The sequence below is a fragment of the Triticum urartu genome, chromosome 7A (genome assembly GCF_056163025.1).
Source record: "Triticum urartu cultivar PI428250 chromosome 7A, HENAU_Tu73, whole genome shotgun sequence".
Lineage (NCBI taxonomy): Eukaryota > Viridiplantae > Streptophyta > Magnoliopsida > Poales > Poaceae > Triticum > Triticum urartu.
In genome coordinates this window covers 628511650-628578887 of record NC_141879.1, presented here as the reverse complement: position 1 = coordinate 628578887, position 67238 = coordinate 628511650, and the positions used below count along the sequence as shown (strand labels likewise).

Here is a 67238-nt window from a genome sequence, read left to right as displayed (position 1 = left end):
ACCCACGGATACCCGGCCCAGTTGGCCAAGGGTATGGAGCGTGATTCTACCCATGGATCCATGGATCGGGATACTCGTGAACAGGCTGGTTGGGCATGGTTATAATTTCTGCTCCATGGATATCCAATGGATACCCATATAACATGTGGGCACACATGTTTATGTGTTTTGATAGCTTCTTTGTTTGCCAGGATGAATGTGAATCCATCATTACGGAAGACTAAGTTGGATCCAAGTGTGCGCATGCTGACATGCGGCTGGATCCAAGTACTACTAGAAGCACATTGTACTAAAACTGTAGGGCCATTTCGATTTCGAATATGCTACTCCCTCTAATCCAAAATAAGTGTCATGGGTCTAGTTTTGAACTAAAACCATGACACTTAGTTTGGATTAGAGGTAGTACTAGTTGTGATGTAATAAGAATTCACAACTTTGGTTTGTGATAATATTTAAGACAAGTGTTATAGTATGAGATTATTTGAGTCATCATTGTGTGGTCAATGTCTTAATAGTGTACTTGTTTTCTATTTATGCTTGTAGGTTGTGACTTGTTAATGAACCTGATAAATTAATTTGATGTTTGTAAGGCTTTGCAAGGTGATTTTTCTATGCCCATGGAGCTCCATGGGTCCCAGGTATCCAATGGGTTTGGGCATGGACACAAGCTATGCCCATGGATAAATTGATGGACGGCCAGAGGGTAGGAAGATGGGTCACGGGTTCGATTTGGACCAACTCCACCCGACCGACCCATTGTCATCCCTAATAGTAATGATGCTTTCTTTTTTAAAGAAAAGGTTAAGCTTTTGTGTTTGATGATTTTATTCTCCCTTATTAACTGCAAAAGATTGAAGATAATTTTTTATTTTTAGAAGGAAAATAAAAGGAGGAACATATGTTTGAAATTCTCTACAAGATGTTGTTAAAGTTCATTTCCCTGATGAAAGCCAATGACCAAACTTGATCCGGCACAATCGCACTGCTGTGGTGGTTGATGCTACATTTGCCCAAAAATCTAATTCACAACTTGCTCGCTTTAAGATCTTCATTATTAGATACATGATCCTTTGCGACTTTTGGCTGTTGTGAAATTCATTGGGCCGCCTGCACTTAAGCTTCAAGAACATAAGCAAAATATGCATCCAGATACATGAACATGTCGGGCTACTATTTTTTGATCAATGAATCGTAAAAATAAAATATCAAGGTTTTGAATGCCATGTGGCATACAAGTGATAATTTTGTGAGCTATCCTAGAATGAGTGTAGAATGAGAGTAGAGAAGGATATCAGACACTTCTGAAAGACATGCAAACCATGAGTTAGCAGAGGATGAAATCGAGTATGAAAATGTTCTCGACTATAGGATGGGGTGTAGAAATAGGAGACTTGTAAGTAAAACCAGAGGTGTTTGCAAGTTTAATGTACCTTGATGTAGCACAATGACCAAAACCCACATGTGTCTTCATTCAGGGAAGGTGTTATTATTTGGGGGTTGGCCCCTGCTGATGGCCCTTGGTTGGGCACTCATGATGGATGTGCATTAGGCATTGAACATAGGCTAGAACACATGTAGATGTAGAAAGTCACATGGTCTCGACTCTGATGTGAGCCATATCCCGAGTAATAATGAGGGAGATTTACATGTAAAAAGCACCCACCATATATAAATACATAATCAATGAATGAATACGAGCAAATTGGCTCAAACTACATTGCTTATAAAATAATGGTTGATAGATGAATTTAAAACGACACGCAATTGTCTAACTAGCTTCTCATAATATGAATCATGTCCTCCAACACTATTTTTGTCAAACCTAAATCCTCATTTCCCATGAACTCTCCAAGGAGTCAAGCTGTCCTCCAGGTGTTATCCAAGTTACCATAGATAGGTACTCCTTGACACCTCCCACCTAGAACATTGGTTTTACTCACAATATTTAGAATTAGGTGATAATCAAATACTAAACATATCGACATTAGTTAGGTAAGAACAATCACTACCTTATTGTTTGACCTTCCAAATTTTGGGTAAGGAAAAATATCCACAAATAAAAGCTGAAAAATTGATTATAATGGAAACGGGTGCCAATACCATCGAATATTTGGCAGAGTGTTAGCAGACTGAAACATAGGATTTACTTTTGGCTAACTCAACATGATAGAATTAACAGGTCAATGCTCAAAATAAAATGTTTTTATGAATGACTACAATTGCCCTTTGTGTAACAATGCCACTGAAGAAACTTTACTGCATCTCCTATGCCACTGATGTTGATGGGATACCTACTTCCAAACAGGAAAAAAGAGTGGCCTTTGTTTATGAAGACACCTTACTAATAATCAGTATGCTACCCAAGGCCTTTAGAATGGAAATTTTCTACGGTACAAGGCTTTAAAAAACAAGCCATCACAACCAGAGCTTCATTGGTGGGTAGGATAATCTGACAACGGAATAGGTAAATGTTGCAGATGGATTTCTTTTCAAACCATCTAAGTTTACACCCTATGGCTAGCATTTTTCCTCTAAGACAGTTGTAAACCACATCTTTTTTTTCTCCTTATCCTCTTTCACGCGGCGGCTGGATCGCCTCCACCACATCCTACACAAGAATGCCTTCCCCCTCTTGAGAGTGCCCCCACGTGCCACCTGTTTCCTCACAATACCTTCTGGATGTACCTCACCATGGAAGGAGATGGCTTCCCCGCACTGCCACACCGAGTAGGTAACCATAGGGTCGTGCCCCTGTGGAGGAGAAGGGGGCCACACAAGCATGCCCATTGGCTCGAGCTCGAGGGCAGTTTTCGACACAAATCCAACAGGAGCTTATTCCAGTTGGTCTTAGATATAAATGTATAAAATGTAATTTATTTAATTACTAACATGCACAACTTATCATGTTGATAGTTGGACACTTATCACCAAAATAGCCGGCAAAATCGAATAATCTTTGAATTGTTGATAGTTGGACACTTATCACCAAAATAGCCAGCAGACGCAAAATAACACAATGTCATCTAGAACAAATATGATAGCCGAAAAAATATGACTATCAACTTTGTATTGTCTGGGTCACGAGGTTTTAACTAAAAGATCGCAAAGCTACCAGAAAGGTGAGGAATGGTCAAAGTAGCGATCAGAGTAGGTGACACTCTTGGGAGGACGCTCCTAAGGGTCAATAGCACCCCAAACGGACGAAGCAATCATTGCACACATGTGGGTCACACTTCAAAATCAATCATGGGGCCTTGTGTTCCGCGACAACGTCCCATGATAGGGACTGACAATATTCTTGTTGGCAACAAATTAAGTTTCCTGCTACATGTATTCATGTGGTCTCAACATATCAAACTTTGCATCAACTTCCATGGATGCCTTCCCAACGCTTGCACAACAAACAACGTAGAACACTTTCCTTATTCTTATGAACTCCGTAGCACAAGAGTGTCGATTATTTATCAACGAGGGGTGAGGGAGAGGGTGAATAATAGCAACACAAGTGCCTTCACCAACTGAATAGTTGTCATACAAATCATCGTTTTCTATTTGCTAGATGATGGTTGATGGGTGAATTTAAAGCATCACAGTCTCTTTTTCTTATTGCGGATGGAGAAGCAAAACTGTATTAACTAGAATCTCGTTTTCTTAAGCATTTAAAGTTTCAGTCCTTTTTACATGTCCAATTGGGTTTTACTTTTTTTGTTAAGTTTATGTCAACTTTGTGATTTCAGTTACTTTTGTTAAGTTCCGGTCATTTTTCTAAACTATTCACCCTTGTATTGTTACTTTACTAGTTTTGCATTTGTCGCAAATACCTTTTTATTTTTGTGGAATTGCAACTTGTCCTCGTTGTAATTTCACTTCACCTTTTTTAAGATCTGTTTTGTTCCCTTTTTGCTATAGTTGCTCCTCCGTTTCGTACGTGCTCAAACGGCGTCATGGTAGTGATCATAACAATCAAGTCACCAGGAGGACGCTCGGGGTCAATAATAACATGTTCTTAACTGGGCTAACTCCCTTTCTATTAAAAGCATAACGAAGAAATATAGTACAAAGATTACAAGATGCGAGTATGAAGAGAAAGCAAGTCCAAGCGCTACTGGGAAACCCACTGCACAAGCTCGGCATCAAAACGTCATCAAACATCCAAACATCCAGCTTAATAACAATGGTTGTCGAGATCCTGGGGCATACTCAAACATATGCAAATTTGCGATCAAACAACTGCAGATTTGTAGTTCACAGTTCCTCAACGAAGATCTCCTACATTAATTGCAGCCCAAAACCCATCACTTTTGCCAGAGTTCTTTCTTGTTGTGCATAAATTAAGTTTCCTGCCAGCTCCAACTCCCATCTATTATTGTCTCTCAACATGTCAAACCTTGCATTAATTTCCATGGATATCTTCCCCATGCTTGCACAAGCATAGCTAGCAACATAGAAGATTTTCTTCTTCTTATGGACTCTGCAGCACTAGAAGTGACATTATTTATCAGCTGGGGACGAGGGAGAGGATGCATAAGTGCAACATAAGTGCCTTCACCCAACTGAATAACAGTCTTTTCCACAAATACAATGAGGGAGCTGGAAAAAATCAGAACTAATTCACTATATTGTAGATGATGATTGATTGACGAATTTAAAGCAACACATACTTGTATTAACTAGATTCTCCTAATTTAAAAGCAGTGCTAAAATGCAGGCACCGTTTTATTTGTTTTCAATGTTTTTTGTGTCTTCAATTGGGTTTTAGTCACCTTAATTTGGTAATTTCACTTACTTTTGTGAGTTGCAATCCCTTTTCAGAATTTTCAGTCACCATTTTCTTGCTACTTTGCTAGTTCTATTTTTGTTGCAATTACACTTTTCTTTTTGTGCAACTGCACCTTGTTCTTGTTGTAATCCTACTTTCACTCTTTTTGGCATATTTGTTTTATTTTTGTTGAAATTGCACACAATTATTGTGTGCAGTTGAACTTTTAGTAGTTGCAATTGCATTTTTCTTTTTCATGAAACTGCATTTTAAATGTTGGGGCATATGAATGACACATGCATTATAGACTCTGCCTGAAAAAAATCCCAATTTCAAGGAGCACAAATCAATATTGTTGTTCATGCTTATATTTTTTTGATAACTAAAACCCTCTTTATTCATTGGTGATAACACTTACATCTTTAAGTAAAAGAGGAAGAAGCTCATTAGGAGCAATTTCAATCCACTCGCTACAAAATTTAGATCTAGCTACACTAGCTAATTCATGAGAAACAACATTTGCTTCTCTAGGACAGAATTGAAACTGAATTGAACTAAACTCACATGCCAAATAGTAACACTCATCAATGATGGCTGCTGCATTGCCCGCATACTGACCGTCCATGTTCATAATCTCCATTAGTTCCAGACTGTCAGAATTAATGACTAGCCTATTACACCCTGCCGTGGAAGAGAGTTGTAAACCGAATTTAAGAGCCAATGCCTCTACAGAAAGAGGGTCATAATAGGAGTATTAGTTTGTTTCCGAAAACTATGAAATGACCTCTGTCGTCTTTTATAATTGCTCCCATAGCTTCATGTAGCGCGTCACAGTCAAAGACGACATCTACGTTCAGCTGAAAAAGGACATTAGATGGTTTTCTCCATCCATCCTTCTTTAGTACTGCCTTCAGGTCACCTGCAATAACAAAATTTTCTTCCAGCGCTCTCACAGATTGTGATGTTCTTTTCGCATCTTGCACATGCTCCTTGTGAACTAGTTTTCTTCTTTCCCACCAGAGGTACCAACAAGTGATAGACATGAGCTCATAGAAATTTTTAACGCCTAGAACGAGCGCCTCCTGTGCGAGAAATTCAGCAAATAAGCAAGCACTGCTTCCCCCACTCGAGCCACTTCGCATGCATGCACTATAACATCCTCCAGTCCTAGAAGGAGCCACACTTCCTTGGCTTTTTTTTTTGCATCGGAACCACACATGCAAAACATCATCCGCACTTTGGCCACATGCTAGATATGCCGGTCTAACAGGTATATGACGATTTGCAAGAACAACATTACAAGGCAAAGTTTCATGTAGTGTTTGCACGAGAAAGATTTAGCATACAATGAATTTAAGTTTAAAAGGTTTGGCATTTGTGCATTAAACTATTAATAAATCAAATACATGTACACGGAACAAAAGGAGCAAGTCGCTCTTATCATTAAACCACACTTACACATCAATATCTCAACGTCGGCATCCTTCTCGGCTACACGTTCTACTACCCCTAGGCCGGACTGCCCATTGTACGTCATCGGGGTGCTTCTTAGCGATGCAAGCGAACGCGGTTGTCTGCGAAGAAAAACGAAGCAGTTAATCACTGCTAATTTAATAATAACCATGCTAATGCAAATTGATGAATGTGGACGCTCGCAGGCTTCATGGACGCGTCCATCTGCATGCCTAGTGCTTCTAGAGTGCGAAGAAGCAACGTCCGTAAAAAACAGGTTACATGTTGGTTTTGCCACCGGCATTCACCTTTTTCTGAGATTGCCGCACATAATTGAGAGACTAGTAACAGTTAGGGCATCTCTAACGTCGATCCACAAACCGCCCGTAACCATCCGGATTGTGGTCCATATGTGTTGTACCATCCAACACGGTTTATATTGGTCCGCAGAGCAATCCAGACGTATTTTCTGCTGCAAACCAGAGACAAATGTGGGGGGCTTTGCAGACGTCCGGACAACACTCAAGCCCGCTTCCGACCACACTGGCCCACCCAAATCCCCTCTTCCCTCGCCCGCGCATGTTCCCGCCCTATGCCAGTTGTCCGCATTCATACCGTTGTAGAGCGTGCCGCTCCACATTGAAGACGGCTCAAGACGGGCATGACCTCTCGCTGCCTTCGCGGTGCGCCGGCCGAGGGCGCCGTCCCTTCCACGTCCGGCTGAACACGCCTCCTCGCCGCATTCATACGCCTCCATTAAACCCGTGTGGAAACTGAGAAACCTACTTCGCTCACACGTCCGCTCAGGGGCGGGCAGCATTAAACACAACATCGGGCAAGCTTCTTCCTCCCATCCGCTATTTAAAGGAGGCTAGACGCCGGGCAAGAATTGCACCACTCCGCCGCTCCCATCTCCATCTTTCGCCATTTTCTCTACCGTTTCGATGGCATCCGACGAGCAGGAATAGCAGTTTCTACGGCATAAAAGCCGGCTAGGTAGCCCCCCGAGCCTGCTGGATACGAGCGAGGCAGCTCGCTGCTCTACCTCCAAGTCCGACAGAGCAAGTTGCCACTCAAAGCCGGTGAAAGGTTCAGCAACTTGCTGCTCCAAGCCAACTCGCGGAGGAACGACGAGTTGCTCCAGGACAGCACGACCACGCCATACACCGTTAACTGCGCCCTGCCGGCACAGAAAGAAGCCGGCTGCGCGGAGATCAATGAGTCGGTGGTTAGTGCGTCCGCGTCCGCCGTCAACATCGAGGAAAAGTAGAACACGGGAGGCTACCACCACTTTTGTCCAAGGAAGGCCACCGCCCGGCGTGTTGCCGGCTTGTACAGTCGGTGATTTGTCCGGTTCTTTATCTCAGACCATCATGGGCCCCGTCTAGACTCCACGGAAGCAGAGGAGCCACCCCTTCCTCTCCATCTGAAGAACCCTCTTTGTCACTCCCATGAGCAGCGCAGCCGGACATATGGAAGATGCGGGGGGAGAATATACCTCTAGGGCTCCCGGCAATCCGATGAGCGGGCTGCCGGACATGGAGAAGACAAAGGGATCCGCCGTGGCCGGTCGACCACTAGTGTAGTGTATCCGTGTCGTGGGAGTGGAACTCCGCCCCGTACCCGCACATAGTTTTACTTTTTTTACTTAAAATATATCCAGAATGTAGACGATTTCGGCCGGATTATATGGAATACACTGTGTTTGAATGAATTTCATCTGATTTGTTGAAAAGTGTTTGAAATATATGCGTACAGTGTTGGATGGCGGTCTTCCGCATCCATGTCCGTTGACTGGTCCCTCTATGGGCGGACGCGGAAGGAAATTTACGGATTGCCGGAGATGCCCTTAAGATTAAGATCATGTCAAGTTCATAAACCTAAACACACCGAAAATCCTAAGCCTATGAACATGGGTTGCAGACGTGGGCTAATTGGGACGCATCCCACTAAACACACTCCTACATACCATGACACTTAAAACTAAGAAAAAAAAAGGTAAGCAAAAATATCTATGCTAGCTTCCAACGGGCTACTGTCTCTGCATCCTGAGCTCCTTGCGGAAATTGCCGATGAACCTCTCCGTGTTGGCGAAAAGCTCCTGCCGACTCATCGTCACGTCGCCGTCCAACAGGTCGACCTGAAAATCATCCTGCTCCTCTTGCCGTCCCTTTTCCTCTCCGCCGGCCTGGCTGCCGTTCAGCGCGCTGAGGAAGAAGATGCTCGCCGTCGACGGGCACTTCTTCAGCACCTTCAGCACCACCTCCTTGGTCTTTGTCTTCAGCTCGACTATATTACTCGCTACATAAGCAGGAACCACCACACGATCATCATCCGCAACCGTCGTCCGGTCGTCGGGACGGACTGATCCAGCCCTCTGGAACGGCGAGGCGGCCACGCCTACAGGCGCGACAGCGTGATCGGTACTCGAGGACTCGTCGGCGATGGAAGCTGTGCTGCCGACGAAGGCCTGGATGCCGAGCGCGAGGACGATGCCGTTGAAGAGGAGGTAGCCGTAGGCGACCCTGAGGAAGGCGGGCAGCAGCAGCGCGAGAAGGAGGAGGGCGAGGAGGGAGCCCAGCTTGGCCACCTGGGAGAGCAGTGCTTGCGCTGGGAGCGTGAGCTTGACCGCCATTAATCGACGAGCTTTGCTGACTTCTTGCCGATATAACTAGCGAGTGGTTCAGGTCTATGGTCTGGACTCTGGAGCAAGGATACTATCGGTCTAGCCCGCCGGCCCAGTATATATAGACAAAATTCAGATATTTTCTTGCGGTAATTAATTTAAAAAATTCAGATATTTTCTTTCTGGCTAAGAAAAAGAAACATACCTGTCACCGCACTGACGTAGAGAAATTTGTAGTGGGTATACCTGCCGGTTGCTCCACTAGTAGGAGACCAAATTAATTAGCGGGAGAAAACAAAGCGTTGGCGAAACATCAAAGCTATGCTGATCTAAGCAGATCACTGCATGCCCTTACCATTTTTCCTCAACGAAAAAAAAATACGTAACTGCGTGTCTGTGCTGTGCACCAGCAATAAGGCCATAAGGGATTCCATGCCTACCCAAATTCGTGCATATTCTACACTACACGCACGTACAGAGCCTAGGCCAAGGGAGGGGCCCATATCTTATATTCTTATGTTCTGTGTATATACTACAGAGCCAGCCGTTGATACTTTTTCTCTAAAAAAACACACGGACGCTTCGTTCTTTCTTCTTTCTTCCCCTACTTTCACCCCCACATAGATTACCACAAGTCTCAAAGAAGGCAGGGACCCAACGATGCTAATTTAATGATTTTTCTAGGTGTATCACCACCTTAATCTCTCTCTTTGTTATCAAATGGATTTGTTCGGTTGCACACTTGCACTAGGGCCTCAGAATTGCTAGGGCCGGCCACGTACATGTAGAATAGCGCGTTAGACGGCATGTGCTATGTACAGTCGCCATCACACACACAAGAGCTAGCGTGGCGGTCAAAGTCATGACACGCAGGCTGCGGACAGGCCATATCGGCATGTCGACCAAGATTTGTGGCAGTAGAATGTACCAGAGGTTGCTTTCAACAACTTGCTTCTATTGAGAAACGATCTTGCCGGGTTTTTTCTTAAACACAGACGCAGACGCGCTCTGCTAGTTGAACCCGAGTGACATTGATAGGAAAGGTACGTGCCTGCAAAATAGAATTTGTGCCCCTTGATGTGGAAAGCTCAGATGTGTACATGCATGTATATTTGTTCTCGGTCTCGGTCACGCTCTGCTTCTTCGACGGGACGGAGCCGTGGACCTTAACCTTCAAGGCCGTACTCTGGTTTTCTCTCGGCGATCGCGAGTTTATGATGTTCTGGCGTCACCGATGGATGGATGGCAAGGGGGTGGAACAATTGGCCGTCCATCTTCTGCAGTTTGTCCGAAATAGGGGCATTAGGGGCCTGATTTCTGTCCAGGCGGTTGCCGGGTACCTCGTAGTTTGGGCACCCTGCGAATGGTGAGACCGGAGGATGACTCTTTCTCTTGACGGCTTGCTTCGCATGGAAAATACTCTGCAAGATCGGCATATCTGGCTCTGTTTTTGGAGCTGAAGTTGCACCGTGCGTGGTGAAAATTTTCGCTTGACTGGCTGTCCGCGGAATGGACCGTGGATCGCCTCGCTCGACGGATTACAACATCCTGACGGCCGTAAGTTGTGCGATCAACTACCTGAGGACAATGACCATATGCTGATGGGATGTCCTTCCTAGAGGGAGGTGCGGTTCTCGCTGCTGATGCCTCTCCGGCTACACTGATTCACGCCGATGACCCAAGTCCGGCTCCATGAATGGTGGCCACGGGTGACCACGGCGGTGCCAGGCAAGCAGCGGAAAATGGTAAACTCAGTGATCACGGCTTGCCTCCAGTTCATCTGGCTCGAAATAAACAGAAGGGTCTTCGACCAACAATCCACTTTGCCAGCCGAGGTCGAGCTCAGCTCTCTTTATGGAATATATGGTATGTGGTGGCGGAATAGGCGACGATATAGTGAACTTCCCCATTCCTCCTATCCCTATATGAGTTCGAGCACATACACAAACAATTCATCAAGGTATTTGATAACATCACTGGTGGTACGCAGGATCAAGAACACCATTGAACCGTAAGTGTTGAACTCCCTCGTATGCAAGGCGATAATTATGAAAGGTATGGATGTGTGTGGAATGGGTGGGAATAAGGAAAGGGGCTCCTTTTATGGACATGAGGTGCACATGGATCTTAAAAGGCAGGGGCAAATATATGTGTTAGAGGGTACCAAAACAATGATGGGGATGAAGAGAGGTGTGTCATAGCCCGAGGCCACGACTTCGTCGAACAGAAGGTGGAGGATATAAATACATCTTGTGGAGAGCTGCGACCTTGGGATACTTGCTGCTTGTAGAGAGCAGACACCAAAAAGCAGAGGATTCGGAGTAGAACGGGAGCAGGGCAGGGGAACAAGACAGGTTCAGTCCTTTCTGTTTGATGTCTCGCTTTGCTAAAACTGCTTTCATTTGTAGCTAGCGGAGCAAAGTCACCGGCTCTGTCCCACAGCCATCGGCCCATGTCCATCACGCCCAATACACTCCCATCGACGGGTATGACAAGGTGTGGTAAACTAAAAGTCTGAAATGTAAAAGAAAAACAAATTTGCTCGTCCTAGATAAGGATACTTATCTGAGATATGTAGATGGTTCACCTATGAACATTTGGGTGCTTCACAACTCGTGGAGGGTGCAAGAGGGGAGGTTGTCACGTACTCATGTGAAGTTAACTCCGGGGGTCACCCTCCTTTTCGAAAAAACAAAAAAAAATGCCTAACTATCTCTACATGTCGGATGGCATGTACAATAGACATGGACAAATGTAAATTTGACATAGCACAACCAACTTGAACGTGAGCTAGGGTGGCAAATCGAGCCCCTAATTAAAGGAGGGCTACCGACCCTACGTAGGAAGAAAACTGAGAAGATTATTGGGAGACCTCTTTGAGTTGTGTTGTGTTTTTAGTTATGAAAAATAGACAGAAAAGTAGAGCCTTTGGATATATTAGTTGCGGCTAATTTGTGTTGTGCTGATTTATCTATTTGGTGGTTGTCAGGATCATTCCTTGATGCTGAGGCTGGTAGTAATGATGCTTTCCTTCTTCAAGAAAAGGTTAAGCTTAATGATTTAATTCTCTCTTATTAAGTGCATAATGGTTGAACACAATTATTTATTTTCAGCAAGAAAATAAAAGGTGGTACATTTGTCTGAAAAGCTCTACCAGATTTTGTTAGTATTCATTTCCCTGATGATAGTCAATGACCAAACTTTTATCCAGCGTGATTGCACTGGTGTGGTGGTCTCTTGTAGATACATTTCACGCTCATAGATACATGATCCTTTGTGACTCCTGGATGTTGTGAAATTCACTGTGCCTCCTACGCATCAAGAACGCAAGGAAAATATGCATTCAGATACATGAACATTTGGTCTACTATTTTTGATCGATGGATCATAAAAATAGGCAATCTATGAAGATTTTGATTGGGGGTTGCTCCCTATTGATGGACCTTCGTTGGGCACACTTGACGGATGGACATTTGGCATTGAACATAGGCTAGAACATGTGGATGGATGAAGCCGCATGGTCTCTCGACTACGATATGAGCCATACCTGGAGTACTAATCGAGAAGTTGAAATCTAAAAAAGGAAATAAAAAATAAGAATAGAGATCATTGTATGGAGAGATCCAGATCCACCGTGCAAGACCAGACTGATGGAATGACTATCGGAGTATGGAGTTTTCCAACAATTTTTAATAGAGAGGTTTGTAACAAGTTTTGCTTGGATGCGCTAGGAGATCATGATGAAAGTTGTGACGATCACCGAAAGTGTGCTACAACAAGCATTTGGCACTAGAAAATACATACACCATACATATGATGTGATTTGATTGCCTGCAATACAGGTTCAGACGTTAGTCGTCTTAATTAGATTTTCATCCCTTGTGATTTAATTTTCATTTGTGAGTACTTCAAATTCACTGAACATAATTAGTATTTTGTTTTATAAACATTATAGGATTCCATTACATGTTTAAGAGATATTTTCTCTACTTGCTTAATGATATTTGTAAAGATCATTTGCTACAAAAAATGAAGCAAACCGATCCAGAGATCAAGTCGCTATCTTCAGCAAAAACGTGCAAAGCTGCACGGTCCGCTTAGTGATTCCTACTTCGAGTCGGCATCTTCAGCAAAAAGGCGCAAAGCTTCACGGCCCGCTCAGTGATTCCTACTTCATGAACCAGAACCGTTTCTTTCGTGGAGTCTTTACCTAAATAATGGGATCTTGCTAACTTCCTCGAGCCTACTGTTCTGATGGAAATAAATGATGTTTCATTGTACCTCGAGCCGCAAGTACTTAGCCCGCTTACATGGAAATTTTTCCCATGGTGGCATCCACCGCCATCCAGTTCACATTGGCATGCATCAGGCGCCGACGGAGCCGTCGACATGGTCATGGATCTGGAATTAGCAGAATTTCAGCAAGAAGTACGTCCGCCAGGTGGAGAAGGGGGGCTTGTAAAGATTGAGGGTGATTGGCACGTGATCCTGAGTGTGCACATGCCAGAGGTTGGCGGCGGTGGCCGGCTCAAGGACGACAAAGGGATTGAAATCCCCGGAGTGGGAGGAACTAAGCGCGCGAGGGCATGGCGAGTGGGAGGTGCGGAAGCGTGGCTGTGGATCAGTAATGAATATCTGATACCATGAAAGAAATCGAGGGAGAAGAGTCTATGTGGCAACTTGATATATTCAATTTCAGGAAATTTATGCAAGTTACAACAGCTCATGGATCGGCTTAACATAATCCTAACTATCAGCAGATGAGGTGTGGGAGATGGGTTAGCTGATCCAGGAGAATATGATTTGTATGTGCGCTAGCTTCTCGGCTACCGTGGCGGCTGAAATGGCTGTCATGGCAGGGTATTTGGGCTGCCACGACAGCGGTATACAAAGCTTGTTCCAGCATCCTACGCAGCCCGAGTTGGTTGGCTATTGGTACAAAGCTCTCTGATAGCATCTGACAATATCCTTGTTGACCACAAATTGAGTTTCCTACTACCTCCCACTCCCATGTATTCTTGTGGTCTCAGTATGTCAACTTTGCATCAACTTCCATGGATGTCTTCCCCATGCTTGCACAACTAACAACGTAGAACACTTTTCTTATTCTTATGAAATTTGTAGCACCACTAGTGCCGGTTATTTATCAATTCAGTGGTGAGGGCGAGGGTGCATAACTGCAACACAAATGCCTTCAACAACTGAATATTGGTGAAAATCATCGCTAGTTAACTATCCGGCAGATGATGGTTGATGGATGAATTTAAAGAAGCACAATCTCTTCTTCTTTTACTTATAGGTGAAGGACGCATAACTATATTAACTAACTCTCCTTATTTTTAAGCATTTGAAGTTTCAGTCTTTTTTTACGTGCCCAGTTGAGTTTCGGTATATATTTTTTGTTAAGTTTCAATCACCTTTGTGATTTAAGTTACTTTTGTTAAGTTCTAGTCACCCTTTTATTGTTACTTTACTAGTTTTACATTTCTTGCAAATACATTTTATTTTTGTGGAATTGCAAGATGCACGGCCACTGCATCGTAAGAACAGAAGGAGCAGACCATGAAATCTTGGGTAAAAAAGAAAAGAACATCACAACGGTCGCAGCAAAAAAAGAATCGAAGACCATAGCTGTGTAGCAGCAATAATCATCACGAAAACGGACGCATTCTCATCTGGCCACATTAAAGACCAGGCAAAGAAACCATATCAGAAAAGATCAGGTGTACTGTACAATACAGGAATACATCATTCTAAAATTTTCCTCGAGGACCTGCAAGATACCCGCGACTCTTGCGCTGGCCCCTGGCTCCACGGCGGTGACTTCAACCTCATTTCCTCATCCAGTAACAAAAGTAACAGGAGGATAAACAGGCGCACTTCCAACCGTTTCCGTCGCTTCATTGCTGATACGGAGCTGCGCGACGTCTACATGCACGGCCACCTCTACACCTGGTCTAATGAGAGGGACTCGCCCACGCTTGTGTGTAACGACCGCTTTCTTTGCACCTCCGAGTGGGATCTCACACAGCCTCATGCTATTCTCCGCTGCCTTGCCACGACGGTGTCCGACCACTGCCCGCTTTTCCTCGACTGCACTCCGCGCTCTGCTGGCCCGAGACGCTTCCACTTTGAGCGGTTTTGGATCAAACTTGAAGGCTTTCAGGACACGGTGGCGGCTGCTTGGGGCTCCGTCCACGACCCGGACCCTTTCCGGCGCATTTACCTCTGCCTCAAGATCACGGCTCGCCGTCTCCATAGTTGGGGCGCGCGCACTCATGGCCACGTCTCCCTGCAACTTATGATTGCGCGGGAGCTTATTGCCCGCCTCCGCGCTGCCCAGGACATTCGGGCTCTTTCCCCCTTTGAGGTCTGGCTTCGACGCAGCCTCAAGCGTGCCTACCTTGGACTTGCTTCGCTCGAGAGATCCATCGCTCGTGAGTGGGCGCGGTTTGGCTGGCTTAAAGAGGGCGAGACTAACACCGCCTTCTTCAAAATCCACGCGGCCCACAGGCACCAGAAGAACCGCATCCTCTCCCTTCAGCATGAGGGCGCTACGGTCACTGAGCAAGATATGGCCAAGGCGGCATACCACCACTTCTCCTCGCTCCTTGGCACTCCAAGACCCCATGATTTCTCCCTCGACCTGCAACAGATCGACGACCGCTCCTTTGATCTCGAGGAGCTTGAGCTGCCTTTCTCCGAGGAAGAAATCTGGACTGCGGTCAAGGCACTCCCCCGTGGAAAAGCCCCGGGCCCCGATGGATTCACGGCCGAATTCCTTGTGGCGTGCTGGGATACAGTCAGAGCCGACGTCTGCAAGGTGTTCGACAAGTTCTACACCATGAACGGGCGCAGCCTCCAGCGCCTCAATGAAGCCCTTATCACGCTGATCCCGAAGAAGCCGGACGCCTCCTCTCTCTCGGACTACCGCCCCATCAGCCTAATCCACCTGATCGCGAAGCTCATCGCCAAAGTCCTCTCGCTTCGCCTTGCTCCTCGCCTGGGCCAGCTCGTCTCCTCCAACCAAAGTGCATTCATCGCAGGGCGGTGCGTGCATGACAATTTTATGCTGGTCCAGCAGACCGCCCGCCAGCTTCATAACCTCCGCGTGCCTCGTGTCCTCCTCGAGCTCGACATTGCACGTACATTTGATACGGTATCTTGGGCTTTCCTCCTTGATGTGCTCCGCCACCTAGGCTTCGGTCGGCGGTGGATCGAGTGGATTGCCATCTTGCTCTCCACGTCCAGCACGCGCGTCCTCATCAATGGATCCCCCGGCCCTCCCATCGCCCACGCTTGCGGGCTGCGGCAAGGCGATCCCGTGTCCCCGATGCTGTTTACAATTGCCATTGATGCTCTCAACTCCCTCCTTCTCCATGCCCACCGCAGCGGCCTCCTTTAGCGACTCACCACTCAGCACGCCTCTTCGAGCATCTCTCTCTATGCCAACGACGTGATCATATTTTGCCACCCCTCGACCCGTGATCTCCGGGTCATTCGGGAGCTGCTTCGTGTCTTTGGCGAGGCTTCCGGGCTCTGCACGAACTTTGCCAAGTGTTCGGCAACCCCGATCCGCTGCGATGACCCCACGCGAGCTTCCATCGCGTGCGAGCTAGCTTGCACTGTCATGGACTTCCCTATCACCTACTTGGGCATTCCCCTCTCGCTCCGGAAGCCGTCCGCCTCGTCGCTCCGGCCGATTGTTGAGAAGCTGGCCAAGAAACTTTCCTCCTGGCGTGCGATGCTCCTGTCCCGCGGCGAGCGTCTCGCCCTCGTCCGCCACGTGCTGTGCGCGATCCCCTCCCACATCATGGTTGTCATCGCTCTCTGCCCGACGATTCTCAAGCAAGTGAACTGAACGATCCGCGAATTTTCCTCTGGCATGGCAATAAGGAGACCCGCATTGGCCACAGGCCAGTCAGCTGGCAGCGCGTCTGCCGCCCCCTCCATCTGGGCGGCCTCGGCATTCCGGACCTCCATCGGCAAGGGATCTCCCTCCGCGTGCGCTGGCTGTGGCTGCAGCGCACCGACCCGGCCAGACCGTGGGCACACCTGCACTTGCCCTCTAATGCTGACTCCTCCATCTTCCGCGCATCCACTACTTGGGTTCTCGGGGATGGAAGGTCTTGCCGTTTCTGGACTGATGCATGGATTGATGGCATGGCCATTGCGGACATCGCCCCTGCCCTCCTCCCCTTGGTCCCCCGTCGGTGACACAAGCGCACCGTGGCAGATGGGCTTCAGGACCGCTGCTGGATCGCGGACCTGCGTGGCGCGCTCACGCCCACTGCGCTGGTGGAGTACGTCCAACTCTGGACTAGATTCCTTCACCTTCACCTTTCTGCCTCCCAGACCGCCTTGTCTGGCGCTGGACTGCGGATGGGAAGTACTCCGCCAGATCATGCTATCGAGCCCTCTTTGTCGGCGACACATCCGCCCCATTTTGGCGCCTCGCCTGGAAGTGTTGGGCCCCCTACGAGTTAAGATGTTCACCTGGCTGGCTGACCTTGACCGCTGCTGGACTGCCGATAGACTGGCTCGCCACGGTCTCCCCCACAACCACAGATGTGCTCTTTGCGACCAGGACACTGAGACCATGCAACATATTATCATCGCCTGCCCCTTCTCCAGGCAGATTTGGCATGATGTCCTATCTTGGGTGCGCGCCACCGTCCCTCCTCCGTCCGGTCCCGAAGAGTTCCTCCCTTGGTGCTCCTCGATGATCATGAGCTCCCCCACAGGGCACCGCAAGGGGCTTGCCACCCTCGCAACCCTGACGGCTTGGTCTATCTAGAAGCAGCGCAACCACCTCCCGGCTTCTTGAGCTTATCCAGAACGACGCACGTTCCTGGGCTAGGGCTGGAGCTCACGGTTTAAATGCGCTGCTGGCATAGGTCCTTAGCCATGTATCCGGGCTGAGCAGCCTGTCATCACTGCTCCCTGCTCCCTGTCTTGCCTGCGCACTAGACACTGATCACCCCCCCCCCCCCTTGTATTCTCTCTTTTTCTTCCTATCAATGAAAAGATACGCTCTCAAGCGTATTCACCAAAAAAAGTTTTTTGAAAGACCACATCATTCTGAAGTGCTGGTGAAGCAAAGGCGGGGAGAAACAGAGAGAGGGATGCAGAGCCACAGAGAGAGAGAGAGAGGGGAAGAAACTAGGGGCACAGTACTAGAGCACTCAAAGGGAGAATCACGAAATTCTCTCTCTAGGGATGAGGAACCACGAAGGAACCTGATGAGGCACAAACTAGCGAGATGCTAATTCGCGCGTGTAGATGGCCTGATCTTTCACGGCGATGTTTGATGAGCAGTCCGTCTCCCTGTTCCTCCTTGCAACCTCCAAGAATAATTTTCACCCGTGTACAAAAATACACGAACAAAAATAATGATCCCCTCGGATCAACACGTAGGCGTCGATATTGATGATCAACCCTCCGTCGCTAGGAAATTTCCACGATGGGAAAATCTCAGATGATATACAAGATATAGCCGCCCAAAACCTGGACGTTTTACTGTGTTATTCCTGTCTCACAAATAAACTCCCAAAAACTCAAATCTCTCCCTGGCCGAAGCCATGCCTTTTAACATCAAACAGACCTCGCCTAAACCAAGTCTCACGTGATTCCCAAGTAAACTAGGGATAAGGAAATATTTAGAATGGAAAGAATCCTAACAAGCCAAACAACGTGAACCTACCTATAATATTATAATAACTTAATTAACTGTGCACGCATGTGAATCAGCATGTCACGTACATACGCGCCGTCGAGAAAGCCAACTTGGAGGCGTACGGAAATTGGGCTCGACCAAAGGTAGTGTTGGCTCCTTATTAATCTCCGATATTTTTCTGTAATGCGGCCGAATAGAATGATACAATTTCCTTTGAATTTTGTTCTGGAAACTACCTTGATCTCTTGACTTGTTGGGCCATGTTAATCCTCCCCAGCGTCCCATTTTTTATAGTCCAAATCTGGTTGTATTATGTGTGCAGGACCGTGCAGAACATCTCTTGAATCTAATGCATGCACCGCGTCATTGGTCTTTGGTCTGTTAATTATAGAATTAACTCTCGGTCCACACAACTGACGCAAGTTACCATCCTTTCCTTGATGAAATATGGATGCATGCACTTCATTATTTGCTGTAACTTTTTCATGGCTTAATTCTGTAACTAGCTCAGCTTGAATAGTATCATCAGTCACTGGTACCATGGCCGTATCAGAACCTACTTCTCTCGCCCTTCTCTCTCTCTGAAACACAGACTTTCTCGAAAAGGGAGGGTGGGGACAAAAGGAGGACAATGCGAGTATGTATGCATGAAGCCTACACAAGAACAGATTAAAAATAGGTTCAGGGGAGTATGTATGTATGTATGTATAATTGCAAGATGCACACAACCATCCATTGTTGCGAAGTACTGGCTTAAGCTTAATAATGGGCCAGGAGTTGTTAGCAAACTGAGATTTCAATGAGCTGCATTTGTCTATGGCGAATGAGAAGAGCAGATCAGCAGAATACAAACAGTCGAGGCAGAATGATATGTTAGAGCCGTCAACTGGTGCACAATGCGTGGCATCCATGACCACCAGAATCACTAACTTGAGAGTCCTCCCAAGCAACAGTATCCAGTTTATGCTTAGCAGGGTTGAAAGGGCGATCGCATGAAGCTTGAAGCCAATCCCAACATGGAATACTGCTGCCCTGCAAAACGAGGTTCATTAGCTTGCACAACATTGCAGAGTTGTGTGCCACTAGATTGCGGACGCCCAAACCGCCACTCTCATTGGGTAAGATCATATAATCGCATGCCACAAGGCAATGACTCCCATTAGAATTTTTCCAGAGGACCGACCGACACAGCTTGTCAATTTTTTCGACACTCTCTTCAGACAGCATCATGCAGGATATGAAATATTCAGCGATCGCTGGTAAAACGGCATCAACCATCTGTAGCCGGCCACCACATGAGAGAAGGTTCGTCATCCATCCTGGTAATACCCTGTCAATATTTTGGATGATGGGTCGGAGCAAATGTTGTGGAATTTTGTTAGTGGAGATCGGAACTCCGAGGTAGGTGCATGGCAGAGAGCTTATAGGGCAACCCAAAATGTCCACGATCTCATCCGCCGTCATGTTTTCAATATTTGATTGAAACGAGCATGCTTTGTGACAATTAATTTCCAGTTCCGAGAAGTCCGGGAAGCCTGTTATTAAGATGTGCTTGATCATATGTGCTTGGTCAGTGGTGCCATGATGAAGTAGCAGCGTGCCATCTGCACATTTCAGCACCGGGAACGGGCCGTGTCTTTCCAACTGGTGGATTAGCTAGCCATTGTTGAACTCTCTGGCACACATACACTGCAAGACATCGGCAGCCAAAATGAAAAGACATGGGGAAAGAGAATCAACCTGCCGAACTCCCAACTCAAAAGAAATGGCTACTCCCCGCCGGACCGCCGCGTCCCCCCACCGCCGGGCGTGCGCCGCTATGATCTGCTGATACACGTAGACCGAGTTGAAGACTGGACCCCGCTCTCGCCTCGCTCTTCGCACTCGGGCCAGAGCGGGATCCCCTCCTCCGATGACGACGACAACCGCCCCTACCCCCGCGTCGTCGAGCCCGGCTCCTCGACGGGTGGTGTCGAAGATGGCCAGGCGCAAGCTCGCCGCCCAGAGGCTTGGCTGGCCACCGCTGCTTGCCGGTTGGCTCCTCGGCCGATCCGGCGCAACCACGACGACGATGACTCCGGCGAGCAGCGGCGCTCGTGGCGTGACATGCTCCTGGGCACCTCTTGCCATGCCAGGGGAAAATCCACTGACGTCATCGAGGCGGCACCAAGGCGGCGCAGCAGGACTCCGGCGGGCAGGAGGCACGGCGATCAGGAGCGGGGACACGCCAAAAGCAAGGCGGCGACTGTGGCGATGCCGCTTCGGGCCACCCTGCCGCTTCCCCTCCTCCAGAAGCCGGTGGCCACGCGCGGAGAAGCCCTGGAGACGGACCCCGTGGCCGCCTTCTTTTCCTTCCCTGGTGGTCGCGCTCTCCCCCCCCCCCCCCCCCCGCCGCGCACAGATGTCATGCAGCTTGAGATCGGGAACGCCATGATCGACGCCCTCAACTCCCCGCTGGCCTTTGAAGATGGTGGACACTCACCCCCGCATGCTCGCACGCGCTCTGGTGTGATGGAGGAGTTCCACGAAGACGACGACATCCTTCCGTGCATCGCCGACCTTTCGGTCCCGCTATCCAGCCCCTGTGTCTGCTCGCCGGCAGCGGCCGCGGTGGGATTCCACGTTGAAGCGATCACCCACAGGGTCGACAGCCTGCAGCTTGGAGGAGCGCCTGCCCACGGCCCTCCGGGGCCAACGGACGGCGACAACTGTGGTGCGCTGGAGCTCTTCGCTCCGGTGCCCCAGGCAGTGCTGCCCAGCCCTCCGGTGCGGCCACGGCCCTCTGCTCCACCCAAGGTGCGGGCCACCTCGGTCCCAACATGCCGCAGTGCTAGGCAGGCAGCAGCGGCCTCCCCCGTCCCGGTGGCGCAGAGGGCGGCGATGCGCCTCGTCCAGGAGCTTGGCGGGCTTGGGCCTAAAGACAAGATGACACCAAAGGCTGCTGCTGATCTCCTCAGGCGTTTCCAGGAGCCCCTCTCTATAAAAGACATCGCTGCCATTGCCAAGCTCACAGGCCTGGACTGCGAAGCTCTGAAGATTGCTGCGGGCATGGCTGGAGGGAGCGACGAGGATGCATCAGTGCTGTGATCATGCTAGTTCTTCATCGTAGTCTTCGTCGACGGCTGGTCTTAAACCAGTTTGAGTTAGGTTTTATTCCAATGTGTCGTGCCCAGTGTAAGGTAGTAGTTAGGCGACGCCGGAGTTTGGGGTCTATTGGTGGCTGGTGTCGTTCCCAGCAGGATTGTAAGGCTTGTGTGCTCGTTTTTACCTTCAGTAGCTATGTTAGTCGACGAAGAGAAATCCCCTGTCCCCATGATTGATACGAACTTCAGAATCATGTCCTGGAACGTGCGGGGCCTAAACTCCCCTGCAAAGCGTTCGGCCGTCAGTGAAGTGGCTCACGCTAACAAAATCACGATCCTAAATCTACAGGAAACAAAGATCGAATCCTGGTCTTCACAACTAGCAGTAGAAGTAGGGGGGCCTTCACTTCAGGGCTGTGTGGTGCTGCCCGCGACAGGCACTAGAGGCGGTGCCGCAAATTTTTGGGATAAGCAGGTGGTTGACATAGTCTCGCACATGATCGCTATTTTCTCCATCACGGTTAGGGTCCAGTTCGTCGGCAGCTACGATTTCTTTTGGATGACAACCGTCTACGGGCCGACAGAGGACGATCAGAAAGAAAACTTCCTTTCTGAACTTGCCAGCGCGGCCCCTCCCCCGTCTGAACCTTGGATGCTTAATGGCGACTTCAACATGATTTACCAGGCCAGCGACAAAAGCAATGGACTGATCAATAGAAGGATGATGGGCCGTTTTCGCCGGGCAATCGACTATGCAGGGGTCAGAGAAGTCAAGTGCAAGAACAGGCGATTCACTTGGAGTAATGAGCGAGACGAGCCTACTTTATGCAGCATTGACAAGGTATTTTGCAACTTGGCATGGGAAGACATGTTCCCCGACGTGTTGCTTACAACGGCTTCCACGTCCTTCTCCGATCACTGCCCCCTGCTGTTAGCCAACGGTGCGCCGCCAGTTAGGAAAGCAAGGTTCAGGTTTGAAAGCTTTTGGCCGCAATTCCCACACTTCCATGAGACAGTGCAGCACGCCTGGGATTGGCCAGTCAACCACGACTGCCCGTTCATACGCATCGGCAGGAAACTACAGAGGACAGGGGCTGACCTGAAAATCTGGAGCAGATCGCTCTTTGGAGGCGCCAAGATGCAGTTCCACATCGCAAACACGGTGATATTACAGTTGGACCTGGCGCAAGAGACCAGACATCTGACGGAGCCGGAGCGTGTGCTACGCAAACAACTTAAACTCAAGGTGATTGGACTGGCCGCAATCGAGAGAGCCAGAAAGCGACAAGCATCCAGGATCATGTGGCTCAGGGCTGGCGACGCAAACTCAAAGTTTTTCCACGCAAAAATCAGAGCAAGAAGGAGGAAGAACTACATTCATTCGATCAGGGTGGGCAACACTGTCATTACTGAACAACAGGAGAAGGCATCGGCCTCGCGTGATCACTTTATAGAGATTTTGGGAAGGAGCCGGCAGCGCAACTGCACCCTAAACTGGGACGAACTGCACTTGTCGGTAGTCGACATGACGGGCCTCGATCTACCTTTCACCAAACATGAGGTATGGGCGGCAATTCAGGCCTCACCGGCGGAAAAAGCGCCTGGACCGGACGGCTTCACCGAGCGTTTCTTCAGGGCTTGTTGGAACACCATCAAGCATGACATTATGGCAGTTTTCTAGAAATTCTATGATCTAGCAGGAGCAAACTTCGACGATCTAAACAGAGCGCTCATTGTTGGGGATACACATAATAGGTAGGCCCACGAATGGTCGAAATATCATAAAGCATGGGGTCCACACAACATGTGGGTCCAGATAAATTTTATACAGGCATACTATCCACTCGGACAAGCAGCATACTATCCACTCGACCAAGCAGCATACCATCCACTCGACCGTACGACTCACTCGGATATACGAAGACCAGCAGACAGCAAAGCAGTCGGCATCATTCTCATAGTGAGGGCTTGGTAGTGGGCTGGTATTATGGCATTCATGCCCCACTTTGTAACATAGGAGGTGAGGGGTGGCGCACTCTATATAAGCCACCCCCACCACTAGACGAGGGGGCTCTCTTTTTCCATCTCTCTCTCTCTTTTTCACCATTAGTCTCAGGACTACGGGGATCCGTTCCTCTCTCATTGTAATCTCCGGATACATACTAAGATAAAACAAAGCCTCTCCGGAGCACGAGACGTAGGGTTGTTATCTCCACCGTGGGAGGCCCGAACTCGCTAAAACCACCGTGTCACCCATATGCATCTCGATAGATCATGCTCCTTTATCCTACCCCTCTCTTATTGTCGGAATCGTTACCACGACAGTTGGCGCCCACCGTGGGGCATGGCGTCTATCGAGCCATGGTGCAAATGGTTTTTTCCATTTATTTTCGGCAACAGCTGAACGATTGGCTTGCTGGAATTCTGGGCATCGCGCCATTAGTACAAACACAAGGTTCAGGGAAGTATCTATTTGATCTAGTCTTTCTTTGAATTAATTATCTAACAATGGGTTGATCTTTTTTCCTGTAGACATCACCAAAGCGTGATCAATCATTAAACAAAAAAGAAGGAGAGATAATTCATCCTTATTCAGCGCCGCAAGGCTCCTCCGCCCGTTCGCTTGCCCGACGACGGTTTCCATGCTGTGGAGGCGCCCGCCTCGCCGGCAGCGCAAGGCTCCTCTGCCCGGTCGACTGCCCGCCGGCGGCCTCCATGTCACGGGGCTTCCCCAGCCGATCACCAGCTTGACGGCGGCGTCCGCGCCGTGCAGGCATAGGCTCGACCGGCGACGCGAGACTCCTCCCTTTCCGCTCCGCAGAGGCACGAACCTGGCCGGCAGCGCGGAGCTTCTCCGCCCGATCAACTTCCCGCCGACGGCCTCCACGCCACCGGGCATCCCCAGCCGATCACCTGCTCAACGACGGTGTCCGCACTGTGGAGGCATACGACCGACCGGGGACGGGAGATTCCTCCCTTGCCGCTCGGCAAAGAGACACGAACCTGCCCGGCAGCGCGAAGCTCCTCCGACCGGGCGCCTGCCGGCCTGCCCACTGGCGGCCTCCACGACACGGGGATCCTACGCCCGGGCTGCCTGTGGGAAAAGGAAACACCCATAGCATGCAATGCTTCAATTTCGGACGCCATTTGCATGCAGATTCTGGACTTAGGGCAATGCCTTCAATGCGTTGGACATGGGGACAACTCCTTCAATGCACGAACGGTAACGCCTTTGGCTTAATTAGCGCTAATTAATGCCTCTTACATGCAGATTCTGCGTACTCCTACGTGGTCAGGACGTGGGCTGTTTCTTCCATCAATTAACTGCATGCAGGGATATTTGAAAATGGAAGGAATCTTCAACGCCGGATTAATTGGCTGCCTCATTAATCAGCCATTCAAACAAGGTGCGTTGATTAATTCTTTTCCGCAGCCACCTGCACCAGCCTCCAGCGCACACGCAGCTTACGTTGACTTCAAGCTGGCCCACCCGGTCCGCTACTCCGAGTGGGTACTTTGATACGCTCGGACAAGTGCACGTCTACACTCGACATATGTAACACTCGGGCACGCATCGTTTTTTTGGAGACGTTCAGGCGACTAACGTGCAGGCACTTGATCATTCGTGTATTCTCACTCGGTCGGACACCTCCTCGACGACATGCCCAACTCGACCGTCTCACGCGGTGCCATTTGGTTGGACGCGTCCTCGACACTCGGTTACCCACGCGTCATCACTTCGCAGGACGCGTCTATTTTGCCCGGACGCGTCTACTCACTCGGACGCTCCGCGTGTCGCTACTCCACGGGAGTAGCGTCTACATCACACGGACACCCCGCGCATCGCCGCTGCACGGCATGCGTCTACTTCAGTCGGACGCCCGCGCATCCTCATTTCGCGGGACGCGTCTATTTGAACCACCGTCCCGCGCGTCGCCATAGGTTGGTCATCTCATAACCACTCAGCCGCCCCACGCGTCGCCACTAGGTTGGTCACCTCATAACCACACGGCCGCCCCGCGCATCGCCACCCGGTTGGTCACCTCATCACCACTCGGCCGCCCCGCGCGTCGCCATCGGTTGGTCACCTCATCATCACTCGGCCGCCCCGCGCGTCGCCGTCGGTTGGTCACCTCATCACCACTCGGCCGCCCCGCGCGTCGCCGTCGGTTGGTCACCTCATCACCACTCGGCCGCCCCGCGCGTCGCCATCGGTTGGTCACCTCATAACCACTCGGCCGCCCCGCGTGTCGCCACTAGGTTGGTCACCTCATAACCACTCGGCCGCCCCGCGCGTCGCCATAGGTTGGTCACCTCATAACCACTCGGCCGCCCCGCGCGTCGCCATCGGTTGGTCACCTCATCACCACTCGGCCGCCCAGCGCGTCGCCGTCGGTTGGTCACCTCATCACCACTCGGCCGCCCCGCGCGTCGCCGTCGGTTGGTCACCTCATCACCACTCGGCCGCCCCGCGCGTCGCCGTTGGTTGGTCACCTCATCACCACTCGGCCGCCCCCCGCGTCGCCATCGGTTGGTCACCTCATCACCACTCGGCCGCCCCCCGCGTCGCCATCGGTTGGTCACCTCATCACCACACAGATTTTAACAGTTTTTTCTGAAATAATTGTTGTTGCTTATACTTGTAAGCAAAATCCCCCAGTAGGTGACTTAGCTGCGAATCCGTTTCGCCTAAGTTTGAAAAATCCTACCGAGTGGAGAGCAGTCCTTCCACTCGGGGGCTTAGCTGCAGTCCAATACTCGCCTAAGTTCTCTCACTTGAGGGCTTAGCTGCAGTCAGACACTCGCCTAAGTTTAAAAAAATCCTATCGATTGGAGAGCAGTCCTCCCACTTGGGGGCTTAACTGCAATCGAGTACTCGCCTAAGTTCTCTCTCTTGAGGGCTTAGCTGCAGTCAGGCACTCGCCTAAGTTTGAAAAAATCCTACCGAGTGGAGAGCAGTCCTCCCACTCGGGGGCTTAGCTGCAGTTCAGTACTCGCCTAAGTTCTCTCTCTTGAGGGCTTAGCTGCAGTCAGGCACTCGCCTAAGTTTGAAAAAATCCTACCGAGTGGAGAGCAGTCCTCCCACTTGGGGGCTTAGCTGCAGTCCAGTACTCGCCTAAATTCTCTCTCTTGAGGGCTTAGCTGCAGTCAGGCACTCGCCTAAGTTTGAAAAAATCCTACCGAGTGGAGAGCAGTCCTCCCACTCGGGGGCTTAGCTGCAGTTCAGTACTCGCCTAAGTTCTCTCTCTTGAGGGCTTAGCTGCAGTCAGGCACTCGCCTAAGTTTGAAAAAATCCTACCGAGTGGAGAGCAGTCCTCCCACTTGGGGGCTTAGCTGCAGTCCAGTACTCGCCTAAATTCTCTCTCTTGAGGGCTTAGCTGCAGTCAGGCACTCGCCTAAGTTTGAAAAAATCCTATCGAGTGGAGAGCAGTCCTCCCACTCGGGGGCTTAGCTGCAGTCCAGTACTCGCCTAAGTTCTCTCTCTTGAGGACTTAGCTGCAGTGAGGCACTCGTCTAAGTTTGAAAAAATCCTACCGAGAGGAAAGTAGCCCTCCCACTCGGGGACTTAGCTGCAGTCCAGCACTCGCCTAAGTTTGAAACACATCCTGCTTTGCAGCAACAAGGGGCAGGTCGACTACCGCCTCCTCTTTGGAGAGCTTCGCCACAAATACAACACGCACTTCATCCTGTTTTGCAGTAACAAGGGGCAGGTCGACTGTCGCCTCCTCATTGAGGAGCTTCGTCACAAATACAACGTACGATCCATCGCTGACCCGCAAAGACGACGATGTGCAGGTCGACTGCTACCGTCTCCTTCTGAAATAATTGTTGTTGCTTATACTTGTAAGCAAAATCCCCCAGTGGGTGACTTAGCTACGAATCTGTTTCGCCTAAGTTCAAGAAATTCTACCGAGTGATGAGTCAGCCTCTCACTCGGGGGCTTAGCTGCGAATCTGTTTCGCCTAAGTTCGAAAAATCCTACCGAGTGATGAGCCAGCCTCTCACTCGGGGGCTTAGCTGCGAATCTGTTTCGCCTAAGTTCGAAAAATCCTACCGAGCGATGAGCCAGCCTCTCACTCGGGGGCTTAGCTGCAGTCCAGTACTCTCCTAAGTTTGAAAAAATCCTACCGAGTGAAGAGCAAACCTCCCACTCGGGGGCTTAGCTGCAGTCCAGTACTCGCCTAAGTTTGAAAAAAATCCTACCGAGTGGAGAGCAAACCTCCCACTCGGGGGCTTAGCTGCAGTCCGGTACTCGCCTAAGTTTGAAAAAAAATCCTACCGAGTGAAGAGCAAACCTCCCACTCGGAGGCTTAGCTGTAGTCCAAGGACTCGCCTAAGTAACCAAAATCTGACTGAGACAAGAGCAAACCTCTAACTCAAGGAGCTGCATCACAAGTATAATGTGTGCTCCATCCCTATCCGCAAAGACACCGAGATGAAGGTCGACTGTCACCATCGCCTCGTCACCACTCGGCCACTCACGCGCCTTCAGACAGCTAAGCCATTTTACATTCTGTTATTTCCGTCCTCCCGAGTGTCCCATAATTCACACATCACGTTCACTCGGAGGCCACGCCACCGAGTGTACCTCTACGCTCGGCTGCTTATTTTCTCATACTTGCTTAGTACTGGTTATGTGACTCCCGAGTCCAACTTCCATTTTTTTCGCATACATCATTCATGAACACCATGTGTCGTTCTTCATTTCGAGTTTGCATCGGTCCTCCGGGGCTGCAACTTAGTCGAAACACTACACTTTCGTTTTATTTGAGCCATTATTCCAATGAGTTCAATCGGGTCCGTCGCTTCGACAAGTTCAAACGGATCCTTGGCTCTTTCAAACTCTTGCTAGTTAACCAGCAAGCCCCTTGCACTCCCAACGGGTGTCTATGGGTGTTATTCACACAAATCATTTCAGCACACATCAAATTTCCTCGAGAAATTATTTCGTTGGCTTGTGTCGTTTTTTACACAAGTTACACGATCACTCGACGGCCCTATGCGCCAACTTCATCGCTGCTCGGACTTGGTCACCATACCGGTCCCAGCGCACCACAACACCGACCTTGTCGCTCTGTTGACTTCAAATACATCCGGTCAACCCCTCTGCGGAATCCTCTTCATCGTATCAATAATATAGACCTCGTCAGGCATGAGACAGATATGTCCCTTTTATAATCAAACTTCACACTTCACTCCTTTGCGAGTTTGCCTCTTTCAAGCATCACTCGGAAGCTTCTCCTCATTTTTACCCGAGTCCGACTCGATGAATTGCAAATCATCCATTCAAAACTATATTTCTCGTATTCCGACATATCCATTGTCGAAGCCTGTAGTACGCTCGGGGGCTACGCCGCACTCGGGGACTGCATCTCATTTGGAATGACACTCTCCTGAGTGGTCGAGTACTTCATCACCAGTCAGATCCTTCACTTCAACAAGCGCATTCAATCCGCCACTTTGACAAGTTTTATAATCACCCAGGACGCTCTGCGCGCCATCTTCATTCCTACTCAAACTCAGTTGTCACGCCGGTCTTGTTGCGTCGCAACCACACTACATCAACCTCATCACTGCATTAGCTTCGAAAGTATCTGGTTAACTCCTTCGAAGACAATTTCAGCCACTTGGCTGGACACGCAATCTTTCACTCGGCTGCCCCGCGCGTCGTCACCTGGCCACGCCACGCGTCGTCACTCGGCCACCCCGTGCATCACCACTTGGTTGGATACGCATTCCTTCACTCGGCCACCTCGAGCATCCTCACTCGGCCATCCCGCACGTCACCACTCGGTTGTGCACGTCTTCACCACTTGGCCGCTCCGCACGTCGCCTCTCAGTTGTGCATGCCTTCACCACACGACCGCCCCGCGCGTCACCACTTGGATGGACACGTAGTCCTTCACTCGGCCACCTCGAGCATCCTCTCTCAGCCGTCCCGCACGTCGCCAGTCGGTTGTGCACGTCTTCACCACTTGGCCGCTCCGCGCGTCGCCTCTTGGTTGTGCATGCCTTCACCACACGGCCGCCCCGCGCGTCACCACTTGGCTGGACACGTAGTCATTCACTCGTCCACCTCGAGCATCTTCACCACTCGGCCGCTCCGTGCGTCGTCACTCGGTTGGTCACCTCATCACCACTCGGCCGCCCCGCGCGTCGCCATCGGTTGGTCACCTCATCACAACTCGCCCGCCCCGCGCGTCTCCATCGGTTGGTCACCTCATCACCACTCGGCCGCCCCGCGCGTCGTCACTCGGTTGTGCACATCATCGCCCCTCGGCCACCTCGTGCGTCACCATCAGTTGGACATGTCTTTACCTCTACACCCCCAGCATGGGAACGACTAAGTTACTCATATGATCAAACCTCATATCACACTCTGTAGCAAGCTTACCTCTTTCGAGCATCACTCGGGGGCTACGCTCAGCCATTGGCCATGCTGCCCTCAGGGGTTACGCCCATTCGATCAACCCATTGATCACATCAGGAGTATCTTTCTGACCATACATGCTCGTTCCGCCGAAAATTTATAAGGGTAGGTACCGTTCACTCGGACGATCGTCCAAGTCATTTATTGAAGTCATCTTCAGGACTGCAAAAGGGTGAAACGATGGTCCTCTATGGATACACTTGGCCCTTATCCTAGGCTCCAAGGCGTCAGTTTCACAAACTTGGACTCAGAGATGGCATGCGCTGGTGTTCCCCCGGGATGATGAGTGGCATCTTTCCAAAGAGTCAGCCCACACACTAGCCTCGCCACTCAGGTTTCATGGCATGTCGATGTCAGACCACTAGTCTATCTCCTCCGGGAGACATACGAATGCCACCAAGTTTTTCCTTGCAGTCAACATACCCAGATCAGTTGGGAAGCACGTCCACTCGGACAAATACCCCTTTCACGCAAAATCTAACGGTCAATATAAGAAGTACTACTGGAACGACCACTCCCTGGAGTGTCCAGCTTTTTTCTACAATCGGCAGTTTCAAAGCCGAGTTCATTCACCGTGCCGAGAGCACGAAGATTCACCTGCTTGACCAAGTTCCAGGCTGAATTTATTCCGTGCCGAGTGCACGAAGATCAGTCTGACTGACCCAGCTCCAGGCTGAGCTTATTTACCATGGCAAGCGTCTGAAGATGCATCCGATTCACTCAATTTCATCCTAAAAGATATTTACCATGTCGACTGCATGGAGGTTTACCAGGAGACTTAAACCCTCTGCCCGACTCATCTAGTCCGACACAGGCTTGGGGACTACACCCAGTGGGTGCACTCAGCGTGCCCCCACTGGAAGAGAACTCAGAAAGAAACATTTTTGCTCGGTCAAGACCAGCTTCAGATCACTCAAGTATTACTCGACTTCCGAGTCGAGGAGAAACAAGCTAGACCAATACCATATTCTCAAGTACTACTCGACCTCTGAGTCGGAGAGGAACAAGTTCAATCGGTACCGGCCAAGAAGATTTTTACTTTTCTCAGACCCCCGCCGACTGCCCGCAGTCGACGGCGGTCTCGGGGACTACACCCAGTGGATGCACTCAGCGTGCCCCCACTGGAGTAATCTCCACTCGGTACGACCTGACCAGTCCGAGTGATGAACAACAAACAAACAAGTTCTAAAGGCTCCCATCGGCTACCTAAAAAAATTGCTATAAGGTGAGTTTAACGCTCCTCTGTGGACCTATCTTGAGCCTTCTTCTAGGACTCAAAGCGTGAAACTCATAAGTTTGGATCAAGAACCGACTCGTATTGACGTTCCTCCGGGATAAGAATGGCATCTCTCCGAGAGAACAGTCCATGCGTCAATCTTGTTGCCCAGATTTAATGACACATCCATACTCTAATCACAAGTTAACCTCTTCTGAGAGATGATCGAATGTCACCAAGTTGCTCCTCATGGGCACTTACCCAAGATCAGTCGGGAAGCACAGTACCAGAATCCATTGAGATTTTGTTCAAACCTTGGTTGTCTGAAAGCACGATGACAAGTACCGAGTATTTCCGTAATCACTCGGACCAAATTGTGTCTTTCACGAACTCGTTCTGCAAAATCGCAATCGATTCAGGGGCTAATGTTGGGGATACACATAATAGGTAGGCTCACGAATGGTCGAAATATCATAAAGCATGGGGTCCACACAACATGTGGGTCTAGATAAATTTTATACAGGCATACTATCCACTCGGACAAGCAGCATACTATCCACTCGACCAAGCAGCATACCATCCACTCGACCGTACGACTCACTCGGATATACGAAGACCAGCAGACAGCAAAGCAGTCGGCATCATTCTCATAGTGAGGGCTTGGTAGTGGGCTGGTATTATGGCATTCATGCCCCACTTTGTAACATAGGAGGTGAGGGGTGGCGCACTCTATATAAGCCACCCCCACCACTAGACGAGGGGGCTCTCTTTTTCCATCTCTCTCTCTCTTTTTCACCATTAGTCTCAGGACTACGGGGATCCGTTCCTCTCTCATTGTAATCTCCGGATACATACTAAGATAAAACAAAGCCTCTCCGGAGCACGAGACGTAGGGTTGTTATCTCCACCGTGGGAGGCCCGAACTCGCTAAAACCACCGTGTCACCCATATGCATCTCGATAGATCATGCTCCTTTATCCTACCCCTCTCTTATTGTCGGAATCGTTACCACGACACTCATAGCACTGCTGCCTAAAAAGGATGGAGCAACGGAGATGAGCCACTTCAGGACTATCAGCCTCATACACTCCGTGTCAAAGCTGATAGCTAAGGTTCTATCTATGCGGCTGGCCCCAAAACTCAAGGACCTCATCTCACCGGCGCAATCTGCTTTCCAAAAGGGCAAGTGCATCCATGATAGCTATCAGTATGTGCAGGGCTGTGTTAGAGCGCTTCACAGGGACAGGAAATCGGCCCTTCTTTTCAAACTGGACATTGCCAAGGCCTTCAATTCAGTGTCGTGGGAATACCTACTGGAACTGCTTCAGAGAATGGGTTTTAGCCCACGATGGAGGGACTGGATCGCCATGCTGTTATCCTCCGCCTCCTCCTCCATCCTGATGAACGGTGAACCGGGTGAGAAGTTCTGGCACCGACAAGGCCTGCGTCAGGGAGATCCTTTCTCCCCGCTCCTTTTCATCATCACCATTGATCCACTCCACCACCTGCTAGCAGCGGCTTCCGAAGGAGGGACGCTGACCCAGTTGCCGGGTCGGGGTGCGAGCATGAGGGTCTGCCTTTACGCAGACGACGCGGTCATATTCGCCAATCCATCCAAGACGGAGGTGGATATGCTTCTTGATCTGCTGATGAAATTCGGAGAAGCAACAGGGCTGTAACTCAACCAAAGTAAATCTTCAGTGGCAGCCATTAGGTGCGAAGACATCGATTTGTCGGATGTGCTACAGGGTTTCGGCGGCACTCTGATTAGCTTCCCCCTGACTTACCTCGGCTTGCCGATCTCGACGGCCAGGCTGAGGCTAAGCCACTTCCAGTTCTTGATTGACAGAATTAAAGCGCGGCTGGCGGGTTGGAAAGGAAAACTGCTCAACTTGGCAGGTAGGAGGGTTCTGGTACGTAGCGTCCTCTCCGCCCTGCCAACCTTTGCCATGACTGTTCTAAAAGTGCCAAAGAAGATCATTCGAGAGATGGACAAGGCCCGAAGGCGATTCCTCTGGTGCCAGGATGACCAGCTCGCCGGGGGTAAGTGCAAGGTGGCCTGGTCGAAGGTTTGCTCCCCGGTGCGTATAGGAGGGTTGGGCATCCTAGACCTAAACAAGTTCAGCATTGCCCTTCGCCTCAGATGGCAGTGGCTAACATGGGATCAACCAACAAGACCGTGGGTGTAGCTAAAGCCCTCGGTGTCGGAGAAGGACCGAGAGATTTTCAGTTTGGCAACAAAAGTTCAGATCGGGAACGGCCGCAAAGCAGACTTCTGGAAAGACAACTGGATTGGCGACTACCCGCTGGCAATTTCATACCCAACAGTCTACAATCACGCCCGCAGAAAAAGTAGAAGCGTTGAAGCATCCCTCCGGAATGATCAGTGGATCAAAGATTTACAACATGGTGACACCATGGCCATTGCACGCGATTTTCTGTCCATGTGGCGTATGTTACAGGCCGAAAACACGGTGCTGTGCCCACAAGAGGATGACCGCATACGATGGAGGCACACCAGCAATGGCTGCTACTCTGCAAATTCAGCATACAACATGCAGTTTCAGGCCCCGGGTCAGCCCATGTTCAACAACCTAATCTGGAAGGTCTGGGCTCCAAACAAGCACAAGATGTTCATGTGGCTACTTCTCCAGGACAGGCTTTGGTGCAACGATCGACTTCAAAGGAGGGGTTGGCCGAACAATTACTTCTGCCAATTGTGCCTTCGCAATCTGGAAACGTCCACACATTTGTTTTGGGATTGCAGTTTCGCGCGGGAAATTTGGCTGCTCACGGCAAGGCGTTCTGGATGCTCCTCTCTATCATCATTGACCAAGGGCCTCACCTCATCAGCTCAAATATGCCAGCAGGCCATCAACCAGACTTCACCACATAACAGAAGAGCAATCAGATCAATGATCATTATGGTTCTGTGGGAGATCTGGAACGAGAGGAATGAATGCACCTTCAGGGGGGCGACTCCAAGTCATCAGCGGATATGTGCAAAGATCAGTAGTAACTTAGAACAATGGAGATTGGCAGGAGCAAAGAAATTAGAGGCCCCGTTCGGGGAAATGTTGGGAGAAGATTGATTTCAGTGTTTCCTGCATAAGATGACGGTCGCTTGACCGTCTCTTCTTATTTTCTATTCTTGATCGATCCGATCAACCTTTGTACTCTCCTTCCTGCTAAATCAATGAAGCCAGCAATGCTGGGTCTTTCAAAAAAGAAATGGCTTCCCCCAACCAAGTGGTGCCACTGATAAGAACCTGAGCCTGGCCAGATCGGAGCATGGTTTGGGTCCATTTAATCCAGCCATCAGGAAAACTTCGGTGACGAAAGATTTCAAGCAGGCAGTCCCAAAGAAATGTATCAAAGGCTTTTTGAAAATCCAACTTCAAAACAATCAACGGCAATTTCCTCTTGACAGCTGACTGTACAAGCTCCGAGGCAACGATAACTCTTTCGCAATCGAACGCCCCTTAATAAAGTTGGACAAGATAACATCAATAAGCTCTGCGATCAACTTTTGCAGTCTGTCTGTTAACATCTTTGAGATGATTTTTGTTGTAGATCAAAGAGCTCCACACCATTCTGCACCAAGACTCTGATTTTGTTTAATTAGTGACGCACACAACTGATCATATAGAAAGTTAAGACACTCATCCCAAAAATATCCGATAAAATCAGAATCTTTGAACTGTTGTCTCATGAAAAATGTTTCTGCCTGCCCACCCAAACTCAAAATAACACAATGCCATCCAATCCAGAACAATGTTTTATAGATGCTAGAAATACAATCATCAACTTTGTATTGCCTGTGTCGTGAATTTTTAACCAGAAGATCGCAGAGTTGACAGAAAAACGGGGCATACTCAAACATCCTTAAAGTAGCGACCAGTGTAGGCGACACACCAGGGAGGATGCTTCTGAGAGTCAATAGCACCTCCACCAGACGTAGGTGTTCGCTGCAGATCTGCAGGTCACACTACACAGATCCTGCACCTTTCTCCTGTGTTGATTACTGTTGAGACAACGTTCTCTGGTAGGATCTAACAATCTTCTTGTTGGCCACAAATTAAGTTTCCTGCTACCTCCTTTTCCCATCTATTCTTTCGTTCTCGACATGTTAAACCTTGCACAACTAGCAACATAGACCACTTTTCTTCTTATTATTTTTTTTGACGAGTTTTTCTTCTTCTTATGAACTATGTAGAAGTAGAAGTGCCGATTATTTATGAACGAGGGGTGAGGGAGAGGTGCATAAGTGCAACACAAGTGCCTTCACCAACTGAATATTGGTGAAAATCAGTGCTAGTTAACTATCCGGTAGATGATGGTTGACGGATGAATTTAAAGCAGCACAATCTCTTCTTTTATTTACGGATGAAAGCAGCAGAATTGTATTAACTAGACTCTCCTTATTTTTAAGCATTTGAAGTTTCAGTCTTTTTTACGTGTCCAATTGTGTTTCAGTATTTCTTTTTGTTAAGTTTCAGTCAGTTACTTTTGTTAAGTTTCGGTCACTTTCCTGAACTTTCAGTCAGCATTTTATTGTTACTACCTTTGTACAAAAATATGTTTTGGTATACGTGTTGCAAGAGGGTTGGCCTACTTGCATGACAGTTGTCGAGACCGCGTCATACACTGTGATATCAAGCCAGAAAACATACTTCTTGATGCTTCACTCCTTCCAAAAATTGCAGACTTTGGGATGGCAAAGCTTTTAGGAAGGGATTATAGCAGAGTATTGACAACAATGAGAGGAACTACAGGATACCTTGCGCCTGAATGGCTTACCGGTGTTCCTATTACACCAAAAGTCAATGTTTTTAGCTACGGGATGGTGTTGTTGGAAATAATATCTGGAAGGAGGAACTCATGTCCGACAGGTCCTAGCGGTGGCAACACTGATGTTTACTTTCCTGTTCATGCCGCACATAAGCTTCTTGAAGGAGACGTCGGGAGTTTGGTAGATCACAAGCTACATGGTATTGCCAATCTAAACAAGCTTGAAATTGCTTGCAAGGTTACATGTTGGTGCCTTCAAGACAATGAGCTTGATCGGCCAACAATGGGACAGGTGGTCCAAATTCTCGAAGGGCTAGTTGAGATCACATTGCCTCCGATACCAAGACTGCTCCAAGCTATGGCTGAACCGCTGAAAGCTCACATTCAACATCCTCCTTTTTTGTTTCAGGAAAACGAGCTGCATTGTGTGTCTAGACATCATAATATATGTCTGTCTTAAGACTGAAGTAGTATTTACTATACAATTGTAATGTTTGTGATTGAAGAAACAGCTGTGTTCTATATAAATTTGTAACTATATATCTTGATGTACCCTCACTGCATCATTATAATCTGGAGCCACATCGAAATAGGCGTCATAGATATTTCAGTTTTTCTCTACTTAACATGGAATTTCTAGCTTTTAAGATCCAACTTGGAAGCTTATCTTAGCGTTGTTTTTTTCTTTTTCAGAAATGATAAATCCCAAAAGTTCGGGATGTGACCATGGCAAATCGAACATTTGTTATGGCAATTTTAGTTGACGAGGGTCATGGTCAACAAATATAAATTGCCACAAAGATGTTCGATTTGTCATGATCAATATCGACGTCCTTCTTCTTTCGAAAGAGCTTAGCCTTGTGTAACACCTAGCAGGGTGCTGCATAATCTACATCCTTACAGGATACTGGAAATGGCCGGCGTAATGATAGCCATGGCGGCATGGCGCGGTCATGAAGGTTAAGCCGTGCAGGCAATGCAACTGCCAAAACAGCGCGGTCATCTTCGACCACGGTATCCCATAAACTCACCAGCATAGGAAGCCGAGCAGGCAGGACGGCGGGAGCCGCAGTTTCAACCGGAGTTGGTGGAGAAGACGGCCATCTCGATCTCCGGTGCCGAAAGCTAGAAATTAAGCGAGGCAAATATCAGATAGAATTCAGTGTCGCACTGTGACGCGAATGGGATCGGACGGGGCTCACCGGTGAGGGAAATCGGCGGTGTGGCGTGGGACTCCATTCCAAGCTCGCCTCAAGAGCTTGAAGGATTGTCCTCAGCCTCTGCTTTTGCGGTCTCCGGGCACGGCAAATCGCCGTGCTCGATCGGTGCACGGCCCGCGCGACAGCGGCGGCCGAGGAGGGCGGCGATAGCGGCGCTGCTTCGCTGCCGCGGAGGTTGTGGATATGTCTGACGAGTGGGACCCGGAGGTTGTGGCTCCTCCTTCACAACTCGGTTCTCACACGGACCTCTTTGCGGTAGGGTAGGCCATGGCGCCGTTGCCGTCGCCCGCCGCGTCGGCGGCCCTCCGCCGCGAGGACCTCCTCCGCGTCGCCTCCCCGCTCCGCTCTCTCCTCGCCACGGCGCCCTACGCGCCCCCGGAGGGCTCCGACACCTCCGTCAAATCCCTCCTCGCCTCACTCCTCCCGTCCCCCTCTGAACCCCCGACGGGCGGGGCCGGCAAGGAGGCCGTGGACCTCCTCCTCTTCTGCGCCGCCGCCCGCGCGGCCTCCGCGGAGGCCCCCGCGCTGCACTGGGTCCCGGAGGGGCTCTCCAAGGCGGCCGCCGCAGCCATGGAGGAGATGGCGGCGATGGGCGGGTGGGCCGGCATCGGCGAGATGTTGGTGGCCATGATGCCGGAGGCAGTGCTGCCGCTGAAGGCCGTGCTGAAGGACACGGGCGTGGACGCCAATGATGCCATGATGATGGTTGGCGCCGTGAAGCCGCCCAAGGAGCACGCCTTTGTCGCTGCGCACCAGTTCCGTTGGCTGTTGTCTCAGGTTTGTGTTCGAATGCTAGTTACGCAAGAAACATTCTCTTTGCAATCAGTAAATTCTAGGACCATCCATGGCTAGATTGTAGTAAGGAGTAGTTTATTTAGGAAAACTTGACACCTGCTTGAATCAAAATGTTCAGATTACTGTGAGAAACAGAAAATGTGTTGCAGTAACTAACTTTGAAGTATTTCAGCATCAAAGGTGTTTACTGAAGTTGCTTCATCGAATGTTTCAGGTTAATTACCCCAAGCTTGGCGATCTGTGCTGGTTAGTCATTCCATGTGCTTTGACGGCATTGGATCATTGGTCACCGGATGTTAAGGTATGGTGATGTCCTTTTTTGGTTTCTCTATTGAGGATAACTTCAGTGTCTGCTGAATAGCAGTGCAACTTTTTCTTTAACCGCATTCAGCTTGACCAGTAGTGCTTATTTCATTTTCCCCTAAATTGCTGTTGGTGGGCATTTTGAGTGAGAATGATCCATATGATTGACAGGAATAAGGAATGATTAGCTTCATGCACATAGCAAAGAATGTGAAAGTAACAGAATTAAGTTTGTATGAAGATGCAATACTGGATGCTTGTTGCCATAACATTCCTGCAGATGATGAGTTATATGGTATCGTGTTATTGAGGTATCAGTGCTGCTCTTGACTTGCACTCAGAGAAGTAATCCACATAGCCCTTGGTACACTCTTTTCCTACTTGTAAATTCTCCGTTTTATTCCTGTTGTAAATTCTCGGATTTTACATTGGAGTATGGGTATTTTGAAATGTATAAGATATTTATGATATAAATGTACTACTCATCTGCCACTTTGAGAACTGTGGTATAGCCTTTTTCTTTTGCACCAAAATGCAATTGAGGTCCTGGTACTATATCTTGATGGCCCCTGGAGATCCATATTTACAAATGGAATGGCGATGGCTCTCGCGTGCGCTGGCTCTGGCGACGCCCTGGTCGCCTCGGCGGCGCCGCCGCCGCCGCCCTTGCCCCTGGCCTCGCCCGCGGCCGGCCTGCCGGCGCCCCCCTCGCCCGATTCCCCGCCATCTCCTTCGGCTGTTCCTCCGCGCGAGTCCTGGGCGGACCTCGCCGAAGCTGCCGATGTGGCTGCGGGCCGCCCCATCGCCTGCCGCGACCGCATCCCGCCCCGCGCTCCGGTCCAGCCGCCTCCATCCGTCCCTGCCAGCGGCCTGACTCCCAGGGGTGGGAGTTTGGCCTCCCGCGGGACCGATCGGCGCCACCGGCGGCCGTCTCCTGGGTCGAAAGGGGATGCCTTGGGGTCTCGGGCCCCTCCCCGGCGGTGTCGTGCTGGCGGCTGGGGCGTCGCCGGCCGCGCCGACCGCGGTGTTGCGCTCGACTCCTGGCGGTCCCCCGCGTTGGCGGCATCCGCCTCTGCTCCGGCCGGCCAGTCGCCGGCGGCGGCGCTCGCGCTCTCGAGCATCCTTGTTCGGAGAGCCCCCTTTCGCCCGTTCATTTCCTCCTTCGGGGCTGCTCCCTCCCTGTCTCCGACCGGCCGGCGTGTCGTGCCCTAGCCGCGCCGCCCTCGTCCTGCCCCGGCGGCGACCTCCGCGGCGGCGCCTGGGGAAACCCTCGTGCCCCGGTTGGTTGCCTCGGGCCGGTCGTTTCGGGTTGCGCTGCTGCTGGGCCTCCCTGGGGCCCAACCAGTCGGGCCTTCCCACGTGCTGTCGGCTGCTGGACCCACAGGTGGGATGCGGGCCGCCGACCGCTGCGTGGGCCGGCCGTCCAGCCCGGCCGCGCGTGGTGTGGCCCAGCAGCGCCCCTCGGCGCGGTCTGGCCCGTCCCGGCGCTCGATTTGGCCCCCTGTAGGGTTTCCCCGTGCCCCCCCGTGCCTCGCCCCTCGCTCCCCATCCCGCCGCCACGCAGGCCGCCTCCCTTGTCCCCTCTGGCCGCCGCGCCCCCTCGCCCCCCCTCCCCCACCGGCCATGCCCCGGGACTGGGGCGATGCCGAGCCCCGCCCGAAGCGGCGTGTGGATGACCGCCGGGATCCTCCGCGCTCCTCCCCCGACGGCCTCCGGCGGGAGGCTGACCTCCGGAGCCAGCTCACCTCCCGCCCGGCTCGCCGTTCCCCTGCTCGCGACTCCCGCGACCCCCGCCGCTCCCCTCCCCGCCAATCACGCCGCTCCCCAACGCGGGATGACCGCCGCTCACACTTGCCAGCCCGCCGGGATCCGCCTCGGGAGGACTCTCGGGACCGGGCCAACTCGCCTGCCCGAGGCCGGTCACCGACCCGGCACTCGCCGGCCCGTGACGGTCGTGGCTCCCGCCGGCCTTCCCCTCCGCGCCAGGCTCCTCCCGCCTCCGGGTCCACCGCCCCTGAGAACCGGCATTACCAGCCCCCGCGCGCCCAAGCCACTTTTCCGCCATCTAACGGTGGCAACGGGAACCGTGGGCGCCCGGGCACTAAGAAGAAGAAGAAGGGGCCGCCTCGCCCTCCACCTGCCGCCTCCTCCGCCGCCATGGTGACCCCGGCCTCGGGTGCCGTCGCCGCCCCCGAGGGTCCGTCGTGCTTCAACTGCGGCCTGCCCGGCCACTTCCAAGTGGCTTGCCCCAACCCACCGACCTGCTACCTCTACAAGGAAGCCGGGCACCCTGCGGTTCTCTGTCCGGAGCGCCCGGTCACGGAGGAGATCATGATGTACGGCCACGGCATCGAGGACATGGGCTTCTTCCACATTGAGGTGCCGGAGCTCCCGCCTCCCTCCCCCTCGCTCCTGGCCCTTGTGACGGTCGTGGGGGAGGGCGTCGCCACTCCGGAGCTGATCGAGGCCGAGCTCAACCACCTCTGCCGATGCAAGTGGGATTGGCAGGTGACCTTCACCGCGCCCAACGCCTTCTCAGTGATCTTCCCCGACGACCTGAGCATGGGCCTCTGCACCCGTAGCGACAGCATCACCTTGGCCCTCAACGGGATTGTGGGGAACATCTCCGAGCCGAGGTGGGATCCCAAGGCCGTGGCGGTCCTCGACACTGCTTGGCTCCTCATCGCCGGCCTCCCAGACGTGGCCCGGTCTGAGCGGGTCATTCGCAGTATGTCCAAGATCCTGGGCAAGGTGGTGGTGGTCGACGAGCTCTCTCTGCGCAAGGAGGAGGAGGTCCGGGTCAAGGTGAAATGCCTGGACGCCTCCAAGCTCCACACCACACTTCGGGTCTTCTTCAACGACGACGGATACGACCTCACCATCTGCCCCGAACCGCCGAACCACATCGGCCGCCCCCGCCTCTTCGCCAACAGCCTCCAGGGGGGCGGGCCCGCGGATGCCGATGGCTCCCACCACCGGCGCCCCCGCCACTCCTGCTTCGACGACCACGAGGAGGACGACGACATCTCTGAGCGCTCTCGCTCCTCGTCTCGTGAGCCCGCCAACCCTCCCTCGGGTCGCGGCGGCTCTGGGCAGGGCCGCACCCAAGTGTCTGCCGCTGACCTCGCGGTGGCTCTTCAGCTGGCCGCACCCCCAGTGGCACCCTCTCCCCCTGCCTCGGAGTCGGCCAGTGACATCTCGAGTGTTGGTCTGCTCGTCGTGCCCCCCTCGTCGCCCCATTCTCCGTCCGCCAACTCCGCTCGCCGCTCCTCTCCATCGGATCCGGAACCACCGTCCCCCCCGGCCCCGACCCCTCCGGTCCTCACGGGTGGTGACGGTGGGACCCCTCCCCTCGGAGAGCCCTCTCCGGTGCTCCCGCCTGTGGGGGATGCGTCTGGTGACACCCTGGTGCTCGTCGCCCCGCTTCCCCCGCTGGTGGCCCCCGACGCCCACCCCACTTCCCCTGCCTCCCCGGCTTCGGCGGTGGCCGTGGTCATCACCACTCCGGTCTCCGCGATCCCTCCCCAGACGGTGGCGTACACCAGGCGGCCCCGCTCCTCCTCGACGCCGGTGACGGCGTCTCGCCGCAGCGCCCGCCTCGATGCGGCCCGCCCGGCCGATGCCTCGGTTCCGTCCATCGCCGAGCGTGCTGAGATCCGGGCGGCTGCCCGGAACCTCGAGTCAGGTGTGGATTCCGCCCTCCCCAGTTCTTCCTGTTGTTCCTTTTCCGCGCTTGAGGCCGTTCCTCTTGGACACCTTGCCAAGGTGGCCACTGACTCGGCCATCGTTTTCAGGGGGGAAGTGGGTCCCCCCTTAGAGCAGATCGCGGCCATTAGGGCTCGCGAGATCCTGGATGGTAAGCTGGCTGAGACTCGGGCTCGTCTGCGTAGGACCCCTGAGGACCAGACTGCCCGTACCGCTGTTCAGGCCCCTCCGGTGGTCGACGGGGCTATTCGTGGGCGCACTCGGTCCCGCACTGCTGCTCTCCGCGCCCAAAGCGCATCTCGTGTCCTGGGGTCAAGCAGCCCCCCGATGGGGGCTTAGATGCGGGCCCTTTTTTGGAACATCCGCGGCTTCGGTCATGATGGCCGACGCCGCCAACTAGTCGAATACATGTGTGACGAACACATTCACATCATTGCGATCCAGGAAACCTTGCGTACTGAGTTCTCCCTCCAGGAGCTTGACTGCCTCAGCTCTCACCTCTTCGCCTGGCATTGGCTCCCTTCTAGTGGGACCACGGGCCACTCCGGTGGCATCCTTTTAGGGGTTAAGGATGCCACCTTCGAGGTGGGCGGCATGGACCGGGGCGAATTCTTCGTTAGCATGGAGATTCTTGAGCGAGCTCTGAACTTCAAATGGGAGGTCGTGGTTGTCTATGGTCCGGCAGATCACCACCGTTCCCCGACCTTCCTTGCGGAGCTCCACCAAAAGATCTCCGCCTCCCTCCTCCCAGTAGTTGTGGGCGGAGATTTTAACCTCATCCGTTCTTCGGACGAGAAGAATAATGATAGGATTAACCTCCCCCGGATGCAGTTGTTCAACGACTAGATCGCGGAGCTCGGCCTCCGGGAGATCGAGCGGACGGGGGCGCGATTCACCTGGACTAACCGCCAGGCCGACACGACGCGATCCGTCTTGGATCGTGTCCTAGTTTCCCCGGAGTGGGAATTGAGGTGCCCCCTGACCTCGCTCCGGGCGATTACCCGGATTGGGTCTGACCACGTCCCTCTCCTCCTATCCTCTGCGGACGAGCGTCCCCCCTCCCGCCGCGGTTTAGGTTTGAGTCCTTTTGGCTCAACCAGGCCGGCTTTCGGGATGCGGTCTCTGCTCGTTGGACTCTTGCTCGCGCCTCTCCCCATCGCTCCATGTCCGCCGTTGACTCGTGGCACTTCTGTGCCAAGCTTGCCCGCCAATTCATGAAGGGCTGGGGCGCTAATCTTGGCCGTGACCTCCGCGAGCGTAAAAGATCTCTCTTGTTGGCTATTCAGGCTCTGGATGCCCGGGCCGACTCCTCCGGGCTCTCCCCAGATGAGTGGATGCTGAGATATGATCTTGAGGATCAACTCTCCTCCATCTACACAGATGAGGAGGCATATTGGAGGTTGCGTGGTACCCAAAGATGGGTGCTCCGCGGCAATGCGAACACTGCATATTTCCAGGCGGTTGCGAATGGCCGACGCCGGAGAAATTCCATCCATTGCTTGTGGGAGGATGATGCCCCCCTTGTCCGCCCTGCGGCCATTCGGGCTCATGTAGACGGCTTCTACAAAGCCCTCTTTACCCCCACCCCTCGGGGTGGGGCTAGTCTCGCCCCCGACACTTGGACGGGGGTGGAGTTGGTTTCCGATGAGGCCAACGCGGCCCTTGTTGCCCCCTTCGCCGAAGAAGAGGTACTCGCGGCCATTAAAGGAATGAACCCCTCCTCGGCCCCGGGTCCGGATGGCTTGCCCGTTACGTTCTGGCAGACAGTCAAACCTGAGGTCATGGCCCTCTTCGAGGAGTTCTATTCGGGCTCTATGGACCTTGGACGCCTCAATTATGGGATCATTACCCTCATCCCAAAGGTTCCGGGCGCCTCTGATATTCGCCAGTTCCGTCCCATCACCGTGATTAACGTGATATTCCGGATCCTGGCCAAAGGGTACTCCAATAGGGTGACCCTGCTTGCTAACTCGATCACTCACCCGAACCAATCGGCCTTCATCCAAGGCCGGTTTATTTTAGATGGCGTGTTGGTCTTCCATCAAGTCCTTCACGAAGTTCGGGTGAAACAACATCGCGCTGTCTTCCTGAAGCTGGACTTTCATAAAGCTTATGACACTGTGCACTGGCCTTTCCTTCGGGAAGTGCTGCTGCGTAAGGGCTTTGACGACCGTTGGGTGACTCGCGTGATGCAATTAGTCTCCTGTGGGCGGACTGCGGTGAACATCAACGGCGAGATTGGGCCATACTTCCCCACTCTCTGTGGGGTGCGTCAGGGGGACCCGTTCTCGCCGTTCCTGTTCAACATGGTGGTCGATGCTCTGGCCGCCATCCTGGACAAAGCCAAGGGTGCTGGCCATATTCATGGCATTGTCCCCCACCTAGTCGGAGGGGGAGGGGTCTCCCTCCTTCAATACGCGGATGACACCATAATAATGGTTGAAGGTTCTACTCAGGACGTGGCTAACCTGAAGTTCCTCCTCCTGTGCTTCCAGCAGATGTCAGGCCTAACGATCAACTTCGATAAGAGCGAAGTGATGGTTCTTGGTTACCCTCCGGTGGAAGCTCAGGCTATCGTTGACCGACTTAATTGTCGGCTGGGTTCTTTCCCCACGACCTACCTGGGGATCCCCATTAGTGATTCGCGCCTCACCGTGGCGGACCTCCGCCCCACGGTGACCCGTATGCAACATCGCGTCGAGCCTTGGAAAGGGCGCTGGCTATCGAAGGCTGCGCGTGTGATTCTCATCAACTCCTCTCTCGCCAGCCTTCTTTGGTACCTCATGAGCTTTTATAGCCTCCATGAAACGCTGCACACGGAAATTGCCAAGTACCAATCCAGGTTCTACTGGGCTGGCGAGGATGACAGACAGAAGTACCATATGGTCAGTTGGCCGGACATATGTAAACCCAAGGACCAGGGGGGTCTGGGGATTTTGTCCTCCCGACGCATGAACATCGCCCTCCTGACCCGGTGGCTATGGCGTATTGCTAATGGTGACGGAGGGCTTTGGCTCACCATCATCCGGAACAAGTACCTCCGTGGACAGCCTCTGGCTTCCTGTCAGCGTTCGGGCGGATCCCAGTTTTGGCAGGCCGTCATTCAGCTGCTCCCTATGCTTCGCATTGGCACGTCCATCTCGGTTGGGTCTGGGTCCGCGACCCTGTTCTGGTTTGATCGGTGGATCGGCGACACCCCTCTGGCCGCCCGCTTTCCCGAGCTCTTCGCCATTGCTGTTGACCCGCGGGTCTCTGTTGAGACGGCCCTTATTGACTTAGGGCGCCTCGCGTTTCGCCGCCCTTTTGGCCCACCCGAAGTGGCCGCCTGGGATGCCCTCCTCGAGGACATTGCCCTTCTCCTGATGAACGTCACCAACACCCCGGACGCCATCTCTTGGCGCCTAGAATCTTCCGGACGCTTCTCTACTAAGTCCCTATACGCGGCCATCGCGCCTTCGCCCGCCCCCGAGCCCTTCAGTTTGGTCTGGGATATCCGCCTGCCACTGAAGATTAGGATCTTCCTTTGGCGATGGATCCGTGGACGCCTCCCCTCCGGAGTCGAAGTCCTCAAGCGTAACGGACCTGGAGATGGGCTTTGCCCCCTGTGCGGCACGGTGGAGGACGCTAACCAGAAGGTCCTCGCCTAGGGGTCCGTTGGCTCTGCGTAGGGGTCCTCGCCTGGACGCTGTGGACTGTCCGCAATAAGCTTGTCATCCAAAAGGTCACTCTCAGACGTGCTACTGACGCCATTTTTAAAATGTGTGGGTACCTGCAGCTTTGGCGGCCGCTTAGCCGCCCTCAGGATCGGGACGTCATCAACACCCTCCTCGCCGACCTTCGATCGCTCGCCTTCCGCCCCCCCCCCCCCCCCCCCCCCCGAGCCCGACTAGATGCAGTCGTTTATTTCTGTTCTAGGGCTTGTTTAGCTGTGCCCTCAGCATTAACCCTTACGGATCCTGTGTTCTGTTTGAACTTGGTGTGTGTGTTTGAACCTCTGTGGATTGTTGGCTTGGGCATGTGCTTTATAATATAAAGCGGGGCGAAAGCCTTTTTCGGCAAATGGAATGGCTTAAAACTGAAAATCTGCCTTTAAGTTAGTGAGATAAAAGACTATTACATCTTCTCCTTCTGTAGTCAATAGTCACCATTGTTTTTAAGGCGTCCTGCCTTGGGCGCTTAGGCATCAAGGCGCCCTGGCAGCTCCTTGCAATTATGCACGCTTTAGCTAGGTGCTTAGGTGTTAGGGCAGTGGGTGCTCGCATTAGGTCGCCTTGCCGCCTTAACAACATTGATAGCACTGTTTAGAAAAGCAACGTAGATGGAATTTGTTCTACTTATATTGAAGTACATCATAATCGTGGGGGAATCTGAGATTAACAGTTATAGTCATTGGCTGAAGAGTGGAAAGCTAGGACAAAGACACTGACTTAAAGTTACTCAGCTGTCTACTAATATGAGTTTTATATAGGTACCATCAGTCTGGTTCATCTCTACTTTAAACCTCAACTACATATCTTGTCCTTTTCCTTCAACTTCAGTTTTCCATTGGTTCCAGGTACGACCGCGTACTTTCTGAGATGTTGGGACACCTGGAACGGCAACCACTAAACAAAGAACGTCGTGTTGCATGGCTTACCCTTATCGGGCCAGTTTTGGATGCTATGGGCCTCTTCCTGTTGGCACATTTTCGTCTCCTGTTCTCTCTATTTTTCCAATGGATGCATGCTGATGATGATAGAACAGTTCTTCTGGTAAGAAGGTTGTCCTGATTATGGACAATGTGATTATCTATGTATTAATCACATTTCTTTAATATTCCAGCCATATATCATTTGCAGGTGTTAGAGCGAATTCATATAGTTATTAAGCTTACCTGGATCAGGAAGTCGCCCTACACTTCAAGGTACTAGAGAATATGATACTCCCTCTGTAACTAGGTCGTGCAGTACTTCTTAGGATTGTTGTCATCTTTTGTTTTATCTACTTGGCACTTGCTGAATCTGGAAATTTCCAACTCACTTTTTTTTTTGTATTTAGACTGGTGGATGAGCTTGTTCTTTTGTATAAGGAGTCGGCCATGAGAAAGAGCCATGAGATCATGCGAAATCACATAATGGAAATACTCATGCTACTCCAGAAGTAAGATTATCCTTCACTAGTGATTTTAGTTTTTACATCACACTCCTATTAAATGGCAGCTGTACATCTCTGGGAGTAAATTAGGTTCGGAAATTAGAATAGTACACTGGTTCAGAATGAGTCCTTATCTTGCACCTCGTTGGCTGCCATTCTACTGTCTTGGTGGGCAGTTAAATTGGTTATTCTTCAGTGTATCATGCTTATGACTTTTATGAATTGGTGCTCAAGATAACCTTCTATTATTTCATCCAACCAAGTTAGGTTACGTCTGAAGATAATTTATCTAATCAAACAATGGGGGCCTGGCGCAGTGGTGATATACCCCCCACTTGTGCCAAGAGGTCCTGGGTTTAACCTGGCCTCTCTGCATTGCACTGTGCAGGGGTAAGGTCTGCCTCGTATAATCCTTCCCCAGACCCACACCCCACCTGGTGTGGGAGCTTCTTCTAGCACTGTGTCTGTACAACCAATGGACTAGTTGGAACAAGATTAATCGTTGGAACAATACTTCTGGCCAGGGTAAAAATATTTAATGTTAACCTTAGTATTATGATACTGGAGTGGTGATGGGAGTAAAGTATTCTGATCTTTAGAGTGCACTCAAACCAGGTCAGTTTCTGTCCCGGGAGATACTGGTTATCTTCTGTTGGTTTCTGCCACTTGGATTCAGGTGCAAATTGTTGTTGTCTTAGTATGTACTTATACATATCCAGCCAGAACTCCTACTTAAATATTTTGTACTTTTCCGCATTTCATCATTTTTTCCTCTGAGATCTGTCATTTGGTCTTCTCATGGTAAGATGTACCCTTGTAGATGCAAGGGACAGCAGTTTGAGGAAGCTTGGAAGAAGCATGAAGCTGACCCAGATTTAACATTGCTGCTATCCCGTTTCAAACAACTTTGCACCGGAGATCATTCGCCAGAATTCTGAGCTCAACTGGTATTCTCAATGTACATAGTTGTTTAGCATAGATCAAATCAAGGCTGTTAAATCTTAGCTCTTAGTGTTTGGATTTGTGTGCATTTATTTGCTGGTGGGTTTTTTCCTGTAAGATTTGCCGTCTGTACTCTCAAGGATCAAAGCTCGCTGGAGGCTTGAGTCCTGATGAAAGTGTGATAGCACTAGCTAGATACATGAACTGAGGCAACATACCAGGGGCAAGCTACTCTTATGCTGTAACTTTGCAAGTTCTTTAGAGAAATGTAGGTTTGTAACTTTGTACCAAATCAACACGTAAAATCCTCTCAATTTACTTGAGAGAAGTAACTTTGTTTGTAACTGTATACCCTGCTCAACATGCTAAAACTGCATCTTTACTTTTACTTTAGGTCGGAGTAGTTTAATCTGGATACATAGTGCAGAGTGCGTATATAGCATAGCCATGGAAGAACTCATCGAAGGCTCAAAATGTTGCGGTGAGGCTTCCATCGTCTAGTCTAGGGGAGAATCAAACAGTTTATCATGTCTGTCCATTTTTCTCCTCCGGGAAGCTGAGTATCTGTGGCTGCAGGTACCTCCCGTGGTAGATGAGCCTGGACATGGCCTTGTACGCCGCCTGGGTCATGTGGATGCCGTCCCAGCTCACGTACGCCGATGGGTCCGCACACACCGCCGTCCCCTCCACGCCGCACATCAGCCTCAAGTCATAGTTGTACCTGCCGCCGGCGCCGCAGCAGGCCTTGTGCGTGCTATTCTCGTCGAAGCCGAGCGCCGGGGCGCCCTTGAGGAGGCTGAGGAAGGAGTTGAAGTAGTCGGCGTAGGCGATGGCCGCGTCCGGGTATGACGCCTGGAGACCGGCGACGGCCCGCTGGAGCTGCACGTTGTGCTTGGCGGCAAAGAGGTTGAGGTCTTTGAGGCAGGCCGTGGAGTCGTATGCCGACGGCTCTGGCGCAGCCATGGCAGTGAGGTAGCTCGGGAGGCAGCCGATGGGGAAGTTGCCCGGGACGATGACTCTGCTCGCGCCCATGTCAAGCACTTCCTGTGTGTGATGAGAGAGGCAACTCGGCAGAATTAGTTCCCAATCTTTTGGATGTACGTGTAAGAGAAGATGTTTGAAGATAGTACCTTGGTGGCGTTGATGATGGTCTGAACCACAGCTGGGATCATTTTCTCCACCTCACTGACAGACTTGTTTGCGTAGAAGGCGAAGTTGTAGTCGTTTCCTCCGATCTCCCCGACCAAAACCAGAGAAGATTGGAGCCTCTTGCGAATTTCTGCACACAGAAATTTTACATAGAGAATTAGTATGCCTGACTGCGAAAACAGTCTGCGTTGAGATAATGTGGGAAGAAAATTTATGAATTGCCTGCATCAGTAGCGAAGGTGGACTTCATGAAGTCCTTGAACCACCGGAGCTGTAGCTTGAGGGAGTTGGAGGTGAAGGGCATGGAGAAGGTGCGGTTGAACAGGTCGGCGGGGTCCATGGCGGTGGCTCCGGCGACGGCGAAGTTCACGCCGTGGTCGAAGCTCATGTTCTTGGCCAGGTAAGGGTTGAGGAACGGGAGGCCCATGTCCTGAGCTGCATTGCACATGAACCAGAGTGTCACGTACGTTCACTACGTGCAGTACTACTCCTGCCGTTCACTCTGAAGCAGAGTATGCATGCACTGCTAGTTGGGACGAACGTGCGTACCGAGGAAGTCGATCATGAGGAGGCCGTCGGAGCATCGGCCGGTGGGGCGGCCGAAGGTGACGCCGTAGGGGAGGTGCTTGATGGTCTCGAACGCGCCGGGCGGCGCCTCCTTGGCCAGGTTCCCCGTGTCCGTGATGGAGTCGCCGAGGCTGTAGATCGCCGCCACGGCGCCGTCGTCGCCGCCTTGCGCGTGGCAGCAGCACACAAACAAAGCAGCGACGAGGAGGAGGAAAGCCGCGTAGGAAGCCATGCAGAAACGGTTGTAAATGATGAGTGCGTGCGTATCTCGACAGGACTCGGAGCTAGCTAGCTACTGAATGGTCGATGAGTTCCTGCTTTGCCACGGCCTCCTTTTATACCCGGCCGGGCGTTCTAGAGAAAGGCGTGGATTGACGGAGGAGCGGTGGTTTTCGTCGCCGGGGCGGCGATGCGTGCGCGTGTGGGTGTGGCAAAGAACAGCGGAAAAACATTCTTTCTTTTTGACAGGATTAAAGGAAGACATTCTTTCTTTTTCGAGTGCCATGCCGCGCGATTCTGTGTGTCCGTCGCTTTGCTGCTGACAAGGATGTCAAGTAGGGTCGGATCCGGTCCGAGATCGTGGGGCTCGCCATCGGCTCTGCTTTGGACTGGAGTCATCGTGACCACAGATACAAAGAAAGGCATCATATCAGCAAGGAAAAGAAGAAAAGGCAACAGCCTCATATGGATACAGATCACATGTACAATGGTGACATATGGATACATGTGCATCATGATAAAAAGTAGCTTGAAGCATTTATATCGATTTTTTCTCCCCAATGTATGCTGCCATTAGTGGGGCCTCATCAAAGAATAGAAAATAAAGACTCCCACCACACGTGCATCTCTACTCACCATTTTAACATTTTCGGCTTTACGCACCAGACCACACTTTTTCTTTTCAAGCACCCGCCTCCTGCAAAGGATCCCGCTGCTCCATCTGAACCTACTTTTCCTGACATCCGATCCTATGTGGCCTACGGGGCATCACCCTGGGGCTATGCATTGGTCATGCCCTGAAAACCCAAGCTGTCGGAGCCGCGTCCCCCCACCTCCTTCTCCCCTACCCCGCCGCCGCTGCCGTCGATGACGTCCGGGTAGTTGGGGTTTGGCTGGTCCGAGCGGTGCTTGCGGACGATGAGTACCTTCTCCCCGCATGTGCGGTGGGCCTCAGTGGTTATCGTGATACTGCTACATGGTCGGCTAGCCCAGCATCCACGGCAACGAGTATGACATTGTGCGCGCTTGCTTGGCAAGGCCGTCGGTAGTATCAAGGTCGTCCCTCCCCCCCCCCCCCCCCTCCCCGGTCCACCAAGACTAGATGGGGATGCAGGCATGGACGCCTCCTACGGTGGAGATGTCGACCCAGGCTCCCGGCTGATGTTGGAATAGGAGTGAAAGGATGCGCCTTTCATTTCTTCTACCATGGTTGGGAGGTTGTGTTGAAGATTGGCGGATTCTCGGACGTGGATGCCGGTCCACATGGGTGGTTCTCCAGCGGGCTGCATCGTCGTGGTGGCGGCTATCAATCTTGGTAGTGTGGGCGGCAAGAGGTGTAGCGGAGGGTGGCTTGGGTGGTCGTTTTGTCTTGCAGTGACGACACCCTGATCCAGACCTAGAGAGTTGGTCTCGTCGCGCTTGTCCTAAAGACACATGCTATAATCTATGTCAATATAATGGCGCATACACGTAGAGGGAGTCAACGGCATGTACCGATGTCTGGATGGCCGATGTGTGATATTGTGTGGAGGAGCCCTAGGCAATATATAGCCGTTGAATAGTGAACCTTCTAAACAAATCTTGATGTTGTGGCACGTGCGATTGCTTGATCTCGATAGATCGACGCCGGCCTCAGATTATCGAAAAAGGCTTTTGCCCCCCTTTATATATAAAGCAAAGATCGACCACAACCCACATACAAACGCACCCCACGACAACACACGCACACACACCCAAGGCGGGATACATAGGTGCTGAGCGCAGCAACACCACCCCTAACACTACAAGAGCAATCGAGGACCTCCATTGTGAACACGCCACGGCGAAGAGATGAAGCCGCATATGACGAACCGTGAGCTCCAAGGCGGCGCCTCCAAGAAGGTTACGACGCCAACGCGCCGCCACCCGCCCGACCCGGGGGTCAGAGTTTCCCCTAGAGCGACACAATGACCGGTGAGAGTCGTGACGACGCCTTCAAGAAGGAAGCGATTACGCCGCCGCCGGTCCGTCCGAAGATAGAACAGGTTTTCACCCTAGCAAACACTCACCGCCACCGAACGCCACACCCCTGCCACCATGCCGCCCACACGGCCATGGTCACCGGGCAGCACCAAGCCACGACCTCTGTCCATGAGCACCGCACTACCACCACCAGGGCCGCCGCCCCGACATCCAAGACCTTGACACCACCTCACCCGAGACCCGTCGCTACCCCAACCAAAGAGATGAGTGGAAAGGCCACTCCTTTTCACACCCTGGGCGGCCCCCACGCCGAGACCCAAAGGGCCGGCCAAAAATGGCCTCTATTTGCACCGGGTGCGAAGACGAGCTCGGTCCTGCTGCCGGGCGCGAGATGGGCTCGGTCCTGCTGCCGGGCACGAGACGGACACAGTCCTGCTGCCGGGCACGAGACGGACACAGTCCTGCTTCCGGGTGCGAGATGAGCAATGGACCGCAACTGGGAGCAGTCCCGCCCTATGACGAGGGTAGAGCCCGGACGATGAGGGGAGGAATCGAAGGTCGATACAGGCCGCTCACTGACGGCCGACGCCGGAGGGGACCAGCCGCGACCGTGAAATGATCCAGACCACCACCATGAGCTACCACCACGCCGTGGCAGCCCACATCCATGCCGAGACCCCGAGGAGCAGCCCCGAGCCACCTTGCAACAGCTACGACACGCCGCCAAAGACGCAGCCCCCCCCCTCCCGGCCATGGACGCCCGACGCCGCCACCCACACATCCACCGCCGCCACCAACCGGATCTGGGCAGGAGCACCCAGATCTGCCGCCAGCAAGGCCCCCGCCCCCGGAGCCCCAAGAGCCAACGCATGGAGGGGAGGGGGGGCAGGACCACCGGGACGACAGCACGCCGGGAAAGGGAGCAGAGCCCGTGGATGGGCCGTCGGCCGCCGCCGCTGACGCAGAAGGCTGCGCCCCGCGACGCACGCCTCCAGCGCGCGGGAAGAAGACGCCCCGCCGCCGCCTACGCCACGCGGCCTTTGGCCGGCGACGCAACCGGCGGCGGCGAGGGGAGGGAGCCTGGAGAGGGGGGCTGGGAAGCGGCGGCACTAGGGTTGGCTTCCTTAGTCGCCCGCGAGAGCGACTCGGGAGCCGACAGAAGATATGAAATTCGCTATCCGGCCTCAGATTATTCGGACGTGAATGAGCCGCATGTATTACTGATGTGGAATATACAAGGATCGAGGTACAGAACTTACTAGGATGCGCACGAACGCACGACGGAGCAAAGTGGAGGATATCGGCGTGCCACTTTTTCTTCTTGCACGCCGACTTTGCGCCGATACGGCGGTGGGCGGTGGTGAGTGGAGGATGATAGATCTGCTCGCCGCCGCGCGATCGTAGGGCCGGGCGAAAGCTTGTGACGATTGGAGCGACGGAATCCTGGCATGCACTCGCGTAGTCGATGGAACCTGACAAGCACCCGTGTCCATGGCATGGCTTGGTCGGCGAATAATTGGCGGTGCGCGTGTGACGATGGCCACTGCAAAAGTGGATCTCCTGTACGTAGCGTGCGTGCGCTGGTATGTACAGGGGATCGAACGGCAGACTCCGCCGGCCCGTGCTCCAGGTTTCGGAAGAGGACGAGAGCGAGTGGCCGGAAAGAAGAGAAAACGGAGCGCATGTCCTGGGGAAGAGACACCCAGTGGGCGACGTACATGTCCATGTTGGCGTATCACGAATCATAAGCCATGAAAGCATTTCCGATGTGATGTGTGGTGTCCTTTGCCCGGTGCTCGAGGTTACAGTGCAGTTTGTGGATGTGGAGTACGTTCTCCGGTCCCCGTGGCACCAGGTCGTTCACGGTGGAGCGGGTCTTTGTGTTTTTTCTTATTTCAGAAAATTAAACACACCAGATTTTGTGATGGTAGAAATACAAGGTTTAGAATGGTAATATGACCGACACTATGCTCCCTGCGGTTTGAAATGTGTTCTTTCTTTCTCCATGTCACACGGTTCATTGATCGCCAACACCATTTCGGCCACAATCATCATGAACATCGAACAACGACGGTCCTCTTTGGCTCTTTGCTGCCTTTCGGTTATTGAAGTTGATGTGTTTTTTTTAATAAATGGTGCTTTTATTGACTTAAAATGTAGCAATAAGTGCATACAAATTATATGAGCAACATGTCTCTTCAACTGCATACACGCTAACCAAAAAAAACTGCATACACGCTGCATTGAGCAGCGGTTGACACTATACCTGGCCATGGACCGGGCTTGGGCCAGGCCTAAAAAAGTCCACGGCAGAAATCTAAGGCCCAGGCCCTATCATCGGGCCTACTTTTCAAGTCCAAGCCCGATCCATCTGGTAAAAAGCCCTGAAAAGCCCTTAGGGCTTAGGGCTGTGGGCCGGGCCTCTTTCTTAAAATGCCAATATGCCAAGCCCAAGCCCGTCCAGGCCTTGCTGGTGGGCTCAAAACTCAGGCCCAAGCCCGGCCCACGGGCAAGCCCATCAGGCCTAGGCCCTGGATTTTAGGGCCGGGCCTGGGTGCGCCGACAGGGCCGGGTCAGAGATGGCCAGGACTAGTTGACACTTTGTTTGATGTAGTGTAGACCATGTATGAAGCGAGTGCGTACAGTGGAGAATAACCAGCAAAGGACAAAAATGTATTCATAAAATCAAATCATTTCTACATAGTCAAATTGAGGATAACAAGACATACACTCCCACTTTTATTAGCGTTTTAAACTTATCTGAAATACCGCCCAACCAATGACCAAAAATATTGACAACACTTGTACGTGGATGGATACAAATTATATGCTACATGAATGGCCATGCAGAACGCGCAGACTTGCTATGAAAAAAAAAGTTTGGTGGTCTCATAGTCAGTACAAAGCCACACTTATTGCTTTCGCCAATTGTAAATGCGGGAGGTTGTCTTTGATTAGCATAACTCCCCTATGAAGATACCACTTAAAGATTTTAACTTTTTAGTGAAATCCTTGACTTTTATATTTTCTTATTATTATCCACTGGAACCTCCTAATGTATGCGGTACATAGAGTCGATTGTTACCCAGATATAGTGAAATCCCAATGAAACTCATCTCGCCTATATGTGTCAGGTTAATCGACTCCAATCGAGATAGAAGATTCTGCCATGAAATAAGACAGAGGCTAATCAAATCTAACCTGAAAGAAATATCTGGTGGGGATTAACTGAGCACCTACACAATACTACCATTCTTATCACGAACAATGTGGTACAAAGCAGGATATTGTTCTCGAAGGCTGGTCTTAACAAGCCACTAGTCCATCCCAAAATTGTGAGTCAACAGGTTTGTAATAGGCGTGGGACACAACTTTTTGGCCAAGATACTTATTGCGCAACAGGTTTTGCCATACACCATCCTTAGTAAGTAGTCTAAATACCCATTTACTAAGTAAGGCAATATTCTCAACTATTATTCAACATTTTTCAAATACGTTTTCAACATTTTTTGAATTCTTGTTCAACATTTTCAAATACTTATTCAACATTTTTTAATACCTATTCAACTTTTTTCAAATACTTGTGCATCATTTTTAATACTTATTCAACATTTTCAAATACTTGTTTAACAGTTTTCAAATTCTTGTTCAATATTTTTCCCTACTACCGGGTGTAGTTACTCCCATTTTTGTTTCATACGTTCTAGGTAGTATCTATCATATCAGAGAGTATCTACGCGTAGTATGTAGTATATAAGAATATTTAGGTAGTATATATACTACCTTTCTGTTAGTATATATATATATATATATATATATATATATATATATATATATATCATATTTTGTGCATACTTCATTTCGCGTACAAATATGTACGTATTTCACAAATACAATAAAACTATGAGCTCACTTGCAATTTTTTTATATAACTCACTTTGAAGTATCTTGGATATAATATATGAACATAATAAAAATAATAAAATAGAGTATATACTACCACATAGTAGTATATAAGAAATGGGTGTAGCTACGCCCGATAGTAGGATGCATTTTTCCTATATATATATAATATTATTTGAAAGTATAAAGAAAGGTACAAAAATAAAATAAAATAAAAACAAAAAACAAATAGGCTGCGGCTCCCATGGCTGGGCCGGCCCATCTGGGGCGCCCCAACAAGCGAGCGCATCCCCCCTCGTCTCGCCGAAATCACTAGTTGAGGAGTACTCATTGCAAAGATCACTACAACTTTCCAGGTTGCGACAAGTGGCGCATATGTAGCGTGCCACTTGTCGCAACCTGGGAGTTTTCCCTTTTTTCGTAGATTCGTTTATTCAAAACGTTTTATCTCTCAAATCGTGCGTCCAAATCTCAAACCGCTTTCACTGTTGGATTCCTCGCATCGACATCTTTAAAACTAGATCCCATGTTGATAGGTTTTGACGAACTTTTTTTACAAAAAAACCGGCCGAAAACAACTGGACGAAAATACCGAACCGGGAGCACTGGTTTTTCCCCTTTCCGAAAGAGGCACGCCCGTGCCTCTCACAAAATCACAATCATGCCTCTCACGGAAGAAAAACCGTGACTCTGGCGGAAGGAAAAAAAAGAAGAAAACACGTTTTTTTTCGTTTTCGAGAATGCACGGCCGTGACTCTCGCGAAAGCACACCCATGCCTCTCGCGAAAGCAAAACTGTGACTCTCGCGAAAGAAAAAAATAGAAAACACGTTTTTTTTCGTTTTCGAGAGGCACGGTCGTGACTCTCACGAAAGCACAATCATGCCTCTCGCGGAAGCAAAACCGTGACTCTTGCGAAATAAAAAAAACAAAAAACACGGTTTTTTTTCTTTTTCGAGAGGCACTGCCGTGCCTCTCGTAGAAGTAAAACCGTGACTCTCGCGAAAGGAAAAAAAGAAAATGTGTTTTTTTGTTTTCGAGACGCACGACCGTGACTCTCGCGAAAAAAAATAGAAAACGCGTTTTTTCACGCACAAAAAGGTTTTTCCCAAAAAAAAATGGTCGAAAAGCTAAAAAAGACCGGTGAAAAACCAAAACGTTGAAAAAACCTGAAAAACCCGTTTAAATAGCCGAAAACGCGTGCGAAAAAATAAATAAACAAAATCCGGAGAGAGCGTCCAGAGCGCGACACGTGGCGAATGACTGAGAGCGCGTCAAGTGACGCTGATCGTTGCGAGGCTCCCGAAAGAGCGCTCGTTAACTAGTGGCTCCCTCGTCTCGCTGAGCGCATCTGGGGTGCCCGCCCAAACCGTACCTCCTAGGCCGCGCCTATGTTTGGCTTCACACTAGATAGAAGGATATTGGGCTGTCAGTAAGCAATTAGCTGTCCTAGTGGACCACAAGGCTTCCCCTTTTTTTTAATTTGTGCGCAATATTCTTAATATATCAATTAGAGTTAAATGCACTAGAGGTCCTAAAAGTTTCGTCCTTGTCTCACTTTAGTCCTATTTCTTTGAAAATACACCTTTAGGTCCCAATTCTTTCATAAGTGGTTCATCTGAGGTCCTTTTCTTCACTAGGGCTCGCTGACCTGCCCTCGTGGCGCTTTGACCCATGCCACGTCGACACAGGGCCCATTCGCCAGGCGAGAAATTTTGCAATAAGCCCCTCCCGATCTATTCCCCTCTCAGTGGCATCCCATCTCCTCTTTCGGGGCTAATCTGGCGACACTAGAGGTGATCGGCGGCGGCGCCGGCGACGATTTTCTGCACGCAGTGGCGATTTCCGCCATGCGGCGACGAGCGGAGGTGATCTGGAGGGCAATCTGAGAGGGTGCCCGTCAAGATGCCCCCTCTGCGACGGCCAATGGGCGATCCTCCTCCCTCTTACGGTAAGAACCCTAATCTTGTCGCTCCTCTGCTCCTATAGTGCTTCTAATCTGCAAGGACTGTGCCATAGTCATAGATTACTTCGATTTGCACTGTCACATTTAGGATTCCTAAACCGCATGCTCTGATTTGAGGTTAGGGTTAGGGTTAGGGTTTCAGTTCTAAATTCCAAAAGACCACTTCTTTTGTAATTTTTTCGCTGCAATACATCAATTGAAATTTGACAAATTGTTTCCATTGTAATGATAGGACCAAATGAAGAAGTGTTTTCTATTGAAATCAATTATGGTGGGCTGTTTTGTGGATTTGGGTCGAACAAGTCTTATATTGATGGAAAAAATGAGTATTTTGATGGATGTGAAGTTGAGACATGGTCTCCACTTTGGATCAATGACTTTCTGGTGCAGCTAGGATATGATATGGCCCAGTGTAATGTTTATTGGCTGCTCCCTGGTATGAATTTGAATACAGGACTGCGGATTGTTGACAGGGATACAGACACACTTAGCATGTCTACTGTTGTTCCTAAGTTTCAGCATTTTCAGCTATATTTTGATCACAAAGAATTAACTGGTAACATACGCTTTGATGATGTGTGCATAACTGGATCTACAGAGCTTCCACCAGTGCTTAGTCCAACAAAGCATGGTGTGAGCTTTGTTGTTCTACATGTCAATGCATTCTTGTGAATGTTTCAAAAGCTAATCAGCAATGCGGATGATCGCCTCGACTGTTCGGAAGACCAAAAATGAGCTAACCATCATTGTGGACGATCGCCGCGACCGTCCGCATTGACCAAAAATAAGCTATTCAAGAATGCGGACGATCGCCGCGATCGTCCATGAAACCAAAAATAAGCTAACCATCATTGGGAACGATCGCTGCGACCGTCCACGTTGACCAAAATGAAGCTATTCATCAATGTGGACGATCGCCGCGACCGTCCGCGAGACAAAAAAGAGTAAAAATAAGCTAACTTTCATTCAAATCAAACACTTCATTTAGATCAAAATGCTTCCAAATTCTCAATCTTGCTTTTCAGTTCAGATTAAACACTTCATTCAAATAATTCATCCTAATAGCGCTTACATGTACTTCATTCATTTCAGAGCCACTACATAAACCATCACAGCCAACAAAGTGACAATACAAAACAAGAACATCCTAACTAAGCAGATCAGAGCATCTAGCTTCTTCACAACATCAATCATCACACCATTGCAAATCTTCTGGACTTCAACACCTTTGTCTTCTTCCTCCTCTGCCTCTTCACTTTCTATGTCGCCCAATGAATGACCAGAGATACCTCCAGATCTTCCTGTTCTTGCAATAGATATGTGGCCTTTCTTAACCAGAAAATCAAAATAGTTATCTGGGCCATCTTCCCAGTAGTAGTGCTGGCATGGATTTGTTCCAACCTGGACGAATTTGACACATTCAGAAAAAGAGAAATGGGATAGAATCAAAGATAAAGGCTTCAAAACATCAAACTCTTGGTTCTTACACGATGGTTGGGACACTTGTGGAACACCCGTCCAGGGTTGGCAATAGATTTCGAACGGAGCACAATGGTGTCACGGACATGGCAGCAAGGACAAACCACGAGCGACAACATACCAGACGAAATTGGAGCTTGTACCGGCAGCGACGACGACGCTGACGACGACGCTACCATGCTCCTCTTCTTCAACTACTTCCCCGCCGAGGAGCTTGAAGTGCCGGCCATGGCTAGGGTTAGGGCACGGGAGAGACAGAGAGGGATTTGGGGAAGAAATAGAGCAAGGGACCGGGGAATGTGAAGAAGAGTGTTTCTAGGGGGTTTTCTGTAAAAAAGAGCAGCCTCCGCAGCCCCTGTGTCGATGTGGCGTGGGTCAAAGCGCCACAAGGGCAGGTCAGCGAGCGCTAGTGAAGAAAAGGACCTCGGGTGAACCACTTATGAAAGAATTGGGACCTAAAGATGCATTTTCAAAGAAATAGGACTAAAGTGGCACAACGACGAAACTTTTAGGACCTCCAGTGCATTTAACTCTATCAATTATAAAAATTAATTTATGTACAAAATATGAAAAATGTTAATCACACAATATAAAAATGTTTCTAATGTATTCGAAAATGCTATAATGTGTATGAAGAAAATGCTATAATGTGTATAAAAATGTTTCTAATGTATTTGAAAATGCTATAAAAAATTCTAATCATGTTATTCAAATGTTAAAAGAGTATAATTTTTTTCTGATGCAAATATACAATGTCAACGAAAAACATACATGAAAAATGTAGTTTTTGACAATGTTAATCATGTATTTCGAAAATATTAAACAAGTACAATTTGTATGGAAATATTGACATAAAAATATATGTTTTGAAAAAAAACAATAATGTATTTGTAAGATGTTAAACGTGTATATAATAATTATTTTTTATGTATAACAAAATTGGACTTAGAAAATTATATGTTTCACCAAATGTTAATCATGTATTTATATATGGTAATGTGTATATAAAAAAATACTTCCAACGTGAAAACATGTGCAATATGTATGAAAAATAAACTGAAATGAAAAATACGAAAACCCCAAAATCTGTAAGAACTAACGGGCTGGCCCAATTTTGTATGTGGCGCAGCGGAAAAGAGCTAACTATCGAGCTATGCACCAAATAAGTTTCCCCAATTGACGTCAATAAAAATGGAAACTCCCTAAAAAATGCGAAACATAAGTAAAAAGTTGACCTATTGAGGTTTGACTATTAGACACATTCTGTTAACTTATAGAACAAATATGAAACTAAACATATTTTAAAACAATAAAAAAATTCATAAGCTCAAAAAAATTGTGAAAAAACGAAATCTTTGGATAGGCCATAAAATTGAAAAACTACCATAAATTAGAAAAAACGAAAAATTGAAAAGGTTCATGAATTTCAAGTTTTTAACAAAATTATATAAAAACTTTGTGAATTTTAAAAAGGTGACAAATTTGAAAAAGTGCTCATTTATTCAAAAATAGGTCATGAATTTTAGAAGCTATTAATTATTTTGTAAATAGTTTACGGATTAGAAGAATGGTTATAAATCTGGAAAAACACGGCTTGGAAAACATTTCACGGGTTTAAAAAAATTCAAATTTTTAAACGGTTCATTAATTTTAAAAATCATCACGAATATAAAACTGTTTGTGAATTTTTGAAAAAATTCTAGAATTTTGAAAAGTGTTCACAAAATGTAGAAAAATAATTTATGGAAAATAGGGATATATGAAGGTAAAATGAAAAGAAGAAAAAGGAAAAACACGAAAACACTAAAAACCATGGAAAACGAACAGAAAATCGGTGAAAATGGATACTACAGAATCCATGCCCCGTAAAATTCAAGATATTGGGCTGCAACCTACTTACATCTAGTCCCTCCCATCGACACAGTGCCGGTGAACTCTAAATGGGCTAGCCCACCACTTTTTTTTCTATATCAAGCGATCTACTGTGGTTTCCCTCGCGTTAGGGTTTTGTGCTCTCGGCGGCGACTCTGTCGCTCCCGTTGAGATCGAACTTATTCCCTCTCGTCGACCGATCATTGAGAAGCGACTGGGACTCTTGACCCCTACTGCCCCTCTCTTGGACGGTGGCTCGGTGTAGGGCAGAAATTTTTTTCGAGTAGCCTGACGTTTGTGCAGCAACGGGCTAGGGTTTGGCTTATGGCGGAGAAGATGGGATCTGGATCGGCGGCGACCGATGCCTCATCATCTGCGTCGGAGGTAGAGAAGATGATGGCGGAGCTAGGCCTGTGTGAAGATGATATGGATGATGTGGTAGTTGATGAGGGGTCTATCCCCCAAGACACAGCTAGATGGATGGCGGTATCTAGGGTTCATATTGATAAACCCTATAGCCAAGGTTGGTTTTTCAGAAACATGCGAGCAGCCTGGGATCTGGCCCAAGTGGTGAACTTCAAACCTCTGGAGGCGAATCTCTACACGTTGCAATTCCGATGCCTTGGCCATTGGGAAAGAGTCATGCAGGAGGGCCCATGGAACCTTCGAGGACACACTGTGATCATTACCCCGTATGATGGGGTGACTCAACCAACTCAAGTCAAGCTTGACACTTAGACATATGGATTCAGATACACGATGTTCCTAGCCTGTATGCACATCTGGTGCCGACGCTGGCATCTAAGGTGGGAGAAGTGCTGTTCGCTGAGACTTCCTCGCATGATTTCACTCGCAATTTTTATCGTGTTTGGGTGAAGATCAACGTCTACAAGCCCCTGAAGAATGTGGTGTCACTTGTGAGGGATTCTAAGAGGCAGATATACAGAGTCAAGTATGAGCGATTGCCGGATTGGTGTGCGGTTTGTGGTCATCTAGGCCACACGTCTAAGGAACACGGCGACGGGATTCACCCCAAGTCCGCACTAGTCTTTAAAGATCTTCGCGCCTCATAGTCTATGAGACGGGGCGGTGGCCCTGGAGGGGAAAGGGGACGACGCGTAGGACGCCGAGGAGGCCGAGGTAGAGGAAACAGAGGGCCACCAAGAAACGACGAGGAAGAATATTGGAGAGACGATGATCATGAGGAAGGGCTGTGTGACGCCCCCGATTTGACCGTACACTAATCATACACGCAAATGTGTACGATCAAGATCAAGGACTCACGGAAAGATATCACAACACAACTCTAGGTACAAAATAAAATAATACAAACTTTATATTACAAGCCAGGGGCCTCGAGGGCTCGAATACATAAGATCGAAAACACAAGAGTCAGCGGAAGCAACAATATCTGAGTACACACATAAGTTAGACAAGATTACCTTAAGAAGGCTAGCACAAAAGCAACAATGGTCGAAAAGGCAAGGCCTCCTGCCTGGGAGCCTCCTAACTACTCCTAGTCATCCGCGGTCTTCACGTAGTAGTAGGCATCCTCCAGGTAGTAGTAGTCATCAGTGGCGTCGTCTGGCTCCTGGGATCCATCATATGGTCGCAACAATCGGGTATGGGAGAAAAAGAAGTAGCAAAGCAACCGTGAGTACTCATCCAAAGTACTCGCAAGACTTACATCAGATCTAAACTAAGTATGCATCTGTATCAAAGGAATGGGTTGTATCTGTGGACTAAACTGCAGAATGCCAGAAGGGAAGGGGAAAGCCTAGCCTATCGAAGACTAGCATCTTCAAGCATCTTCAAGCATCTAGAAGAGTACAGATCAACATAATGTAAAGTAGTAGTGTTATCAACCTCGGCCAGAGATCCTTTCTCGACTCCCTGCGAGAAAGCAATCCCAGAGCCATACTATCCAGTTATCATCTCATATCCAAGTCTCATCTCCATGTCTCATCTCAAGTATCCAGTTCTAGTTGTATCGACCGGGATACAACTCCAAGTGTCCGTTACCATAGGACAGGCTATCGATAGATGTTTTCTTCCCTACAGGGATGCACCAACTTACCCACCACGCTCGATTAACTCCGGCCGGACATACTTTCCTGGGTCATGCCCGGCCTCGGCCAAACAATACGCCGCAACCCAACCTAGGCTTAATAGAGAGGTCAAGCACGCCAGACAAAACCTATGCCCCCAGGGGTCATGGGTCATCTCCCCGGGAACTCCTGCACGTTGCGTACGCGGCCGGTGAGCAGACCTAGCTACCTCCTTCAAAAAGGCAGGTGCTTACGCAGTCCAACCCGGCGCGTGCCGCTCAGTCGCTGACGTCTATTAAGCTTCGGCTGATGCATATGACGCAGAACACCCATACTATGCCCACGTGATGGTTAGTGCTATCAGGCCAGAGGCCCCCTCGGATCAAATATCCAAATCGTAGTGGATTAGGAACGCACGGTAACAAGCAGAGACTCACGAAAGATGTGACCCCGTTGCCCCGTCTCGAGGACTTGCGGCAATGGCTAGGAATGCCCGGCCACGCCTCGTAATTATCTCGCGGGCACCCTCCAGGTCAACCCGTCTCCACATCACTCGCAATTAAGCTCGCGCGGGTACCCCTCAGGGCCGACCCGTCTTTAGTAACATGGTTCAGTGTAAAGTTATAGTAACCATAGTAACTGTGTGTCCAAACATCAAGGGGAAAACCCGAGGAATCACCCCCGGTGAATTCCACTCGATGTAATCATCAAGGTGAACGTAAGAGGATCCACCCTCGAGGTTCACACTTGAGGGGTTGCACGACGGAGCTATAACGGAAGTGGTTAAGGAGGAAATCACCCTCGATGACCTTGACCGTATAGCTACACTACAAAGATCTCATCAGGAGTGAGGTAAGAGGTTCCACCCTCGGCACTCGATGGTAACTCTGCAGAGTCGTACAACTAGGGGGGTGATGTGCGGTGCCGGGGCCTAGACGTCGATCATGTTGATTGAGTCATCAAACATAAAGCGAGGCAACTGGGACAAGGTGGGGTCACTGATGGGTCACTAACAAACCTATACTAAGCAGCTTAGGACAAGCAGGTAAGGTATGAAAGCAGGTAACAACAACAGGCTATGCATCAGAGTAGGATCATACAGAAAGCAGTAGCAGTTCTAATGCAAGCATGAGAGGGAAAGAAATAGGCGATATCAGAATGCTCAAGGGGGGGGGGGTTTGCTTGCCTGGTTGCTCTGGCAAGGAGCGGACGTCGAGGATGTAGTCGTACTCAGTCGCATCAACGTCGGTCTCGGGGTCTACCGGAGAAGAAGAGGGGGGAGAAACAGTAAATATGGGGCAAACAAGCATCACAAAAGTATAACAAGGCAAAACACGGTGCCAGGGGTGACCTAACGCAGTACTAGGCGATACTGGCGAAGGGGGAAAACATTCGGGAAAGTTTTCCCGGAGTTAGGCATTTTTGGACAGATGAAACGAAGGGGAAAGGTTGCACGTTCGCTATGATACTGGCATGTGATGGACTAACGGAGCACGTATCCGGATTCGTCTCGTCGTTCTGAGCAACTTTCATGTACAAAGTTTTTCCATCCGAGCTACGATTTAAAAGATATGATTTTCTAAAGTTTTATTAATTTCTTGAGTTTATTTATTTAAATCCAACATTATCCAGAATAGTGGACGATGACGCAAGCATGACATCAGCGTGATGTCAGCAGGTCAACTGGTCGGTTGACTAGTCAAACCAAAGAAGTGGGTCCACTGGGACCCACATGTCAGTGACAGTGCTAACTAACATAGTTATGTTAACCTAACTAACCTAATTAGTGAGAGGGGCCCAGTAGTCAGTGAGAGATTAGGGTTTTAATTAACTAAACTATATAATTAACTAATTATTCTTTTATTTATTTTGGTTATTGAGGTGGGGCCCATAGGTCAGCTGGACAGGGGTGTCCCAGTCAGCAGTTGACTTAGTCAACTGGTCAACAGGGGCCTCGGGCCCACCAGTCAGTGGCACGGGGCGATGCCACATGGGTGCCAGCTCGGCACCGGCCGGAGAGGCGTTGGAGCTAACTCGGGCGACCAATCCAACGGCGGAGCGATCGGGAGAGCTGCGGGATTCGTCCACACCGCCCCATTTTGGGCGCGGCCGGGCTCGTTCGAACGGCAAGACAACGGCGGAGCGATCTGGGATGGTGGCGGAGGCTGCGGTGGCTGGAGCTGAGCGCATCGAGCTCATCGGCGGCGAGGTTCTTCGAGCGAGGTACGGGAACGGGGCTACGAGGCGCAAAGTGAGCTGCCCGAAGTGCCTACGATGCCTACTCGACGCGAGAAGTGGAACGGTGGCACGCACGGGACCAAAAGGTCACCGTGGCCACGCCGGCGACGAGGCCAGGTGGCGGCGCGTTCGGGTGAGCGTGGAACGGCCATTACAAGCGATCAGAGGAGGCAGGGGAGGGCGCATCCGGCACAGAGGCTCACCGGGGGAGCGTGGGGTCTGGGCAAAGGGCTCGGGGAGGACCGGCGGCGTAGATCAAGGACGAGGACGATGCGATGGCCGAGCCGGAGAAGAAGAAGAATGGGGGTGCTCGGGCATCTCGAACAGAGGCGAGGAAGGAGATGAGAGGGGGATTGTGGGCCTGCTAGGGTTCGGGGGAGAGAGCGGGGCACGCGGGCGAGTTGTTAAGGGTGTCGGGGAACCGTGGGATTGGCGACACGGCGACAAACGCCGGTTGGATGCGCGCGTGCGCCGACGCGTGCGCGAGGAGGGAGACGGGCACTAGGTGGGCCAGGCCGGGGACTGTAGCAGTAGGCTTAAGTGCACAGTAGTTCTTTAGGCCTTTTTCATTTTTCCTTTTTTTTCTGTTTCTTTTCTGTTTTTTTTGAATTTTAGCTACTGTTTTCTATTAATTTGTAAAACTAAAAGAGTTTTGTTAGAAAGGAGACTTGCCAAATAAATCAAGCACATTATTTCCACGAGTCACAAAATGTTCGAGGCCAAAATGAGTTGTCTAACCATTTCTAGAAATTGGAAAGGCCAATTTTTTTTATGTTGGCAGACCACTAAATAAATTTCCAGGGGCACTTTGGAATCCCAAAAGAGGTTGGTTCCAACATGATAAATAATCAGAGAATATTTGCCACACTTTGAACATTTTACTTTTCATGTTTGGCAAATTTGAATTTTTGATTTTAAATTGGATTTGAATTTGAATGGTGATTTGGATCAAGTGAAGATTAGCAACGGTAACAAGATGACATGGCACCATTAACAGGTGATTACTGTAGCATGACATTGGGGGTGTTACAAATCTCCTCCACTACAAGAAATCTCGTCCCGAGATTTAAGTGCGGAAGTAAAGAGTAACTTCGGAGAACTGACCCTTATAGGGTTAACTATCTAGTGAACAATTCAGGGAATGTGGCAGAAGTATCTCTCGAGTTGAAACTTAAGAAAACATCAAGAGCAAAATAAGAAGGTACAATATGAAGTTTCAAGCGAATGGGCAAACGATCGATACCTGAACAGAGTGTGAGAAGGGGGGTTCCGAGCATCGGGAAGAGATCATCTCTCGGACGGTGGCTCGTGACAACACACAAAGCCAAGAGCAAATGATACTTCGGAATAAAGGATATATAGGAGAGTCAGGTTTCGATCTTGTGGAACTATGGGTTATGGGCCCACCATGTGGGTTAACAACAGGAATGCACTAATCAATTTGCACGTCATGATAGCAAGGCAGGTCAGAGTATAGCCTATTAGTTATGTTGGCAACAACGCTGGTACCAAGGGAGAGGGACGAAGAGAACCATTTTCCTGCTCGTTGAACGAGGCGGGCCGTTAGGCAAAGTTCTCGTCCATCGCTGGCTACCGGAATGTCATCAACAATAGTAACAGGGTCTTTACTGACAGAGTTGTACATTGAGGTGCTTACCTAAGCAGGAAATTATCTCTACTGAGATAAGTTAGTTTACCGGGAGG

At 50.3% G+C, this 67238-nt stretch overlaps 4 protein-coding genes and 1 pseudogene across 5 annotated transcripts; 2 read left to right on the top strand and 3 right to left on the bottom strand.

The window, feature by feature from the left end:
• Positions 1-7814: 7814 nt before the first annotated feature.
• On the bottom strand, positions 7815-9265 carry LOC125521440 (uncharacterized). Its single transcript, XM_048686493.2, has one exon. It carries the CDS (start codon positions 8844-8846, stop codon positions 8244-8246), a length of 603 nt encoding a protein of 200 aa, XP_048542450.1. The 5' UTR covers positions 8847-9265; the 3' UTR covers positions 7815-8243.
• Positions 9266-17918: 8653 nt separating this feature from the next.
• Positions 17919-37438, bottom strand: LOC125521439 (uncharacterized). The gene is made up of 3 exons (XM_048686492.2): positions 37237-37438; positions 37066-37159; positions 17919-19545 (listed from the first exon to the last, which is right to left on the bottom strand). Exons 1-3 carry the CDS (start codon positions 37271-37273, stop codon positions 18777-18779), a joined length of 900 nt encoding a protein of 299 aa, XP_048542449.1. The 5' UTR covers positions 37274-37438; the 3' UTR covers positions 17919-18776.
• On the top strand, positions 19876-21694 carry LOC147960784 (uncharacterized). Its single transcript, XM_087537506.1, has 2 exons — positions 19876-19914; positions 20170-21694. Exons 1-2 carry the CDS (start codon positions 19876-19878, stop codon positions 21598-21600), a joined length of 1470 nt encoding a protein of 489 aa, XP_087393632.1. The 3' UTR covers positions 21601-21694.
• LOC125521437 (uncharacterized protein At2g39910-like) lies at positions 37438-48481 on the top strand (annotated as a pseudogene). The gene is made up of 7 exons (XR_015610253.1): positions 37438-38031; positions 38264-38350; positions 38524-38716; positions 46613-46808; positions 46896-46960; positions 47095-47196; positions 48011-48481. The product of XR_015610253.1 is annotated as an uncharacterized protein At2g39910-like (transcript).
• Positions 48482-48498: 17 nt separating this feature from the next.
• On the bottom strand, positions 48499-50519 carry LOC125521438 (acetylajmalan esterase). The gene is made up of 4 exons (XM_048686491.2): positions 49831-50519; positions 49504-49716; positions 49263-49411; positions 48499-49176 (listed from the first exon to the last, which is right to left on the bottom strand). The coding sequence occupies exons 1-4, from the start codon at positions 50078-50080 to the stop codon at positions 48658-48660; spliced, it is 1131 nt and encodes a 376-aa protein (XP_048542448.1). The 5' UTR covers positions 50081-50519; the 3' UTR covers positions 48499-48657.
• Between the last annotated feature and the right edge of the window lie 16719 nt (positions 50520-67238).

Excerpts from the sequence above, each read along its gene's own strand:
- LOC147960784 (XM_087537506.1), top strand. The coding sequence starts at position 19,876 with ATGTTGTGGAATTTTGTTAGTGGAGATCGGAACTCCGAG. Across the intron at positions 19,915-20,169 it reads GTGGAGATCGGAACTCCGAG|CTAGCCATTGTTGAACTCTC; the intron begins GTAGGTGCATGG and ends CTGGTGGATTAG.
- LOC125521438 (XM_048686491.2), bottom strand. The coding sequence starts at position 50,080 with ATGGCTTCCTACGCGGCTTTCCTCCTCCTCGTCGCTGCTTTGTTTGTG. Across the intron at positions 49,412-49,503 it reads CACCTTCGCTACTGATGCAG|AAATTCGCAAGAGGCTCCAA; the intron begins GCAATTCATAAA and ends TTCTGTGTGCAG. Across the intron at positions 49,177-49,262 it reads CCATCATCAACGCCACCAAG|GAAGTGCTTGACATGGGCGC; the intron begins GTACTATCTTCA and ends CATCACACACAG.
- LOC125521440 (XM_048686493.2), bottom strand. The coding sequence starts at position 8,846 with ATGGCGGTCAAGCTCACGCTCCCAGCGCAAGCACTGCTCTCCCAGGTG.
- LOC125521439 (XM_048686492.2), bottom strand. The coding sequence starts at position 37,273 with ATGGAGTCCCACGCCACACCGCCGATTTCCCTCACCG. Across the intron at positions 37,160-37,236 it reads ACCGCCGATTTCCCTCACCG|CTTTCGGCACCGGAGATCGA; the intron begins GTGAGCCCCGTC and ends CTTAATTTCTAG. Across the intron at positions 19,546-37,065 it reads CTGCTCGGCTTCCTATGCTG|GGCAGCAGTATTCCATGTTG; the intron begins GTGAGTTTATGG and ends CTCGTTTTGCAG.